Here is a 72,089-nt window from a genome sequence, read left to right as displayed (position 1 = left end):
TGATGCAGGCTGATGGTAAATCCATTACCATGGTGTGTGATTAAAAGATTATAGCATAATACTTTCAGTCATCTCCATGCTTTGGTTCCTGAAACCACAATGATGAGAAGAAGCCAATGAACTGCTGCTCAATCAGGTCTATTAAAATATAATAGTCACCATGAGTTAGGTTCTTCATGGCAATTGAAGAGATCTTGAGAAACCGAGCTCATCAAACAGAAACAAAAAGAGATTACTATGATGGGCCTCATTGCCAATGACGTCCACGTGAACATGTTGCTAAGAGGTATTACCACTCCGAACATCTCACCATGGATCTACAGAGCTGAGAACAATGAACCTTAGAGTCCTCCCAAAACGAGGGCACCACATAACTCTTTGAAAGTGAGAGTCAAAGATTGTTTCCATTTCCAGCTGAGAGTATGCTGTAGTTCTGCGTCTGTCTTTGTTTTAATGGCTGAATTTGGGAAAACGCTGGATTCCAGGTGTGATGGAGCTCCAGATACAGGCTCAATCTATGGATTTCCCTTGTGTTGATTTGAAGGTTTTACTTTATATTACATTACATTAATGGCATTTAGCAGATGCTCTTATCCAGAGTGCTGTACAACACACCCAGAGCAGCCTGGGGAGCAGTTCGAGGTTAGGTGCCTTGCTCAAGGGCAAATCACCCATTCCTGCTGGTCCAGGGACTCGAACTGGCCACTTTTTGGTCCCAAAGCTGCTTCTCTAACCATTAAGTCATGGCTTCCCATGACTTTTGGTGTCAGTTCTTTTCATCAGTGGTGGAATGGTTATCCCGTTCCCTTCCCTATCATTTCCTGTAGATCCATGGTGCAGCACCTGGAGTGATGGTGGTGTCCTGTTCTGCATGGGGGGCTCATACCATCATCAGCTATCAGTAGGAATACAAACAGTTAGGGTACTGAAAATCAATCACAGCAACGCACTGCCAAAAATTATATCTTACCAAGTAAACAATAACAAATACTGTCAAATTTACCTACCATTTCCTTTTATTAGATTATAGTAAACTAAACATAAGCTTATTAGCTCATCCGGCCAACAGGTGATGAGTTTATCCGATCATGTGTCATCCGTCGTCCACATTTCATGAAAATCACTTCTTCTCTCTCAATTCTTCACCGATTTTTATTCTTTTTGGCAGGAAGGTAGGTCTGCCTGGGGTGCATATAACTTCTACTCAGATTTACATAATTGCAATTAATAATGAAGATACAGAGTAATAAATCAATCAATCCCTAACGAGCAGTTTCCACACAAATCGCTTCTTCTCCCTCAATTCTTCACCGATTTTGATTGATTCTGGTATGAAGGTATGGGGACCTAGGGTGCATATAACTTCTACCCAGATTTGCTTAATTACAATTATCAATGAAGTTATAGACTAATTAAGCCTTAGTGTCTTGCAGTTCAACAAAAAACGTTTCTTCTCTGTCAGTTCCTTGTCGTTTTGGATTCTTTCTGGCAAATAGGTCGGTATTCCTAGGGTGGATATCGATTCTATATATAGCTTGCAACATTTATTGCATAAGGTGGCCCACTTTAGATCATTCCTTCTGGACTAGACAGGGCTGGAGTGAGCTACGCCATCATTGACGGTCTTGTTAAACTTATTTTTCTGTACTTCAAGTTTTTGTTTTCTATTAGCAGCTCATTTTGTTTCTTTAACCATCAATAGAACAAAATTTAGTAAAAATGGCTAGAAAAAGGTTTAATGATCTTAAATATAAACTTGGTTTTTTGTATGTAATAATTAAATGGGGCGGCACGGTGGTGTAGTAGTTAGCGCTGTCGCCTCACAGCAAGAAGGTCCGGGTTCGAGCCCCGTGGCCGGCGAGGGCCTTTCTGTGCGGAGTTTGCATGTTCTCCCCGTGTCCGCGTGGGTTTCCTCCGGGTGCTCCGGTTTCCCCCACAGTCCAAAGACATGCAGGTTAGGTTAACTGGTGACTCTAAATTGAGCGTAGGTGTGAATGTGAGTGTGAATGGTTGTGAATGTATCAGCCCTGTGATGACCTGGCGACTTGTCCAGGGTGTACCCCGCCTTTCGCCCGTAGTCAGCTGGGATAGGCTCCAGCTCGCCTGTGACCCTGTAGAACAGGATAAAGCGGCTAGAGATAATGAGATGAGAATAATTAAATGGGAAAAAAGTGACTATATTCAAGATATTTTCACTTACTAACACCATACTTACTTGCGGTGTAAGACTGTATTTCACGGTATTTTACTTCATCTCCAGATAATTTTGTTTATTTCAGGTGTTAACCTGCCAATTTTCAGCTCGAACTGTATAAACATAATGGAAAAATATTCACTAACATTTCCTCAGATATAAGAAATAAATCTCACTTTACTTGAGATTTGAACCTGACCAACACCCAAAGAACAACAGCAAACAACTCAGAATGAAAATTTGTGCTTGTTTATGGATGTTTAACACTGAAACTGTCCTGAACTTTGCTTTTGCGATCTCCATCTCTGAAAAATCGCTCGTTTCTCACCCATCGAGCTGCATGTCAGACACACAGACAGGTAGCTTCACCTCCAGTGCACCTGTGATGAGTAAATTCAGCAGCATGGACAGACTCTTTGACCTCACAGAGGCCTTTTTTCTCACCCATGCAGCTTTGAGCCAGATGTTGCAGGTGTTTTATGAGGAAAAAAAACTGATTGAAACACTCTCACACAGTCCTGACTCTTTAAACCTTCATGTCTATCACGTTTTACACGTTTTACCGTGTCCTTTTCTAGACACGTCCTCTGATACAGTGTGTTGTACACAGGAAATGTTAGGAAAGTAGGGAAGGGATGGTTGTGAATACACTGTACTCTGTCTCCCCCTAGTGGTCAGGTATAAACTCTAGCTAATGACAAATGTTTGCAGTAGCATAGAAACTAAATCTGATTTGTAATGACCAATCACTACATATTAATCTCATCTCATCTCATCTCATTATCTCTAGCCGCTTTATCCTTCTACAGGGTGGCAGGCAAGCTGGAGCCTATCCCAGCTGACTACGGGCGAAAGGCGGGGTACACCCTGGACAAGTCGCCAGGTCATCACAGGGCTACTACATACTAATATCTGTAAATGAATGAATGAATGAATGAATGAATGAAATTTGGGTTATTTTCTCCAAAAAATCCTGATTGATTTTTACTTTGAAATGTCTTTTCTCAGATTAAAAAAGACTTACATCCTATAAATTTCTTACAATTTAACAGTTTATTTTTACAAGTTTGCAAATTATGTGAATAAGGTTTCAATAATTCCATTAATTAAATAAAGTGGATTTTTTTTTACATCGTGCATATTTAATCATCTGATGCCTAATTTGCATTTTTTGCATATTTTAAAAGAGTTTAAAAGGAAAATTACAATACAATATATTATTTTATTCTGGTATGAGCAAAGGAAATATTTTAGCATGTATATGGCATTAAACATCAAAACATTTTTAATTTTAAAAATCTTATTACCTCCGCCAACTTTCTTGGACGAGGTTTTCACTTTGTTTGTTTGTTTGTTTGTTCCCAATATAACTCAAAAAGTTGTGAATGGATTTTGAAGAAATTTTGAGGAAAGGTGAACCATTGGCCAAGGAACAATTGATTAGATTTTGACGCAAATCTGGATATGTGGCTTGGTGGACGATTACACTCTACAGAGTCTCCTTCTAGTATAGTTTTGGCTTGATGTAAAATTCTGTAATTTATGTGAATAGAGAAAATAACTCCAAAAAAATCCTGATACTGTCTTAAAATTGTTGAAAGTGTTAGGTGAAAGTTTGACCTTCATGACAAAATGGTTGAAAAGTGGATTTTTTTGACAAATTATTGCATCATTAATCATTTAATGCATGATGTGTACATTCTAACATTTTAATTTTTTGGAAATTGTAATGAAAACTCCTTGTATTGAGCTTACTTTCTGATAGGAATGAAAGGAAATATTTTACATCTGAGCTTAACTATCAAAATGGTGTACATTTTCATTTCTAAAAGCTTTTTTTTTCTAAATACGTTACATATTTTTGGCTTTATGTGATATTTTACCTATTTATGTCTCGTTTTACGTGTCACTATGTGAATATTGTTAAATCGTTGGCATCCTTCCATCTTCGAGAGACGATGGTGTAGCATCCTCATTTTCTCTTGGCAAAACTTATCTGCACCTGCGCGAGTGGCTGTAAAGACCAACTCGCGAGTGATAGTCTCTGTTGCAATTACTGCATACAAACGTAGATACCTGTTGAGGCAGCTGTTGTTTCCTCTTTCTCTTGACCCTCTTTTCAGCAAGGTCTTTCAACCTTGCCTTCTCTGCTTTCTGCACACCCTGTCTGAAAGCAAGGCTCCAGACAGAGCAGTCTTCTGCACGGCTTTCCCATGTGTTGTTGTTGATGCTGCATAGCTTCATGTCCTTCTTGCAGACATCTTTGTAGTGTAGTTGTGGATGTCCAATTTGTCATGAGCCCTCCTCTGCCAACTCAATGTAAAGAAGGTCCTTAGGAATTTGGCCTGGGTCTATTCTCTTGACATGGCCAAGCTAGCGATGGCACCTCTCACTGAGAAGGGCGAACATGCTTGCCATGTTGGCGCATTCCAGAACCTCTGTGTTTGATACTTTATCCTGCCATTGAATGTCCAGAATGCACTGCAGACACCTCAGGTAGAAGCTGTTGAGTTTTTTCTCATGGCTCAAGTAGGTGGCCCATGTATTGCTGCTGTATAGTAGTGTGCTGAGCACGCATCCCTGAAAGATGTGCAGTTTGGTCTTTTGAATGAGGCTAGGGTTGTTCCAGACCCTCTTGTTCAGTCTGGCCATAACTGCGGCAGCCTTGGCAATCCTCCTATTTATTTCTGCATCAATGGAGAGTGAGCTGTAGATCGTGGACCCAAGGTAAGTGAAACTCTCCACAACCTCCAGGTTGCACCCATTTATGGTGATGTTTGCAGGATGGTCTGTGCCCTGTGCCATGATGTTAGTCTTCTTCAGACTGATGGACAGCCCAAACTCCTTGCAAGCATAGGAGAGATGACTGACAAGCTGCTGCAATCCATCTTCAGTGTGTAATGTCAAGGCTGCATCATTGGTAAAGAGTAACTCGCAGATGAGTACCACAGTGACTTTGGTCTTGGCGCAAAGGTGGATGATATTGAACAGCTTGCCATCAGCCCTGGTGTGAATGTAGACTCCTTCACTACAGTCCTTAAAGGCGTACTGGAGGAGCATAGAAAAGAAGATGCCAAAGAGTGTCTCTGCAAGGATGTAGCCTTGCTTCACTCTGCTGCTGACTGGGAAGGCCTCAGATGTTGCACCATTGTAGCGGACTGTGCTGTGCATGTTGTCGTGAAATGAAGTGACCGGGGTCAAGGGGGACAGTCAATCTTCTGCAGTAGCTTGAAGAGTCTGCTCCGGTTGACCAGGTCAAACACTTTTGTCAGATGTATGAAGACTATGTAGAGGGGCTTCTGCTGTTCATGACACTTCTCCTGGTGCTGATGTAGTGAGAAAATCATGTCTACTGTTGACCGGCAGGCTGGAAAGCTATACTGAGACTCTGGGTAGACATGAGAGGCGAGAGTCTGAAGGCAAGCCAGGGCAACATGGGCAAAAACTTTTCCCAATTATACTCAAGAGGGAGATGCCCCAGTAGTTGTTGCAATCGCAGTGGTCTCCTTTGTTCTTATACAAAGTAATGATAGTAGTGCCCACATGTCCTGCGGGATATATCCCTGTTCTCAGCAGAGGCAGAGGAGTTCAAGCAGGGGCTGGAGTAGTGCAGGTTTTCCATTCTTCAGGACTTCTGATGGGATGCCATCGCCTCCGGGGGTCTTTCCACAAGCAAAGCAGTCAATTGCTTTTCTGAGTTCATCCATGGTTGATGGAGTATCCAGCATCTCCATGACAGGTAGGTCTGGGGTGGCATCCAGGGCAATGTCTGTGATGACATTATGGGCTGTATATAGCTCAAGTTAATGCTCAACCCAAGGCTGCAGCTGCTTCCCCTGATTTGTGATCATTTCACCCAACTTGGACTTCAGGGGTGCAGTCTTGGTGGTAGAGGGACCTGTTGCCTACTTTATGCCCTCGTACATCTGCCTTGGGTCTCCAGTATTGGCAGCTGTCTGTATACTACTGCAGAGGTTCAGCCAGTAGGTGTTGGTGCAGTGATGAGCAGTCTGCTGGGTGATTCTCCTGGCAGTCCTGAGGGCTTCTAGTGTGCTGGGGCTACATGCAGCCTTGTAGGCCAGGAGGGTTTTCCTCTTAGGCTCAATCACAGGCTGTATTTCTTGCCAATGGACTTCCTACCGGTTGGTATTTTTCTGCTCCTTTTTCCCATAGGCAGCCATGGCTGAGTTGTATACAGAATCATGAAGGTGGGACCACTTGGAGTTGATAGTATCATCCAGTGTCTTCACAGCAAGAGCCTTCTCCAGTTTGCTGATGTAATGCTGTGTCTTTTCTGAGTTGCTTACACAGCAGATGTTAATGCGTGGGTGGCCCTTTCTCTTGGAGTGGTGCAGCTTCTTTGGTGTTAGCCATACCTTGTTGGCCACAAGGAAGTGGTCCGTATCACAGTCAGCACTGTGATAACTTATCGTGAGGAGAACACTTGCAAGATCCATTCGCCTGGTGATGACTAAGTCTAGCTGGTGCCAATGGTGGGAATGTGGGTGCCTCCAAGACACCTGGTGGATCTCCTTGCACTTGAAGAAGGTGTTGGTCATGCAAAGGCCATGAAAGCAGCACAACTCCAGCAGTCGTTGACTGTTGTGCTTGATCTTACCCCTACCATGAAGACCAAGATAGGTGGGCCAGGCTGCATGGTCAGCTCCCACCTGAGCATTGAAGTCACTGAGCAGATACAGGCCTTCAGTGCTGGGGAGCCAGGATATCACTTCATCCAGAGCCTGGTAGAACTGGTCTTTATCTTCTGTGGTGGCATAGAGGGTTGGGGCATATACGCTGATGATGTTGGCTGGGCTTGAGGATGTGGATAGCCGGAGGATGAGGATCCTCTCAGTGCCTGTTGATGGAGGCTCAATGAAGACGGCGAGTGAATTCTTCACAGACAAGCTGACACTATGTTGTCGAGGTTAGTCAGAGGACTTCCCTTGCCAATAGAAGGTGTAACTTGCTTCCATAATAGTGCCTCTGTCAGCCAGTCAAGTCTCCTGGAGGCAGACCACATCAAAATTTAGTTGGGAAAGTTCCCTATCAATGACTGCAGTCTTGCGTGCATTATCAATCTGCTGCAGGTCATCAGTGAGGCCGGGACACAAGGGCCTAATATTCCAATTTGCAAAACAAAGAGTTGGACTCTTCTTTCTTCTTGTTGTCTTGCCAGGTGTGGAAATTTTGGCCTGCTTATCGAGATTGCGCTTTAGCTGCACGCACCCAAGTGAAGCAGGCAGGCCATGGCGGGTCAGCACCTTACTGGCTGGGGGCTGCCCAGCTTGAGGCGGGTGGTAGCTGTCCAATGAGATGCGAAGAGCTCTCCCACCATCAGAAATGGTCCCTGGGTCTCATTTCCTACGCCAATCGGATGAGCTTAGAACTGGTAACTACCACTTTCTGTGTTGTGTTGGCACCTTGCGATGATGCTGGAGTGTCCTCTCCAGTGGAGCTATCAGGCCTGGGCAGAATGATATAGAGGATCAGCTGTTTGTTGCCCAATAGAACATACTGATATATGGCATTATGTGGTAAACAAAAAAATGTTTGATATTTTAGATTCTTCAGCGTATCCACCGTTTCCCTTGATGACACTTTGCACACTATTGCCATTATCTTCACCAGCTTCATGAGGTAGTCACCTGCAATGCTTTTCAATTCACAGGTGTGCCTCATTAAAAGGTAATTAGTGGACGAGTTTCTTGCCTTCTTAATGCATTTGAAATCATCAAACAGTAAATAATAAACATACAAATCATTAAATAGCCCTATTCCATCCACAACTCTAGTAATCTATATAGTATTATGTCAAGAACCGAACAACTAAGTAAAGAGAAACGACATCCATCATGACTTGAAGACATGAAGAAGTGTCTTTAAATTCATAAAAATAAAGAAAAAAACATTGAATTAGATAGAAAGTGTGTCCAAATTTTTAGAGTTAATCAGGAATTCATGGATTACAGCTTGAACATTCCTACACACTCCAATCAACTCAAAAATGTACAATTTAAACAGGAAACATGCTTCAGGTACATTGTGTAACATTCACTATCATTTCCAGGGGTGCCAACAATAGTGGCATGTGTTTTTGTTGAAAATAATTATTTATTGATGAGGGATTTGTTTTTCTCTGAATAAACATATTTCAACTAAAAGTTGGATTTTTCTCATTTTTTCAGTGTGAGATGAAGCAACTTCACCAAAAGGTGGATTTTTTAAACTCTTTTTGACGAATCTTTACAGGCGGAGACTCCAGCGCACGGAACACACTGAGCTCTGAGCTGTGACAGACAGATTTTTATGAGCCATCAATCACCGAAAGTGGAGCCCCTGCACTGAGGGTTTGGAGTGGGGGGTAAAGGAGGAGTAAAGTGGGGAGGGTGTTAAAGGGTGGGGTCATGACCCGTGGCCTGACGGAGGTGACGCTCGCCCACTCACTCACTCATTCACTCACCATGCCATTACACCAAATAATGATGGATATTCCCTTGAAAAACATTCACATGTGGTCTGACATGTAATTTGTTATAACTTATATCTAAAATCATATGGTCACTTTCACTTTTTTTCTTTGTAACGTTTTGCTGTACTCATAAAAACCCAGGAACGTTGCACGCAGCATGTGGAGAGTCGAACTTCGGATATCATTTATGCACAAAAAAGGAAAAGGAAAATGGCCTGCACTCTCTGTTTTCCTTTCTTTAACCCAGATAAATTTATAGACGTGGGAATTTATGATCTTTATAAAACGACGGACATTAGTAACAGACTGTATTTGGACATAACGCTTACATCATCAGTATTATCTGTACCAGAACCACATATAATGTTTATCATCTACTAAATTTATGATGCAGCCTCTTTTATAAAACATAAAACAATGATTTTAATAATAATATGATAACATATAACTTTATTTATGTTTATTAAAGGAGAACTGAAGTCATTTTTAAACTTGCTTTATTTCTTAATTAACGTGTTATTCAATTACGTTTTGGGTTTTAGTAACCTTATATCGTGACTCGTATTGCAACTAATTCCAATTAAATATTATACTTATCGGCCTATTCGATTTTTAGCCATGTTGAATTTAGTTCGTTTGGTCCACGGCAGGCGTCGCTTATCCGCGCGATCTTCACGAGACTTGTGTGAGCCAGGTGTCAGTGCCGCCATTTTGAAAACTGTTTTCCAAACGAAATATTGCACAAAAACGAGTTTAAATGACGATTACTGCCTACTTTTTTTCAAACTTTCCTGATTGCTATTAAAACAAACAAAACTTCCGGCTTGATTACATCAGCATTCGAAACAGGGCGCGCGCGTCTTTTGACAACATTGGCAGATGTTGGTCACTTTGATTTCCGCTGTACGTTTTACTTACGTCCTACGATGTTTCACACAGGTCTCAATTGCCGTTTTTCCACTACAAACGCGGCTGAGCCGTGCCGTGCTGAGTTGGGCTGAGCCGAGCTGAGCGGGGCTGTTGGAGTTGCATTTCGACTACAACCGCGCTGAACCGTGCTGGCTGGAAGTGGGTGGACACATTGGGTGGAGTTAGCGAAAGTGGGTGGACGTCACGTGATGTCGTTAAGCGGCGCAAACAGTGACATCAGTGATCTTTTAAGCGGTAGTCTCACGACCCGGATAGTAAACAATAAACATGGAGGACATGGAGTCAGTGTTGCTGGTCTTGGTGCTGTGGCTTGTTGTCACCGACAACGCCAACAGATACTGGCAAGAGCGTATAGATGAGGTGAGGTGCATAAGGCTTCAGAAATTCTCATAATTCGTAATTCTCCTTCTTCCGGGTTTACAGATCTCAGCGTGCTCGCGGGGCGTGTGAGGACACTCCTCCTCACCAATCAGTGCACAGGGGAGTGTCTGCTCACGCCCCCAGCCTCACTCAGCTCGGTTTGGCTCGCTTCAGCCCCACTCCAAAACGGTGCGAGTTTTGGGCGCTAAGCAGGGCTGAAGCGAGCTGAGTCGTGCTGTTTTAAGGTAGTCGAAACGCGAGCCGTGTCGGGCTGAAGTGAGCTGAAGCGAGCTGAAAAAGGGTAGTGGAAAAGGGCCAAATGAATCTCGTTTACGGCCATTGCTTTGACATACGGACTGATATATTACAGAGCATATTTCAAACACTCATAACTTGCTATAGCAGCGACAAAATAGCGATCAAAAACGCATTCCTATATTTAATAAAATGAGATAAATAGAATTTTGATAATAAAAAATTTGCCTTCAGTTCCCCTTTAAGTAAACCTTCAAACTTTCATGAGAGCTTTCATGTGGAGTCATTTGTGCTGTGTAATCAAGAAAAAGAACCTCATGCATCGGCGCCTTATCATTTCTTTTAACCTCTAATCAATATTGCTGATAGCAAACATAGGGCAAAGGTGAACGGAAAGCCCCTGCTGCTTCCTAGAAAAAGACAAAAAAAAAAAGGTTGCCAGGTCTGTATTATAAAATCAGCTTAATATCTCAAAAATAATCCCTCAAAATCTGCTCACTGTAAAGACTTCAGTCAAACATGATGTGTTATTGGATGATAATAATAATAATAAGAAGAAGAATCTACAAAATATGCTCAACGTCCACTTTAATAGGAACTCGTTGTTGATTCTAAGATCCCTGTTCTTGGCTGCAGGAGTAGAACCCAAAATGTTCTTCTGCTGTTGCATGTTGAGATGCTTTTCTGTTTACCATGGTTGTAAAGAGTGATTTATATGAGTTACTTTATCCTTCCTGGCAAAAAAGCTCGAACTACCTCCAATCTGTCCATTTTCCTCTGACCTCTCTTATAAACAAGGCAGGGCTTTTTTCCACCCACAAAACTGTTTCTCACTCACTCAATGTTTTTTTTTTTATTTTGCGCACCATTCTGTCTGTGTAAACTCTAGAGACTGTTTTGTTGTGTGTGTGAAACCCCAAGAGATCATCAGTTTCTGAAATACTCAAACCAAAAATATTCATCTGGCTGAAACCAACACCCATGCTACAGTGAAAGAGAGTCACGCTTAGTTTGAGCACAATTTTTTTTCCATTCTGATATTTGAACATTGTGAACATGAACTGATGCTCTTGATCTGTATGTGCGTGAGTCGATGCATCGTGCTGCTCTCGAGGGATCGGCTGATTAGAGAACTGCATCAAACAGCAGGTGGATTATAGGGGCATTCCTAATAAACTGGCCGGTGAGTGTATAAGGCTAGTGAAAATATTTTTCACTGTGATTTATTGTTTTTTAAATCAGTGATGTATATGAATTAAATTCCTTCTAGTTCCTTTTACAAGCTCCTTAAACGATATCATCATGCATAAAGAATATCTCCGACAAGAAGAAGGGACACAATGTTATTGACACAATGAATATAGCTATGTGAAAGGGATTGCGTTTTTTAGCTGCTGGTGCATGCTGGGCAGGTTAGTGCACAATGCACAATGACTGTGTAGAATCCACGCCGTAGGTGTGCCGTATTTATAGACCCCTTCGTAGTAAACGTCATTCATACGTAAGCGGAAATTGCGCGCGCAGCCTGGACCCAAAAAAGACTCAGAAATGCCTAGTTGTTGTGTTGTCGGGTGTCAGAATCGTAGCAGTGATGGGGTTAAAATGTACAGAATTCCAGCAGGATCTCACCCATTCCAAAAAAATCGTCGACGTCTATGACTACAAGCCATCAAACGTGTAGACTGGGATGAAAGCACTATCAAAAATGCGCGGGTTTGCAGCGCCCACTTCATCACAGGTAAGATCAGGCTATTTATTAAATCTTTCTTTTTTATTCTTTCTAGTCTTCGTTTATTTATGTAGCAAAATACTTTGGTAACGTTTGTCTGATTAGCTGGGTCATAGTTACACAATGTAATGAATATTGTTAGCATGTTAACTTAGCTTTGCATGCAATTGTGTTTGTAGGAGAGGTCTCGCTTGACTCAAGCAGTCCAGATTTTGTGCCATCGTTATTTGTGTATGCCGAAAATCACAATTTTAAAGCAAGGATGGAAAGGTAAAATTGTGTGCCCTCACTCTAAATGCCAACTTACGCTGACTGCTCTAACCTAGCTCCCGCCCCGTTCAGTTTCATTTCTGCTCTCTGCCTCTCGCTTTTTACACAGCTCTGATTTCTCTTAGCTGCACTCTTTACACTATCATTCCTTTCATGCCATTACCTCCTGCAAATTGCTGTTTAGTGTTGGGATTTGCTGTTGTAGCTAAAGCCACATTGCCATCACATCACTGGCATAATTTGATTAAAACAAAATGAATATGAATGTCCCATTGTTAATCAAGTTGTACATGCCCGCACATAACATAATCCTATGCGTCTAAAGACTTGTAGGCACGAAGTTTTTCGTGGGTGTACAGTGAAGTCTTGTCAATAAGGTACGAGTATATATCTGGCCATTGTATACCAGGGAACTTACTAACATCGTCCGTCCACTCTTTAATTAAATGCGGATCCGGTAGGCGATGTCCACTTGTTAGAGTTAACTTATTTATGTAGCATTCTCGATCTTGTAACGACAATTGTTTGGCATAATCTGACAGCTCCTAATGCCGGTCTATGGGCAGCGCCATTGTTTCTGGGTCCAGGCTGCGCGCGCATCCTGGCAATGCTCGGTTTGTTTACAAACATGCGAAGGGGTCTATACTTGCACGTAATCTGTGAATCTCCTCTAGGAGGCGCTGTTATATGAAACACACCAAGATTTTCTGCTTTTACACATAAAAGAAGATCCGAATGCGAGCTCCAAATTTTGCATTTATAAATCAAGGGAATTGTCACTGAAAGCATTTCTGAAGCGTTTAAAGTCATCTATGTTCAGCAGCATGAGCGACTCGAGGCGAAAGTCCCATTGCGCTCTCAGGAACGAGACAGAAAAATAATGGCATCGTGTTTAAAGGAAAAGAATCTTAAAATGCGAATTTACTTGTAATTAAGCACGTTGACATGTAATTCAATGTAGTACTAAGTTGAGGTAGTGATTCTGAAAAGATATTCATGTTTAAAAGTGGCTAAGTTAGGGCATCAGTCAAAATACCTGTATGTCGCTATATTCATCTGCACAGCTATGAAGCCTAGGTCACATCCGGACGTATGATTTTTTGGCCGTGCGATTTTTGGCGTTTCCCAAATCGCTGCGGTTTTTTTTTTGTTCATGGAGAAAGACGCACGTTGGCCGTAAGTTTGTCTTGCAACCTGAAAAAAAAAACGTAAGCGCCCGTAGAGTTTGTTTGACATGACAAAGAACCTCTGCGGCCAGTCTACGGCTCGAAAATCAGCACGTCATACGCGCGCCCTCCGTGCGTTTCTTGCGTTTTTTGCACGTAGACTGGCCATAGGAGCACGTACGGCCGGTTGTGACCGAGGCTTTAGGATATCGTGAAAAGTCAAAATGAGACTGCAGCTGAGGCTGATGACGTAGAAGTTGCTGAAGCCGGATCCAGGCGAGACCCTTTTAGCCTTTTAAACCTGCGGCTTCGCTACTTTGAACTGGGATAAGTGTTTCCTCATCACTGCTGGATTCCATGTTATTACCTCACCCGCGACAAAGTAAGCAGAGCGCGGTATTGTAATCAGTGCGGTTTGTTTGTTTGTGCGTCTGTTAACAATCTAGCATCTAGCCGGTTGCACCGATTGACTTCAAATTTTCAGGGTAGGTGGGCAATGGTCTGGAGATTACCTGATTAAATTTTGGGGGTAATCAGGTCAAGATGAAGGTCATCTGAAAGGTCAACCTTTTCTGTCAAAATAGCATAATTTCCATTATAACTCAAAAAACAGTTGCCGATAGACAGATGTTTACTATTATGAGCATACAGGAACTCCCATATGGCCTTTCATTTGGCACCATGATTTTAAACCTTTCAAGGTCACAGATTTTCAGAGGGCTGTAACTTGAAAACAGTTGATGGTAGACAGATATTTACCATTATCAACTTATAGGAAGTTCCATATGGGCTTTCATTTGGCACCATGATCTTTGACCTTGAGTGACCTTGAAAGGTCAAACTCAAGAACATGGGTTTTCAAAGGGCTATAACTTTAAAGGATAAGGCAACTTTTGTACAGTGTGTGTAATAGGAGAAAAACATATACGTAATCAATTCCGTTAATTATTTCCATTATATATCGAACATAAAAAAATATTTTTAACTTTGAAATCATGAATTGACACAGAGGAGCCGAAGTTGGAGGAGTCAGCCATTTTGAGATTGTGGGCAACTATAAACCAATCAGAATCTTTCGTTAATGCGCCTCCCTCTGATCTGTGACGTCACTGGGCCCATGAAAACAGTGTTTACAGACAGATCACTGTGATGACAGTAAGGAGTCCCGGCGGGTGGCTTGTATTTGATTCGTTTATATCCCGACCTTGTCAGCTGTCAGATTTATGTTCATGGACTCGGTAAGCTGGTAAATAATTTTTTTTTTCTTTACCAAATTCTAACAGAAAACGAGAGCGCCCGAAAGGGAAAACCGAGCCGAGCCGCTTCGCGCATGCGCAGTAGGCTTGGTAGGACAAATCCAAATAGGAGTCATTCAGGATTCAGCCATGTTTTTGCTCCGTGTTTTTACTCGACCAAAGTTATACAGTATTATGAGCTTTAAGTTGCATAAATAAAACCATTTGGTGAAACTTTGAAGAAGCGATTGTACTGGTTTTTTACCTTATTATCATGAAGCACTGAAGAGTTCTTTTCAGTGGTGGGCTGCATGATGTCACGCAGTAGATCAATATGGCAGAACGCATCTTCGCTGAACTCAGCACAAGCCCATATTATTAAAAGTTAAAAGATACTGTTATGCAGTCTGTTCTTTCTCTATAAATTCCATGATCGATTACTTTATATATTTATCTAGCTATTTGTGGTGATTTTGTACAAAAGTTGCCTTATCCTTTAAAATGGTTCATGATAGCTAGATGTTTACCATTATCAACATATAAGAAGTCCCATATGGGCTTTCAGTTGCTGCCATGACCTTTGACCTTGAAGGACTTTGAAATGTCAAACTCAAGGTCATGGATTTTCATCTGACTATAACCTGACAACTGATGATTGAGAAGATTACCATTATCAACATGTAGCTATAAAATAAGTGCTGCCGGGCGAGGTTTGTTTTGCCTGGCAACACTTGTTGAGAGTATTTTACTTTAGGCTTCTTGCATGCGGTAAAAGTTAGCGTTAAAGTCTGTATAGACTACGGCGTATCACTCACTTTCACGATAAACATATACGTGCGCTCCCACGGGAAGCAAATCTGATGTCATGATGGCTACGCCAGTTGAACGAAAGAGTTTCTTATAAATTAAGCATTTTCTTAAGTTTATTCCACTTTAGACACATAAAAATATGACATAAACACTGTCCTAGAATTGATATGGTGAGGAGAATTTGGTTAGTTTTCAGTGATCATTTTCTCTCAATCTACAGGATTAAATTGGTCTTTATAATGATCGACAGCAGCTATAGAGTTTCACACTTTATATACTTATATTAGCACAATGTCATGAGAGTAGATTTCTGATTTTTGCAGAGAAGAAGGAGCAGCCAGAAATGCATAGGAGGAAATGCGATGCTACCGAGAGGACCAGTCACAGTTGGTGAGGTCTGGGTCACTATGGCGTGTGGTTGCATTTCTCAGGAGGTGTACATCAGGTTACGGTATAGATTCGATGCTGACATATTAATTGACCTTAATATTTAACAGTTCTTCCACAAAATCGAGTCGTACATGAGCTGATAGCCAACGAGGCGCATAGCACCGAGTTGGCTATAATCTATGTACGACGAGATTGAGTGGAATAACTGTTTTATTCTATCCACATTCACTGGATTTTGAGAAACAGAGCATTTTTATTTTTACTTTTTGCAAATTCGATGAATAAAAATTTTATACAAAATGTCCGACAAAATCATTTCCGCTTAGAACGTAAACAAATTGGTGAAATGACAGGAGCAATTTGTGAAAAATGTGATGATAATAATAATAATTATTCAAAAATAAAGATACATTCTTACCATCAAATACTTTCATTCCATATTTTGTTGCTTTTTTATTTTGGGGGGTTTTGTTTTTGAATAGTTTTATTTCATCCTCGGTTGGTTCAGCAACACGCTCTGCCATTTTCTTCTTTTTTGGTGGTTGGTAAACCAACTTAAAGGTGCATTACTGCCACCGACTGGGCTGGAGTGTGGAACGAGGGGGGGTTGGAACAAAATTCTGTTAAATACTTGATAACAAAGTGATATATCTGATTTGATGTGCACCACCATTTTGTTTTTCTCTACTCACGGTATATAAGCTGATATCCTAGTAGCAGGGTAGCCAATCAGAGTGCACAATTGCTCATATCCAGTGAATGTGGATAGAATAAGAAGGGTTATTTTGCAGGGGAAAAAATAGCAAAGGCAACCCTGCTCTGTGTGTGCTCTGGTCCAGTGCTGAATGATGAACTGTGATAGGTGATAGTCAGATTATCAAGAAAAGCATGATTGAAAATGAATCACTTGCTTATTTTAGGATATTTTACATAAGATACTCATCTCTCATTATCTCTAGCCGCTTTTATCCTGTTCTACTGGGTCGCAGGCAAGCTGGATCCTATCCCAGCTGACTACGGGCGAAAGGCGGGGTACACCCTGGACAAGTCGCCAGGTCATCACAGGGCTGACACATAGACACAGACAACCATTCACACTCACATTCACACCTACGCTCAATTTAGAGTCACCAGTTAACCTAACCTGCATGTCTTTGGACTGTGGGGGAAACCGGAGCACCCGGAGGAAACCCACGCGGACACGGGGAGAACATGCAAACTCCGCACAGAAAGGCCCTCGCCGGCCACGGGGCTCAAACCTGGACCTTCTTGCTGTGAGGCGACAGCGCTAACCACTACACCATTGTGCCACCTACATAAGATACTCTTATACAAAAAAAAAATTGTAGACTGCAACCCTGCTATAACGAACTTTTGCATATCACAAACTAAGTTTGTGTCCCCGCCTTTAGTAAAAATGAGCCTGAGTTTCAAAAAAAAACATCACTGAGCCATGCACTCCTCTTCCCTCAGAGACAAACAATAAGTAATCAAGTCCACAGTCAAGTTAAGAATACGTGTTAATGCCATCAAACAAAGGCTTAACGAGCCTCGCTTAGATGTCGATCACTAACAATTATCAAGAACACTGATCATTGACTTCAAAAAATCCCTTAAAAGGTTTTATTGTATGAGCTAAGGCTGCTGGGCCATAGAAGGTTCACGCTGCACGCTGCATGCTGCACGCTACACGCTACACGTTCACGTGAAGAACCGGACCCTGGGCCATTAAACTTCATGCTTGGATGTTCACGTGTTGCGTCTGTTCTACTTTGACCGAGTAACCAACAATACGGACTCTTCGGATGACGACGATTGCCTCATTCTGCTTTTACTGAGACAGAGGAAGAGAAAAAGGAACAGAATTTGGAGCCGAGAACACTTCCTTCTGAGAGAAACCCGTGGTGAATTTCACCGAACATTCTATAATCTGCTTGACAATCCCGATGAAGAACTATTTTTCAATTATACCATTCAATTATATTTTTTCTGAAGTTTTCCCCTGAAAGCATAGAGTTATCTCCCTAGACCCATTCTGATTGGCTGGCGCGGCGGTGACCGCATGCATTGACTGGAATTTCCATCTTCACGCCTAGAAAAAAGTGTGCATGTTCATTTCACGCTTCACGCGTGAAGTGTGCAGCGTGCAGCGTGCAACGTGAACGCCGTTCTATGGCCCAGAGCAAGTCATGCTACGTTTGTCCACTTTTCTTTACACGCGTGTAGCGTGTAGTGTGCAGCATGCAGCGTGCAGCGTGAACCTTCTATGGCCCAGCAGCCTAAAAGCAGTTTTACTCGAGTCTTTACTCCATAAGCATTGTTGTCACGTCCACACTTGTTGGCGATCTGAGCGTGTAGCACCATTAGGACTAATCACCATGCACCTGTTCCGGATAAGAGCGCAATCACAGCGTGTGCTTATTAGGACTCTCACTACACACAGACTTTGCGAAGTATACAACTGTACCGAGTGTCTCACATTACCAATCCTTTGTATCTGTGTATTGCTTTACTAGTTTTGAGTCACGTTTGTATTTTGGACTTTGCCTTTGGACTTTTGACCTGTTTGCCTGCCTGTTTTTAAATAAACACTCTTCCTGCAATTATATCCGCCATGTGCCTGCTAACACGACACTTTTAAATGTAAGATACTCTCTGTCAAAGACAAACTTCATATCCTGGAGCATCTAAAGCATGGTGAGAAAAAAAAAAGCAACAAATTTGTCTAAAGAATATGGTATCCCGAAAAATTCACTTTCAACTTTTAAAGCAAAACAAAAAAGAGCTCTGAGACTTTGTCCATAACTGCAATCAACATGACGGGCTGAAAAGAGAGAAGATGCAGTGAGCAAATGATGGTGAGTGTGACTCATTTCCTTTACTTTGTAAATAGGTAAGTGAATTAAGCGTAAATATAAATTAAACACAGTTGGTCTTGTTTTACATAAGAGTGAGCGTCTGGTGTGACAAGCTGCTCCATTTCAGTATTACGAACGTTTTGGTATAACGATCTATTTGGACGCCCAGCAAAAAGTTGGTTGATCTGTTGATCACACTGCTCTCGTTGCAATCTTTGCACCAGTGTTGTAGTCAAGCCACTAAACCTCGAGTCCGAGTCCAGTCTCGAGTCCCCAGTGTTCAAGTCCGAGTCAAGTCCAAGTCGTTAAAACATTTTTCAAGTAGAGTCAGCTACTGATCCAAGTCAAGTATGAGTCGAGTCCACTATTGATCTGAGTCGAGTCTGAGTCCAAGACTCCAACTGCACCATGAGACTGTGGCTGCTTCAGCGCCGTTCCTGAACATGGCGTATGAACAGGTGAATGCGCTTCTCTTTATCAGGGAGTGTGAAGTATTCTGTCAGAGACGGTTGGGAGACGGATGTAAGTGCAGAAGGTGTGTTTATTAATACAAGTGAAGACGGGAAACAATCCAGAATGGCAGGCAAAATCATAAAACAGTGAAACAGGTGATAGGTCAAGGGAGGTACAAACAGGCTATCGTAGACTCGACAGAATCAAAGACAAGAAACAGGAAATCAAGGATCAGGAAACCAAACAAGGAAATAAGGCTGGTAATGTGTCTGCAATGAAACTCAATACTTCTCAAAATAAGTGTATTTTCAGTTTTTATATCGGCGCTCTGATTGTGCCTGAATCCTGTGCAGGTGCAAGTTGTTTATGGCGCACGAGAGAGAGAGGAAGTCCGCTTGATGCGTGCGCTGTCCGGGGCGCACCCCAGAGTCTATCTGATGCACGCGCCAAAGTGTGCAGGTGTGACACTCTTACACGAAATTAGTACAAAAATTAATGTAGATATAAATATCTTATGCCAAATTATTATGGCACGTTACAAAAAATAAAGAAAAAATCCGAGTCCTCGTCTCCAATTTACGAGTCCGAATGCAGGTAATGCATGAGTCAGAGTCATCAGTGCTCAAGTCCAAGTGGAGTCACGAGTCCTTCAAATTAGGGCACAAGTCGGACTCGAGTACTACAAGCCTGCTTTGAACAGTGAACAATAATGCACTATCACTTTTTACAATGTTTCCGCCCTTACAGAAAAAAACACATGAATTTCCCATGTATTTCACATGTGATCACATGTTACCACATGTGGTAACATGTGGAATACATGGTATCAGATTTTGTAACGTGTTACCATGTAGAGCATATGTGGAAAATGTTACCACGTGTAAAACATTCCCACATGTATTTCACATAAAATTGGGCCAAAACCACATGTTTCCCATGTGCAAAACACATTTTCCACATATTTCACATGTGAGAAATCACATGTTAAAGTCACATGTGCAAAAGTCACATGTGATCACATGTGAAAAATCAGATTACACACCGATTACACAAAAAATTGGGCCAAAACCACATGTTTCCCATGTGCAAAACACATTTTCCACATATTTCACATGTGAGAAATCACATGTTAAAGTCACATGTGCAAAAGTCACATGTGATCACATGTGAAAAATCAGATTACACACCGATTACACAAAAAATTGGGCCAAAACCACGTTTCCCATGTGCAAATAACATGTTTCCCATGTGCAAAACACATTTTACACATATATCACATGTGAGAAATCACATGTTAAAGTCACATGTGCAAAAGTCACATGTGATCACATGTGATCACATGTGAAAAATCACATGTGAAGTTAATGTGTTTTTTCTGTAAGGGCAGTGTGTATCATATACACAATGTTTACATCTATTTATTTATTTTTACATACACTACCTCAAAACGCACACTCAACTTTCCGCACATTAACTGTAACAGGTGGTTGTCAATGTACTGTCTATTTGTGTTAGTTGTCATTTTTGCACTGTCCTTGTTTGCACTTTATGTTGTGTGTAGTTTATTGTCTTCAATGTTTGCATTCACTGCACTCTTGTACTTGACGTTATTTGTAGATTTGTAGTCCTGTGATGTTTAATGTAGGACCATGGTCCTGGAGAAAGGTTGTTTCGTTTTCACTGTGCACTGTACTAACTGTATATGGTTGAAATGACAATTTAAAAAAAAAGCCTTGACCTTGACCTTGAGTTCATTATAGTGAGGTTGCAGAATATACATATCTCATTCTATTATGTATTAAAGGACATTTTATACATTTAAAAATTAAGCAAAAACATCAGATTGTCTGAAATAATTCCTCCTCCAAGCTCCTAAAATAATACGTGAGAGCAGAGCAAGTTACTTGTATCTCATCATTGCAGGAAAATAACAGACCTGGCAACTTTGTGTAATCGGTGTGTAATCTGTCTAACACTACTGGCCTCTAGTGGCCATAACAGGAACTGCACGTTTTTACAAACGTCAAAAGTAAAACTTGTGGCTTGTAGGTCTGACTCCAGAAGCTTCATTTCTTCCAAAGTGACACCAAAAACAGTGATTGTGTCCTAAAAATGTTTGTGTAGTTACATAATGAAAAAATGTCTGTTTATGTGATGTTCTGTTCATAGTTTTCCTGAGTGAGTCATGTTTACCTGTGATGGCCCTCCCCTTTATGATTCTCTGTCCACTGATAAGAGCAAACACGGTGACAAGCGCAATCTCGGCTTCTTCTTTCCTCATATGTTTCTGGACAGAACAGTTCCATAAGAAGTCAGAGAACACTGAAGGAGAGACCTTCACAGAGAAGAAAAGTAGGCCATGGTGGGGAAAGTGAACTGAGGGAAAACTCCTGAAAGATTGGTGGGTTTGTTTGTTTGTTTGTTTGCTTGCCTTGAGGTTTAATCTCCTGTGTGGAAAAAGTAAAGGACTGAAGGTCATCCATTCACTCTGACTCGGAATTACAGTACCATGAAGATCTCTGAAGGAGTGCTGGACTTGGGCACGACGGATTACGCGGTGGCCCTGGACCCAAGCTACACCATGCTGGAGTTTGACAGCCTCCGAGTTCTCCCAATGGACACAGGTTTGTGTGATAACACCACAAGCTCGCTCACTTCAATGGGGGTTAAAGTGCACAAGGATTGTTTTGAAGCAAATCGGGTTTTTGCCAATATCAGAAAATAATCCCAAAGAAGCACAGTTAATTTTAGCACCATGAAATTGATCATTATATATCTAACAGAATTATTATACTCCTCTTTTACCACTAACAATATTTTTTCTGTCTTAAATAATCACTTATTGTACTTTTATCTATTTATAGTTGCATTTGGTGTTGTGGAACGTCCACGAAACAAGTTAGTTCTTGTTCATTTACATTATAGCAGCTATAAACGATCATTCCCTCACCAGACTCTTTTGAAGTTAATACAAAAAAAAGTACCTTTTTCATGTTACCAAAGTATAAATATTTCTGTCCATCATGTCACTGGAGCATATTTAATAATGGACACATTTTAGCTACTTTTCCTTTTAATTGAACAAGATCATGACATTCATATTTTCATGCACAGTACAGTATCATTTTCTGTGCTTGTTCTTCTGGTTCCTGCTACATCCATCAGTTTATGGCTTTACAACAGCTCCGGTCTGTCCGTGTTTTCTTATATAATCTTATCTTCTGCGATCATTAGGAGCCGCTGGAATTTAGGGAGGTGTGTTTATTGGTATCCTTTTGAAATCGGAGCATATTTGGTAGCATTTTAATCTGCTTTTTGGTGAAACAGTGATAGTGCGATAATACACACAGCAAACCAGGGTTCCTGCTTCAGTCCTGAGCTTGAGTTACTGACTGTGTAACGTTTTGCATGTTCTCCCTGTGCTCGGGTTCTGCGGTTTGCTCCCACCATACAAAAACACGCCAGAAGTTGGATTGATGACTCTGAGTTACCCCTAGGTGTGAATATGGTGCCCTGTGAAGGACTGGTGTCCCATCCAGGTTATATTCCCATTTCACACCCAGTGTTCCCAGGATAGACTCTGGATCTACAGCAACTCTGATCACTTACTGAATATCAGTGAATGCAGCTCCAGAATCCTGGTTCAATCCTGAGCTTCAGGTTACCATCTAGTTGGAGTTCCATATGTTCTCCTCTTTCTCCATGGGATTCCTCTGGGTTCTCCAGTTTCCTCCATCCTCCAAAAAACACACCAGTAGGTGAACTAGTGACTGTGGTGTCAATTCTAGGGTATCGTTTTGCCTCATTCCCATTGTTCCCAAGATAGACTCCAGATCCACCACAGGGTTCTATAACTAGGCCTTTTCAGCATATTGGGCTGATGTTTAGTGTTTCCTTACCGCTATGCCCACAATATTGCTGACATGCCTCTAAAAGTTGCCATTACACTAATAGAAAGACTTGTCAGTCTTGAAAATGTGGTCTTTTGTTTAATTTTCTCTAGCTATCTCAACACGCTGCCATGCAAATGCTCTACATTCAGACATACTCCACTCCCCGTCCACGTAAGTGCCCAGTGCATAGCTGCCCAAGTAGTTCCATGTAGACACTATCATTGATCATGCTAGTCCGGTTTACCTCCTTCCTTATGCTGTGTTCACGGTAAAGTGTCATTCGTGTTAAGAGGCACTGACGCACCGTGCACCATGGCCGTAACTACCATTGAGGACACCGAGGTCGTGTCCTCGGTATTTTTTTCAGAAATTTCAAATTGGTCTATGCTGAATTCGAGCAGTGATCAATGTAAAATGCAGCGTCCACATCCACATGTCATCTGTATTTCCCCCCAATAAAATTCACATTCGTCTAATGTCATCTGAAATCTCTCAGCCTCTATCTCTATCATTGCCGTGTCTAACGCAGCGTCACGCGACGTAGCCTATACTAGTGTCGGCCAGGGAAGTTGGGTTTTGGATAAAACAGGCAGGGTGTAGTCTACGCTCTATCACATATGCCTACCTAACCTAACGTAGGCTAATAGTCACATCGCATTATAGAGCACACATAACTCTCTCTTTCTCTCTCTCTCACTCACTCACTCACTCACTCACTCACAGACACACAAATACAGACACACACACATACACACAAATAATACACTCTCACACACTCTCTAATACATAGTCTTCACACAGAACTAATAGCCCTACATTCTAATATAATTTAAGATGATGAAATGTAAATAATGCCAATACTTCAGGTAGCTGAGCAATACACTCAGTTCAGTTCAGTTTTGACTTTTATGTCAGATAAAACTCTACAGTTCTGATGGCACAGTTTTAGAATTGTTAAAGTAAATGTGTTGTGAATCAAACTTACATTACAGGCAATGGTGAGAACACTGTGTTTCAGAGAATGCATGCAAATGGATCTCAATTCAAGACAGCCAGATAGACTGATGCCTTTACATTACTGCTCAGAATGTCTCTACACATACAGACACCCACAAATAACACACAAACTCACTCACTCACTCACTCTCTCTCTCTCTCACACACACACACACACACACACACACACACACACACACTCTATTATTATAAGGTGTAATACTAAAGCTTACAACTCAGCAGTTCACACCCTTTCTGTCATGTGTATGCTGCAATGTAAATAATGCCAATACTTTAGGTAACTGGTACTTTAGGTATGTATACTCAGTCCAAGAGTTCACTACCTTTCTACTTTTATGTCAGATAAAACACCACAGTTATGGTGCCACAGTTTTAGAATTGTTAAAATAAATGTGTCCACCACCAAATCTATCCTTGGTTTGTTATTTATTTATTTAAGTTGTGCCGGTGGTGGTGGTGGGGGGGGGCTTCGGTGCTGTCAGCCATGCTTGACCTCAGTATTTGAAAAATCCTGGGTACGGCCCTGCCGTGCACGTAATCCATGCCGGTTCCCGAGTTAGATCTGGATAGTCATATAAATTTGTAATTTAATTTATTTCTATAGCGCAAAATAACACAAATGATCTATTGCGCTTTACAAGCTAAAATTTCCAAAATTATATGATAAAACAAAAATTACAAAAATTGCAACTTATATAATAAAAATCTTATTTATATATTTATAATTAAGATAGCTTGACTATAAAATAAAACAAAAATAATAATAAAGTTCTACAGAGTTATAAATTATAGGCTTCCCTGAAAAGATGAGTCTTCAAAAGGCGCTTAAAATCGTCTATATTCTGGGACTGGCGGATTACTTGTGGAAGTGCATTCCACAGTGTGGGGGCTGCCGCTGTGTACGACCTGTCACCTAGCGTCTTCCTAGCTGTCCACGGTCTGTTTAAAACTGGCGCTTCGAAAGACCTTAAATGATATCTAGTTTTCTTCACCGAGATTAAGTCGGAGAGATAACTAGGTGACAGGCCATATAAAACCTTGAATGTGATTAAACAGATCTTAAAATTGATTCGGTACTTGATGGGCAACCAATGCAGCCGAACAAGCACAGGGGTAATGTGACAGAACTTAGGCAGGCGAAATATTATACGCGCGGCAGTGTTCTGTACCCGCTGTAACTTGTCCAGCTGCTTGGCCGGCAAACCGTAGAGCAGACTATTGCAATAGTCGATGCGACTAGAAAAGAAAGCGTGCACAAGTAATTGTAATTGAATGGCTGAAGCTGAAAACAAAGCTGACACTTGGTGAGCATCAACTGGTTATTTTATTATTATTCCATAAATATGTCACTAATATAGTTGAGTATTAATTATAATAAGTTTTCAATCAAAATAATCACAGATACTTTTGGCAAAAAAAACCTCATTAATATTACCAAACAAGTGTTGCCAGGCAAAACAAACCTCGCCAGGCAGCATTTATTTTATACCTATATGTTGATAATGGTAATATTTCTCAATCATCAGCTGTCAGGTTATAATTCTTATGAAAATCCATGACCTTAAATTTGACATTTCATAGTCATTCAAGGTCAAAGGTCATGGTGGCAACTGAAAGCCCATATGGGACTTCTTATATGTTGATAATGGTAAACATCTGGCTATCATCAACCATTTTAAAGTTATAGCCCTTTGAAAACTCATAACCTTGAGTTTGACCTTTTCAAGGTCAAAGATCATGGTGCCAAATGAAAGCCCATATGGCACTTCCTATAAGTTGATAATGGTAAATATCTGTCTACCATTAACCGTTTTCAAGTTACAGCCCTCTGAAAACCTGTGACCTTGAGTTTGACTTTTCAGGGTCACAGATCATGGTGCCAAATGAAAGGCCATATGGGAGTTCCTATATGCTTATAATAGTAAACATCTTTCTATCGGCAACCGTTTTTGAGTTATAATGGAAAATGTTATTTTGACCGAAAGGTTGACCTTTCTGGTGACCTTGACCTTCACCTTGACCAGATTACCCCCAAAATGTAATCAGGTAATCTACGGACCATTGCACACCTACCCTGAAAATTTGAAGTCAATCGGTGCAACTGTCTAGACACTAGATTGTTAACAGACAGACAGACACACACAAACAAGCAAACAAACCGCGCTGATTACAATACCTCGCCCTGCTTACTCTGTCACGGGCGAGGTAAAAAGAGTGACTTTCAAGGAGGACTGCAAGTGCCAGGAAATGCACTAGAATGCATCTCCGAGCATGTAGAACCTGTGAGCTTTGGGGGACCTAAAGCGGCCCCCGAAACCCTGCCCGTTATGACTGATGCCACTACGCTAATATTTTGGTCTAGTTAAAACCCTGTACCATGAAGGAGTTACTGAAGATGAATGAATGAATGAATGAATGAATGAATGAAACAATGCTCTCAGCTGAACCGAACGTACCAGAAATACATCATACAAAACTTCTAGCTGTTAAATTTCCTCTAAAAACTCTAAATTTACATACAAGTTGGAGATTCAGTGTCCTGGCAGAATCGAACCTAGGACACTTGGAGTCTTGATAATATCCTGGTCACTGGTTTAGCACAGATGTGACACACTGTAATCTAATACACCACTTCAATAAGACACACCAGTGTAGGGATGGATTGCCATGCCGTAGCCATAGTAACCATTTATGAACCATCTTCTCCCTTTCACTGGACAGCATTGAACACACCAATCCCTGTACTCGATGCCATGTTCTACCTCCGCCCATTCTTCTGACTCTCTGTAATGGTATTGGATTCAGAGATGATGCCGGATACCAAATACAGTGACGTCACGACTGTGTTTTAAACCCGTGGCGGAATCAAAATTCTTTCTCTCTGGTGGTGGGTTTCCATGTGTGAAAGAGATGCCGTTGCACCTGTGCTACAGGAGAACAAAGAATGAGCTATTGATACTGGACCTTTAGCCAAAGTTCAATGTATTTGATCCTCGCATAGTTGCAATAATAACTGAATCAGTTAGTTACTGCAGCCCACGCAGTATTTTAAAGAGAAAAGGCGACCGGATTCCTTTTCCCTTTCGCAATGTCAACGAACTACAAACAAGATTCCTTCCAGATCATCGGATGACCGACGGAACACCTGTCATGCTCCACCCCGGACTTCCAATCCGGAGATTTATTATCTCCCAGTTCAGTGCTAATCCGGATCCGGGACGGGACTTCCATCTTGCCAGCATTCACTTCCTGGTTTTCTCTGCTGTGTATAAATAGGCCATTCTCAGAAAGGGACTTTGCCAGAACGTCTCGTTGGTTTTTCACGTCGTCTCTGCGCCGTCATTGCTTCTTGGATTTTTGCTCTCTGTTTTGCCTGTTCATTGCCACAGTTTTTTGCTTTCTCCTATCTTGTCTTTTTTCCATGTTTTTTGTGCTACGTTTTTGTCTCCAGTTTTTTGTCAGGACTATTTTGCTATTTTTGTTCATTTACTCTTTTTCTCCTATTAAATCATTTTTTATTCATTGGATTTTCTGGTCTGTGTTCTGCTTTTGGATCCAAACTCACCACATCTCGCCACCCATAACAGTACGTTCTGGCCAACATGGATCCAGCAGAACTGAACCATCTGAGAACGGCTATGCAGCAGCAAGAAGCCCTCCTCGAGACCCACCAACAGGAACTCAAGCAGATCACCCAGAACCTGGCCACCCTGTCCCATTCACTCAACCTCCTAGCCACACAACTTCAGCACTCCCAAGCCATGCCTACCCCTGCCCAGCTGCCTCTTTCCTCACCTCCCACCACCACTGCTCTCCATGAGCCCTACAGTGGAGAACCAGTTACCTGCAGAGCTTTTTTTGTCACAGTGTTCACTGATCTTGGAGCTTCAACCTCTGGCTTTCCCCACAAAATGCTCCTGGGTAGCCTATACCATCACGCTCCTCACTGGCAAGGTTAGGGAATGGGGAACAGCAGTCTGGGACGCCGACACACCCTGTTGTTCCAGCTTCAAGGAATTCTCTGAGGAAATGAGGCGAACATTCAACTGCTCTCTGTCCGGCCGGGAGATGGCAAAAGAGCTCATGGAGCTGCGGCAGGGGTCCTGATCTACCTCGGATTATGCCATCAAGTTCTGGACGTTGGCAGCATCATGCGGTTGGAATGAGAGTGCCTTGGTCGACGTGTTCTAACATGGCCTGTCCGATGCCGTTAAGGACGAACTTGTCTCTCGGGAACTGCTGTCGGACCTCTCCAGCCTGATGGACCTGGCCAATCGTATTGACGCTCAGGTTCAACAACGGAGGAGAGAGAGGAACCACCTCAACTTCAACCCCTTTCCACCTCCCTCCTCATCCATTGAACCCGTGCAGGTAGATCAGGTACAGGTGTCAGCGGAGGAATGACTGCGCCAATAGAGCATGGGGGCTTCCTTCTACTGCGGTCAGCAGGGACACATCTGCCGAGCCTGCCTGCCAAAAGGGACGAGCTCACCAGTGAATCAAGAGGCCCTGGTGGGCAATGCTCGGAACCAGTCCCCTGCTAACCGACCGCTGCTCCCCGCTGTCATCACTCTCAACAACCGGCATCACCATCTTCAGGCGCTCGTTGACTCAGGGGCGGACAGGAACCTGATCTGCTCCACCACCGCGAAGGATCTCGGAATCCCGCTACTCGCCCTCGATGTTCCTCTCGCCATCCTGACACTCAATGGTACTGGCTTGACCACCATTACTCACCACACCTCACCACCCCGCTCACACTAAGGATTTCAGGCAATCACTCTGAAATGATACAACTTCACTTCATGAACAACCCTCACGTTCCCGTTATTCTTGGACTACCCTGGTTGATGCAGCACAACCCCCACTTAAACTGGACTGACCACACCATCTTAGGCTGGAGTCCTTCCTGCCCGGCCTCCTGCCTGAACTCCACTCTGCCTCCTGCCAAACCACCACAGCCTTCACCCAGTGAGTTTCCCGACCTCTCTCATGTGCCTCCGGAATAACTGGACCTCAAGCCTGTCTTCAGAAAGACCTGAGCAGTGTCCCTTCCCCCTCATAGGCCTTATGACTGTGGTATCGACCTCCTGCCAGGGATGGTGCCACCCAAGGGATGTCTCGACTCTCTTTCCCCCGCCGAGAGACAGGCCATGGAGAAATACATCACTGAGTCTCTGGCAGCTGGGATTATCCACCCTTCCTCCTCCCCGGCAGGGGCAGGATTCTTCTTCATGGAGAAGAGACAAGTCGCTCCGCCCCTGCATTGACTATCGAGGTCTCAACGCCATCACAGTCAAGAACCGCTACCCACTACCGCTCATGACCACAGCCTTCAAACTATTCCAGGGAGCTAAGGTGTTTTACTAAACTGGACTTATGCAATGCCTATTAACTAGTTAGGATCAGGGAAGGAGACAAGTGGAAGACAGCCTTCAACACCACCAAAGGCCACTATGAATACCTCGTAGTCCCGTTCGGCCTGACTAACGCGCCCCCGGTATTCCAGGCGTTAGTTAACGATGTCTTGAGAGACTTTCTTAGCACCTTTTGTCTTCGTTTACCTGGATGACATCTTGATTTTCTCTTGCTCCCTGGAGGAACATTGGGGTCACATCCGGCAGGTTCTTCAACACCTGCTAGAGAATAAGCTGTTCGTTAAGGTGGAGAAGAGTGAATTCCACCAAGGCTCTGTCTCATTCCTGGGGTTCATCATCTCTCCAGCAAAGATCCAGATGGACCCCCTCAAGCTGGAGGCAGTCGCTGAGTGGCCCACCCCCTCTTCAAGATGAGAGCTCCAGCGCTTCCTGGGGTTCGCCAACTTCTACAGGTGCTTTATCCGTGACTTCAGCACCGTGGCCGGACCTCTCTCAGCCCTGACCTCAACTAAGACCAAGTTCAAGTGGGGGGAGGAAGCAGATAAAGCCTTTTCCAGTCTCAAGCACAGGTTTACCACAGCACCCATTCTCACCATACCCGATTCAACCAAGCAGTTTATCGTCGAGGTCGATGCCTCCGAGTCAGGGGTTGGAGCCATCCTATCCCAGAGGGCTGATAACAACAAGGTCCACCCATGCTCCTTCTTCTCCTGCTGGCTATCCCCAGCCGAACGGAACTACGACATTGGTGACTGAGAACTACTGGCCGCAAAACTAGCCTTGGAGGAGTGGAGGCACTGGCTCGAGGGGTCTAACCTCCCTTTTCTAGTCTGGACCGACCATAAAAACCTGGAGTACCTCAAGTCCACCAAACATCTTAATTCAAGCCCATTTGTCTCTCTTTTTCTCCTGGTTCAACTTCACGCTCTCCTACCGCCCAGGCTCCAAGAACAGCAAACCCAACGCCCTGTCCAGGATGTTCTCTTTCCACCAAGAGGAGTCCAAGCCACCTGAGACCATCCTTCCTCCCTGCTGCCTGGTGGGAGCCACTATTCTAGAGGTTGAGACACTCATGCAGAAGGCCCTGGAGCAGGACCCCGGTGAAGGTAACTCCAACGACATTCCTCTTAACCATCTGTTTGTTCCCTGTCCTGTGCAAATTCAGGTGCTGCAGTGGGGTCATGGTTCCAAGCTGGCCTGTCATCTGGGAGCCGCCCGAACCCTGGCTCTCATCCAGCAGTGCTTTTGGTGACCATCCATCAAGGAGGATGTCTAGGAGTTCTTGGCAGCCTGTGACACATGCTCCCAGAACAAGACAGCCAATCGACCCCCTGCCAGCTTACTAAGACCCTTTCCAACTCCGCATCGACCTTGGTCTCACATCGCCCTGGACTTCATCACAGGACTCCCCAACTCAGGTGGCAGCACATGCATCCTCACTGTTATTGACCGTTTTTCTAAGACTGTCCATTTCATTCCTCTGCCCAAGCTCCCCTCAGCCAAAGAGACCGCAGAACTACTCGTCCACCACGTTTTCCGCCTACATGGTGTGCCTACCGACATCATTTCTGACTGGGGTCCTCAGTTCACTGCACAGTTCTGGAGAGCCTTCTGCAAACTCATTGGAGCCACCTGTATTCTCTCCTCAGGCTTCCACCCGCAGACCAATGGCCAAGCAGAACGGGCGAACCAGGCTTTGGAGGCTGCACTCAGGTGCATGGCATCCAGGGATGCCAGTTCTTGGAGCAAGTACCTACCCTGGATAGAATATGCACATAACACTCTCCCTTCCTCTGCCACAGGTCTCTCTCCTTTCCAGTGCTCACTAGATTACCAACCACCACTGTTCCCCAGCCAAGAGGAGGAGGTCACCGTACCCTCTGCCCAGCTCTTTATATGCTGCTGCAGGAGGACATGGGCACTGGCCCAGAGAAGACTCATTCGCTCCACACTTGCATCCAAGAGGCAGGCCAACAAACGTCGCTCCAAGGTACCCACCTACTGAGTAGGTCAATGAGTTATGCTCTCCACGTGCCACCTACCACTTAGGACCGTCTCTCGCAAGCTAGCACCCAGGTTCCTTGGACCCTTCCTCATCAAGAAGGTAATCAACCCATGTTCCGTTAGACTGGCATTACCACTCACCATGTGACATGTTCACCCTACCTTTCATGTATTTCAGCTTAAACCTCTGGTCTCCAGTCCAGTATTTGTTATGGCAAAATAGGACAATAGGACACAATGGAAAAATCAAGAACACACTGGAAAGATAAGAATAACAGTGGTGGTAAAAGAACAGCGACTGTACCGGCTGAAGGTCACGCAGGTCTCTGCTGCGGTGCGTGAGCAACAGGACATCACTACCACACTAGATGGAGCATGAGGCAGGGGTGAGGCAAAATGACTGGCCGTAGATTCTATCAAAAGTTCGATCTAAATTGACTGTGGTTGCAAAACATTGGCCAAAAATACGCAAACACTATGAAATGTGAAAGTAAGATGAAAAAGAAACATTATTGCCTTATACTGCAAGACTAAAACAAAATAAAACTGTCAGAACTCACCTTTTCAGTGATAACGTCCAAACAGATCACCCGTGTAACAAAGACCGCAAATGGAAGCACGATCAACTTCTAACTGTTGGAGTGGAAAATTCCATTCTACACATGCAAATTGTTAATGTGTGTCCTTCCCCACACACAAATAACATGCTATGGTAAAAAATAGACCACAACTCATTTTATAGCTCAGAAATTCATACAAAACCAGCTACCATTGTAACATATTCTGTAAGAAACATATTCTATACTTAACTTTCAGCTTTCGTTTTAAAAAAACAAAATTGCAGATTTATGACAATTTTTATATGGTGTAGTGATTTTAAGTTACTACTTTTGGTGAGGTAGTGACCTCGACCCTGAGGCTTTCCGTTTAGATCAAAACACATGATCGTATTGGTTTTGAGTATGCGGAAAATGGAGTTACAACAGTGATCAAATATTTTGCATGATGTTTTATTCCAGTTATGATTATTCTGTGAGTGCAAAAACTGTAGACTTTTCAGTGGACTACAACCTTTTTAAGGGAATGCGATGTAGTCAACCATTTATCATGTCCCAGATCAAGCCGCCATTTTTCCACAAATTTGCAGAATTTTTGCCAAATTCTGAATAGAGTATTCACATCAAAGATTTAGTTTTATCTGTATTATTTCTTTCATCATTTTATTTCATATTAAAACCAACATCACCATTCAAAACTGTATAGTTTATTGACTGTGAGTATATTTAGTGGGGTACCCCTACAGTACCCAGTTTCTGAGACAGACCCATATAGCTTATTACTTCTGATCACCATTAGTGCCTTAGTTATCATCATATACACTACTGATTATTATCTGTATACATTGTATCACCATTTATATTGAATTATTTCTTGGCTGCTATTGTTGCTATATCTGATCAGTATTATTCGTGTCAGCCACGATACCATTTCAATAAATGGTATCTTTGGAATAAACTGTGTCCTGTCTATTACTACAACATTCACTGAGTGCCAAGCTCTGCCAAACAAGTATTCTAATTGCCTTCACCCATTTGGTTGTTATATGAATGTTATAGATCTAGAGTAATTGTATTACATTAGAGCTACAATACTCACTAAAACTATAGCAACCTCACCACTGTTATTCCATTAATTTTAATAGCTTAGCTATAAACTATTAGACCCTTTAATTAATGATTACTGAATTTATGAGACTGATCCCTTTTTACATGAGACTGATTTGATAAGCCTATTGCACCTACACCAGTGATCCTGACCTCTTCTGCTCCTCGGACCTGCCTGATCCATCCTGATGCCCTACTTCTTGCTGAGGTTCTCATCACATCACTCCTGTGAACGATGGCCCCATATGGACAGTCAAAAGTCGCACTTAGAAGATGGCTCTGTAAAAACACTTCCAGTTTTGCTATGATGTCTGAAGACTACAATCACCATGATAACTTTCAGACTGCAGTCATCATGAACAGTTTTACACTCAAGTCTCCATCAGTTGGTGAACAGTTGATAACTTCAACAAAACATACTTCATGTTAAAACTATAATGAATTTCCTGGTTGTACTTTGTGACTCTAGAGAACACAGTTATAGAAGTGAGTTATTTATAATCCTGCTATCTGTTATCATCCAGATGAGGATGGGTTCCCTTTTGAGTCTCTCAAGGTTTCTTCCTCATGTCGTCTGAAGGAGTTTTTCCTCAACACCTTTGCCTCAGGCTTGATCATCAGAGATAAATAAATTTATTAGGGATAAAATTATTAGCTCATATGTTTAAAGTCTTTAATTTTCTGTAAAGTTCCTTTGGGACAGCATCTGATGTTAAAAGCGTAATACAAATAAACTGACTTGACTTGAAAAAAGAAAAAATATAGAGCTGGAATGCAAAATTAAGCATTGAATGCCCATAATCCATGATCCTCTATTAAGGAAGATCCTGCATGCTTTATCTCCAACACCACATCTGGAACATCTGTAATACTATAACTTAACACTGCTCTGAAGTTTTTTCATTATCCAGAACAACAAATGCTTCCATCTGAAATGTCGTTCCAGTTTTATACAGATTTACATTTTTATTTACACACACACTAAATAAATAAATAAATAAATAAATAAATAATACAGTTTTCTGTATCTGCCCTTAGAGTTTAGAGTGAACAGGTTTTCTGTTCTTTTCTTATTCCATGCTAAAGGAGATTAGGCTGAAATAACACTTATTTCCCATCACAGAGATGCTGAGGCCCGAGCCATCCCCTGTCCCCACGGCTGGGCTGCCCCAAGCCGCTGCGACGCTGTGCTCCATCTGCGCGGATAAAGCCACCGGGAAACACTACGGCGCGTCCAGCTGTGATGGCTGCAAGGGCTTCTTCAGGCGGAGTGTGCGTAAGAACCACGCCTACACATGCAGGTGAGAGCAAGGATGCCATCTTGAATTCTGTTTGCGACTAAAAAAGTATCAGCCGTTTACATGACAGGTTCCAGTAATAAATATTACACAGTCAGTGATGCGCTGTTACCACCTGAACGTTGATAATTTTCAGACAGCAGCACATCCTGAAGTATTTTATTTGCTTTTATAGCTAATCACAGCAACTTGCTAACGATTAAATTTTTTAAACTCGAGAAAGAGAGAAAACATTTCTATCCATTTATGTTAATAAGGCAGAAAAAAATCAGCTTGTCATGTTAGCCATAAAGAAACCATAAACTCCAGAAAACTTAAAGGTGCAACTTTACCTCTGCATACTTGCCTACTCTATCGATTCACACAGAAGTCTACCAATTTTAATTAAAAAAAATACTGCATTACAAAATAAATCACTGTGATGACCTGGCGACTTGTCCAGGGTGTACCCCGCCTTTTGCCCGTAGTCAGCTGGGATAGGCTCCAGCTTGCCTGCAACCCTGTAGAACAGGATAAAGCGGCTAGAGATAATGAGGAGATGAGATGAGATGAAAATAAATCAGCAAACACTCTTGGATTTGTTCTTCTGATCTCGCTTCAGCTGTTTTGGGATACAAGTATATATTCTATCTACATTCAATGGATATGAGCAATCACACGCTCTGATTGGCTACTCTACTACGAGGATATCAGCTTATATACCTTGAGTAGAGAAAAACAAAATGGCAGCACGCATCAAGTCAGATATGTCACTGTTATCAAGTATTTAAAAGAAACAGAAATAGCTAAAAGAATATAGGTTTTTCCTCCAATATCTCCTGCTCCACACTCCAGCCCAGTCGGTGTTGGTAATGCACCTTTAAGTCAGTTTGCCAACCACCAAAAAATCCTAAAGAAGAAGAAGAATGGCAGCGCATGTTACTGAACCAACCGAGGACGAAATAAAAACTCGACTTGAAACAACCCCCCCAAAAAAAGCAACAAAATATGGAATGAAAGTATTTGATTGTAAGAACGTATCTTTTTTATTTTTCAAGAATTATCGCATTTTTCACAAATTGCTACTGTCATTTCGTTGGTTTCTTTACATTCTAAGTGGAAACGATTTTGTCAGACGTTTTGTATAAAATTTTTATTTATCGAATTTGCTAAAAATAAAAATGCTCTGTTTCTGAAAATCCAGTAAATGTGGATAGAATAAAACAGTTATTCTACTCAATCTTGTCATACATGGATTATAGACAACTCGGTGCTACGCGCCTCGTCGGCTATCAGCTCATGTATGACTCAGTTTCATGGAATTACTGTTAAATAGCGTCACATAGTCATATTAAGTGAAGCCGATAGCCAATGGAACGGCACGATAATGATAACGATGTCTGTGAAGGTTCTCAGTCATCCAGGTCATCATAAACCATAGGTGCTAAAAGAAGGCAATTGGACTTGCTTGAAATTCTTGAAAACGTTTCACACCTCATCCGAAAGGCTTCTTCAGTTCTGTCTGACTAGTGGGGAGTTCCAGGTATTTATCCTGTAGTAGACCAAAAGCAACCCTAAGGAGAGTCGTTGAGGTCATATGGGTTGTTGACCCTCTCAGGCTACATCCACACGACAACGGCAACGAGATGTTATTTAAAAAAATATCGCGTCCACATGGGCAACGATCAGTAAGATATCAGGTCCATATGGCAACGCAACGCTTGCTGAAAACGATGCAATACACATGCCACACCTCTAGGGGCGCTGTAAGACGGTCCCTTCGGAGACACCAGAACAATAGAAGAAGTAAGGACGCATGCGCATAAACCTATTATGCGCGAGACTTCATATTAGCCACAAAGTCAGGAAAATCTGTTCGTAAAATTATGTTATAATGACCAAATACAATGAAAAGTATTTTTCCAGTCTCACCTGTGAAAGGTAATCCCATGTGATCTCGTTTGGATGGTAAACCTGTTGGTACAGTTAAACGCAGCACATGAATGAGGCATCTTTATTCTCCGCTTTGACCCATCCAATATGGCGGCGAGGATGACGTATGATTCTACGCAGAAGGCGGCGTCTTTAATGGTCCGGAATAAATTGAATGCTACACGTTGATGGATTAATTTGTTCTTCTACACCCTTTTTGAGGAATGTATTGTAGGACTTAAACCAACATCTGAAGAGGTGAGATCGCTCCTTTTTTTCCCTATTTTTGCTGGCGGGATTGACTCTGCCCTAAGGGCTATTTTCTCTCTCTCTCACTTTGCACCATTACACAATAAATATTCACAGTGAAAATATTTTGTAAGCGCATTTCATGAACCAAGTTATAGGATTTGTTGACAACTCGCATCGAGTTCGTTACACTTCTACCCAGCGTGAAGCACTGACAGTCATGTGGTTGTGACGTCATCGTAAACAAATCCGTTCTACTCATCCAGATGACTTCGCAATGGCAACGTTGCCAGATCTTTCCACTCTGGAACCCGTTCTCAAAAGATTGCGTTTTGGGGCACCCAAAATGCCGGTGCCGTGTGGACGCCAGGCCGAAACGATAAACAATTGTATCGGATTCACCTGAATCCGTTGCCGTGTGGACAGGGCCTCAGTCATCCTGTAGGTGTTAGGGTCACCAGAAGCCAGGTGTGAATGGTGTTAGTAGCCTAGAGGGTCATTAGGGTGATCTGTGGGTCGTTGGCTCTCTCCGCCATTATGTGAGTCATTGAAGTCAGCTGAGACCTGGTGTGGATGTGTATTCAGTTTTCTGGGAAGTGTGCCAAGGACTGCATTGTAGGTGGCTGAGCCCATGTTTACATTAGACCATATCAGCGGATCATCAGATTAACGTTTTTAAAACGATTAGTGTGCACACAGCAACACCAATACACGATTTGCGTGCACACAGCAATACCAATACACGGATACACTCGGCTCCGCAGGCATCCTGCGCTCCAAATCACTCCGCCCTGAACAGCGAGTGCCCTCTGGAGGGTGCGCACTCCGGCCCTGCGCAGCTCACAGAGCACGCGAGTGAAGTGAACAAGCTGTGTTTTCGGGACTGAGCCGCTGTGTGTGTGATCCCAGTGCATATCACTTACCACTTGCAAGTGGAAGGATGGCAAGCCTAAAGACAATCATAACTACACAATGGGCAGTATTTGCATCAGTATTTGCAGTATTTTCATACTTTTATACTCTTTAATGAAAGGTGATACAAGGCGGAAGTCCGCGCCGTTTTTCAGCAGTCGCATCACATGACCAACGCCAGCGAATCAGGAAGGTGGATGTCACAGTGACGTTGTCCAATGAGACGCCAGCTAGAGCTCAGCACAGCGTATCCGCGTATTCTGAATGTTTACACAGCACCGGAGCTGACACGATCTGGATTGAATACGTGGACCCTGGCGGATTCCCGTTTCCCGGCGTTTCCAGGCGGTTTAATGTAAACGGACAGTGCATCCACGAAGAAAACGAGACAGATACGGTCTAATGTAAACGTAACCTGATACTGTAATTGGTGTCTCACACTACGTTCAGACTGCACCCTGAAACGACCCATATCCGATTTTTTTGCCCATATGCGACCTGTATCCGATTTGTTATTGACAATCTGAACAACACAGATTCGATTTTTTTCACATGTGACCCAGGCCGCTTGGATATGTGGTCCTAATTCCGATGCATATCCGTTATTTTCACATGCGACTGCAGTCTGACCGGACAGGTCGCATTCATGCGACCTACACGTCATCAACAAGAGACAAATGTTACTATTCTGCGTTGGCTAATCCCGCCTCTTTGGTGGAAAACAACAACATTTGTACAGTTTTCAGAATTTAAATAGACTTTTATAGAATTGATCAAGCTAATGGTGGATTTGGTAGGGACCTGGATGTTGATCTGTTAGCCTGATTAAATAAAACAGTTTCTATAACTGATTTATAACTTAAACCATCCTGTATTACAAGATTATAAGATTGTCTCGTCTCGTCTCGTCTTCTTCCGCTTATCCAGGACCGGGTCGCGGAGGCAGCAGTCTAAGCATGGAAGCCCAAACTTCCCTTTCCCCAGACACCTCGGCCAGCTCCTCGGGAAGAACACCGAGGCGTTCCCAGGCCAGCCGAGAGACATAGTCCCTCCAGCGTGTCCTGGGTCTTCCCCGGGGCCTCCTCCCGGGGGGACATGCCTGGAACACCTCCCCAGGGAGGCGTCCAGGAGGCATCCGAAAAAGATGCCCGAGCCACCTCAGCTGGTTCCTCTCGATGTGGAGGAGCAGCGGCTCTACTCCGAGCTCCTCCCGAGTGACTGTGCTTCTCACCCTATCTCTAAGGGAGCGCCCAGCCACCCTGCGAAGGAAACTCATTTCAGCCGCTTGTATCCGCGATCTTGTTCTTTCTGTCATTACCCAAAGCTCATGACCATAGGTGAGAGTCGGAACGTAGATCGACCGGTAAATTGAGAGCTTCGCCTTTTGGCTCAGCTCCTTCTTCACCACGACGGACCGGTAAAGCGACCGCATCACTGCGGAGGCTGCACCGATCCGCCTGTCGATCTCACGCTCCATCCTTCCCTCACTCGTGAACAAGATCCCGAGATACTTAAACTCCTCCACTTGAGGCAGGACTTCTCCACCAACCTGGAGAGGGCAAGCCACCCTTTTCCGGTCGAGAACCATGGCCTCGGACTTGGAGGTGCTGATTCTCATCCCAGCCGCTTCACACTCGACTGCAAACCGCCCCAGTGCATGCTGAAGGTCCTGGTTTGAAGAAGCCAACAGGACAACATCATCCGCAAAAAGCAGAGATGAAATCCTGTGGTTCCCAAACAGGATTCCTTCCGGCCCCTGGCTGCGCCTAGAAATTCTGTCCATAAAAATTATGAACAGAACCGGTGACAAAGGGCAGCCCTGACGGAGTCCAACATGCACTGGGAACAGGTCTGACTTACTGCCGGCAATGCGAACCAGACTCCTGCTCCGTTCGTACAGGGACCGGACAGCCCTTAGCAAAGAGCCCCGAACCCCATACTCCCGAAGCACCCCCCACAGAATACCACGGGGGACACGGTCGAATGCCTTCTCCAGATCCACAAAGCACATGTGGACTGGTTGGGCAAACTCCCATGAACCCTCGAGCACCCTATGAAGGGTATAGAGCTGGTCCAGTGTTCCGCGACCAGGACGAAAACCGCATTGTTCCTCCTGGATCCGAGGTTCGACTATCGGTCGAATTCTCCTCTCCAGTACCCTGGAGTAAACTTTCCCTGGGAGGCTGAGAAGTGTGATTCCCCTATAATTGGAGCACACTCTCCGGTCCCCTTTCTTAAAAAGAGGGACCACCACCCCAGTCTGCCACTCCAGAGGCACTGTCCCCGACCGCCACGCGATGTTGCAGAGGCGTGTCAACCAAGACAGCCCCACAACATCCAGAGACTTGAGATACTCAGGGCGGATCTCATCCACCCCCGGTGCCTTGCCACCGAGGAGCTTGCAAACCACCTCAGTGACTTCGGCTTGGGTAATGGACGAGTCCACCTCTGAGTCATCAGCCTCAGTCTCCTCAGTGGAAGACATGACGGTGGGATTGAGGAGATCCTCAAAGTATTCCTTCCACCGCCCGACAATGTCCCCAGTCGAGGTCAACAGCTCCCCACCCGCACTGTAAACAGTGTTGGCAGAGTACTGCTTCCCCCTCCTGAGGCGCCGGACGGTTTGCCAGAATTTCTTCGAGGCCGACCGATAGTCCTTCTCCATGGCCTCCCCGAACTCCTCCCAGTTCCGAGTTTTTGCCTCCGCAACTGCCCGAGCTGCAGCACGCCTGGCCTGCCGATACCCGTCGGCTGCCTCAGGAGTCCCGGAGGTCAACATGGCCCGATAGGACTCCTTCTTCAGCTTGACGGCATCCCTTACTTCCGGTGTCCACCACCGGGTTCGGGGATTGCCGCCACGACAGGCACCGGAGACCTTGCGGCCACAGCTCCGAACAGCTGCGTCCACAATGGAGGTAGAGAACATGGTCCACTCAGACTCAATGTCCCCCGCCTCCCTCGGAAGCTGGGAAAAGCTCTCCCGGAGGTGGGAGTTAAAGACCTCCCCAACAGAGTGCTCGGCCAGACGTTCCCAGCAGACCCTCACCATACGTTTGGGCCTGCCAGGTCTGTCCAGCTTCCTCCTCCGCCAGCGGATCCAACTCACCACCAGGTGGTGATCAGTTGACAACTCAGCCCCTCTCTTCACCCGAGTGTCCAAGACATAGGGTCGGAGATCAGATGACACGACTACAAAGTCGATCATCGACCTCCGACCTAAGGTGTCCTGGTGCCACGTGCACTTATGGACACCCCTATGCTCGAACATGGTGTTCGTTATGGACAAACTGTGACTAGCACAGAAGTCCAATAACAAAACACCACTCGGGTTCAGATCGGGGAGGCCGTTCCTCCCAACCACACCCCTCCAGGTGTCACTGTCATCGCCCACGTGAGCATTGAAGTCCCCCAGTAGCACAATGGAGTCCCCAGTCTGAGCACCCCTCAGTACCTCTCCCAGGGACTCCAAGAAGGCCGGATACTCTATACTGCTATTTGGCCCGTAGGCACAAACAACAGCAAGAGCCCTCTCCCCAATCCGAAGGCGCAGAGAGGCGACCCTCTCGTTCACTGGGGTAAACTCCAACACATGGCGGCTGAGCTGGGGAGCTATAAGGAAGCCCACACCAGCCCGCCGCCGCTCACCATGGGCGACTCCAGAGAAGTGGAAAGTCCAGCCCCTCTCGAGGAGCTGGGTTCCAGAGCCCAAGCTGTGCGTGGAGGTGAGCCCGACTATCTCTAGCCGGTACCTCTCAACCTCCCGCACAAGCTCAGGCTCCTTCCCCCCCAGCGAAGTGACATTCCATGTCCCAACAGCCAGCCGCTGTGTCCGGGGGTCAGGTCGTCGAGGCCCCTGCCTTCGACTGCCACCCAATCCACACTGCACCAAACCCCTACTGCTACCTCTGTGGGTGGTGAACCCACAGGAGGTCGGGCCCACGTCGCCTCTTCGGGCTGAGCCCGGCCGGGCCCCATGGGCAAAGGCCCGACCACCAAGCGCTCGCATACGAGCCCCAACCCCGGGCCTGGCTCCAGGGTGGGGCCCCGGCTGCGTCCTACCGGGCGACGTCACGGTCCTGGATTTTTTCTCCATAGGGGTTTTTTGGTGAACTGCTCTTGGTCTGGCCTGTCACCTAGGACCTGTCTGCCTTGGGAAACCCTAACAGGGGCATAATGCCCCCGACAACATAGCTCCTAGGATCATTCAAGCACACAAACCCCTCCACCACAATAAGGTGGCAGTTCTAGGAGGGGATTATAAGATTGTTCTGGAAATTTTCAGTAATTTGACACCTTCGGTCTCATTAGTCTGCTGCCCACATTAATCAGATTATTGTGTGAGTTCCGCCGCCGCCACAAAAACCACATCGCCAGGTCTCGCCTCATCTCCATGCTTTACTTGCAAACTTGAAGAGTGCGCTTTTTTTTGTTTACGTATTACGTAGATGTGCTTATTACGTGTCAATTTGCGCATGCGGGACACTTTTGGGTCGTTTTCCGTTCATATTGGAGATCGCATACAAGTCTCATATAATTGGTAATGTGAACAGCCTAACAAAAAAATCGGATTTCACAACAAATCGGATATGGGTCGTTTCAGGTTGCAGTCTGAACGTAGTGTCAGACCACCTTCTCTGTTCAGTGATGGTCGTTCCAGGTTGACGAAGATCGCGCCATTCCATTGGTTCTCATTATGGTTCAAACCAATCAGCAATGAGCTCACATGTTACAACAAATCATGCCACTATTTATAAAAACCAAATACACTCTGGTGATCACGAACAATGAAAACTCAGAAGAAAAAAAGATTCGCAATGACAACAAGTTCAAGGTGACTTGGTTGACTGATCATCCATCATCAAAGCATCAAGGCGAGGTGAGAAGCAGCATTCTGTGAAGTACAGTCTGTCGGTCCGATCAATTTCTCGATCAGTTTTATTCAAATATAGGAGTCAGAATGCAGGAGAACACACCATTTTACACCACTTCAAAATTTTCCATGGGAACATGCCCCCGGACCTCGCTACAAAGGTGCGTCTCTGTTGCACAGTCTGATCAACCACTTTTCTTTCTCTGGGGGTTGGTGAGTATGCCTTTGATGGTTACAAAGTGCTGATGCTGGAGACGCCTTCCAAAAATTTTGCATTAAACATCAAGTTTTTATTTTTATTTTGACATTGTATATCCGAGGGCAGCACGGTGGTGTAGTGGTTAGCGCTGTCGCCTCACAGCAAGAAGGTTCTGGGTTCGAGCCCAGTGGCTGACGGGAGCCTTTCTGTGTGGAGTTTGCATGTTCTCCCCGTGTCTGCATGGGTTTCCTCTGGGTGCTCCGGTTTCCCCCACAGTCCAAAGACATGTAGGTTAGGCTAATTGGTGACTCTAAATTGGCTTTAGGTGTGAATGTGAGTGTGAATGGTTGTTTATCTCTATGTGTCAGCCCTGCGATGACCTGGCGACTTGTCCAGGGTGTACCCCGCCTCTCACCCATAATCAGCTGGGATAGGATCCCGCTTGCCCACAACCCTGCACAGGATAAGCGGTTATGGATAATGGATGGATGGATTGTATATCCGTGGAAGAGGATGAGCTTGTTACTACAGAATGACAAATTTAATATGTATTAGAATGACTCTTGAATCTGTGATTTGCAGCTGCACTACTTCATACATGTCAAGTTATACGGTTTCCCCGTATTTTGTACGGGAAAATGCAATTTTTTGGCTAATACGGTGTATACTGATTTTCATACGGGAAAATTACGTTTTGTGTCAGAGATTTTTTCTGTTACTCCGAGAAAATTTTCTTAGCATCCACTATTTATTTTTTCAAACACGCATGCCCAATGAAACGGAACTATTTTCGATTTATGTGGTTTCATAGTTGCACACGGTTTTCTCAGTCATTTAAGTACATCGGCTCGGACTGCCCAGACTTCTGTGATGGCTGCAGAAGTTATGTTCTGCCAATTTCTCGTGGAACACAACATCCCCCCGACTGTGGCAGACCATTTTTCACAGCTAGCGGAAAAAAATGTTTCCCAATTCAAAGACTGCACAGGTAAGTATTTGTGGGGGGGGGGTTAAGTTTTTACTGTTTGCATGCAGGAAAGTTTCCTCCATTATGATGATAATTTAGGGAGGCGATACTGGGAGTCGCCGTTTATACAACGGCAACTGTAGTTACCCGGCGATTTCTGGTTTCACTTCCCTAAACATTTTAATTGCTGATATACATTATATGTAGACACAGATGACCAACACTCGTTACTACCATCAGTCGTCAGTAAACTGGAAAAGTATTGAATGAAGAGTAATGGTGGTAACGACCATTGGTAACCTGTCTCTAAAATGTGTAGTCGGAGATGGAAGCAATTTAACACCATCTGCATGTTTGCCGTGCTCTGATTTTCTTTTATTGACCAGGAAAATAATAGATGTATATTGGGGAAATGTCTTGGATGTAAAAACTGCTCTGGGTGTTGCCAGGTTTCCAACGCTGAAACAACTTTTTACTGCTTTGCTGTGCCTCCCACATAGCAATGCAGATAGTGAGAGGGCTTTTTCATTGGTTAGGAAAATTCATACGGAGGACAGAAAAATACGGCTGCAGACACATGAACTGCATATCTGCAAATTAAAATGAAGTGTGATGAGGAGCTACAACTGCGACCCAAGCAGTGATATTATAGCTCGTGCCAAATCTGCAACATCTTTTGTACAACAAAGAACACTCCAAAAAAGGAATAAGATTTAAATTCTTGTTATAAATTACTGGGAAGATTTTCAATTTAACTTCATAATTTATTAATATTTTCACTTATCTTTGTTTACATAATATACTTGATGTGGTTCAGTCATCTTTAGCTGGATCGAACACTGCTTGCGGTGTCGACACTTTTTTTCTCAAATGGAACTTTTACTAACCTTCATTTACTGTTTGACATGATTATACATCATTTATTACATGCAACCTACTATTTAATTAACATACCGACTTAGCACTGCTGTTATATTTCAAGTAATTTTCTTTGGTGGAATGTAATATTGTCGGTGATGTCAACACTTGTCAAATAGAACTTTGTGTAATTTTTATTAACTATTTTATATTAATACATTTTATTTGCAAAATTTACATCAATAATTCTGGTATTACTGATACAATGTATATTAAATAATTAAGTTTATAGTTCAGTCATTCTCTTTAGTAGATAATTGTTGACTTGACTGGACATATAGTCCTTTTTAATTCAGTTGTTTTCTCTGGGATCTAAAATTTCTTTTTATTCAGTACATGCTTATTTGATCCCTTTGACTTGATGCAGTGTGATAAATATGCCTATTACAATAGGAGTGTATAATGTGGAATAAAACAATCGGTGCTTTGGATTATATATTGGAATGTTTTCTCTTGTATAAGGGCTCATGGGTGTATGTAAGGGAAAAGTACAGATTTTGTAAGGGCGTGGGTAACTAAAGGTTGACATGTATGCTACTTTTAGAGCTCCTGTTGTAGAAAATTAATCAACACCTTCTGACCAATCAGAACGGAGAATTTAGAGAACACACGTGACGTCATTGACGTAGTGTCCAGAAGGAGGTGGGGAGTTGGGATTTAAAAGTGCAGCTACAATTGGATTGGGTTAACTAAGAGTGTGTGTGTGTGTGTGTGTGTGTGTGTGTGTGTGTGTGTGTGTGTGTGTGTGTGTGTGTGTAGGTTCAGCAGGCAGTGTGTGGTGGACAAGGACAAGAGGAATCAGTGTCGATACTGCAGACTTCGGAAGTGCTTCAGGGCCGGCATGAGGAAAGAAGGTGAGATGCCAAGCAATTCTCTGTCTGGTTCAGTGCAAAAATTTGTGCATCCTTAACAATAAAAGCAAAGAAATGTAATTAATAGAATTACTTTGCCATGTTTTACATATTTTCCATTATTATTACAAACATTATTATTATTATTATTATTATTATTATTATTATTATTATTATCATCAAATAGTGTACATAAGATAGAAATAGCAAAATTTAAATTATTTTTAGCTGAATTCTAATAACTTTAGCATTTATGTACCTCATCTTATCTTGAGATTCAAAAGTTGTTTGGTTTTTTTTTTCTCTGCAATTTTCATGTTTTGGATTTTAGATGTGCCAAAGTCCAAAATGACACAGACCTTATCTATCATTTTATATATGATTTCATTATATTATATGAACATTTTACAGTGCATGTTAACTGATTTATTTTTACATTATTCTTTATTTAAAACAAAGTACAAATTTTACATTTCATTATTTGCATACTGCAGCATCTGCTGCTCCATAATATAATATAATATTAATTGACTTTGGTTTTTTATGTATTCTGGCATTTTATATTTTTTTTTTCTGGCACAGCTTTATTTAAATTTATTAAATTGTATTAAAAAATTTACAGTGCAATTTTTTTTTAGTAAATTAGAGAGATGCTTCCATTTCTCTCTTCCACAATGACATGATGGAAGGTGTGCAAATTTTTGTACTGTAATTGTGGTCGAGATATCCAAATATCTTTTCAAACAGCAAAGAATTTCATCAAAGTTTTTGCCCTTGGCACAATGCTGTGAATGATTTTTAACTACGATGTTCTGTAGACTGAAACACTGTAAATCCAGGTGTGTGTGTGTGTGTGTGTGTGTGTGTGTGTATGAGCTGCATGCGGCTCAGTTCAGTCACATGAATCAATTATTAATAATGATGATCATAAAGCATCTGTGATGTATAAGATGTAATTGCACAATTATTCAAAAATATATTTATAGATGAAACATTTTTGAGATTAAAGCTAGAAATTGGTGTATATCATTTACCTGGAAATAATTTCTGACAGAGGGACTGATACAGAACTGGGTAGGTTTGTTAGAAAAGCATTGCAAAATAACGACCTGAGCACAGAGACGGTTCAATATCTATTTTTATCTGTCTGTATTGTCCTTCTTTGAAAATGCGATGCGTTCAGTGCAGTACCTGCCAGGGTTTAAAGCGTGTTTACTCACATGATGCAAGTGATCCAAGCTGAGCCAAGTCAGGGTTTGTTGGGTTATGGGGTGAGAACTAAACCCACATTAATACTTATAAATAAATGAATAAATAAATAAAATTTTACATTTTATTCATTAATGTAAATGCTTAATTAATACACAATTAATAAATAGCATTTAATTGCAATCATAATGAGGTCACAGGTAAAATAGAAAAATAAGTTTCATTTTATTTATACTTTATAATAACATTTTATGATAAAATTTTCCTTATTTAATGATGCTTTAATTTTTTATTCATTAATAAATGACTTCTTGGACCAGCAGACATCAAACCCAGACCTAAACTTTTAGAAAATGTAGACTGTTGAACGTTGACAAATGTGGTTGCGAACATTTAAAGGTTCTATGAAGAACCTTACAAGGAAGAAGAAGAACCTTCAGGAACCCTGAAGGAACACTTTTTCTGGAAGTCCAAGCCAAAGTCCTTCCCACGCCATGTGGCGCATAGGGTGGCGCCAATATCCATTTCCGTAGCCCTCGGCCTCTCGCCTATTACATAGCTAGGGTTACAGTGGGGAGCTAGTCCACTGGTAACCGCGAGAGTTTAACTCCCCACTTGCATCTGTATTGCAGCGTGCCTTGCCAGAAGGCAGTAGGTACCATGTTTATGATGGTCTTTGGTATGACCCGACCGTGAGTGCCGTAACTCAAACCTTAGCTTGAACAGTTTCCATAGATAGATAGATAGATAGATAGATAGATAGATAGATAGATAGATAGATAGATTTTGAAAAAATATGAATTAATATAACTGCTTAATTAATACAGAATTAATAATTAATGTCTAACATTTAATTGCAAATCACAATTAGGTCACAGGTAAAATAGAAAATGTTTCATTTTATTTATACATTATAATAAAGTTTTATGATAAAATTTTACGTATTTAATAATGCTTTATTTTATTTTTTTTAATTAATAAATTACTTTTTGGATCAGTGGACATCAAACCCAGGCCTACACTTTTAGAAAATGTAGAACGTTGATAAATGTGTTTGCAAACATTTAAAGGTTCAATGTAGAGCCTTAGAGAGAAGAAGAACCACCTTCAGGAACCCTGAAGGAACACTTTTTTTTTTTTTCTGGAAGTGCAGTGACTCTAATCTTAGATTAAACTGTTGCCAATTAATAAATGAACAAATAAATAAATAAATATGTCTATTTATTTGTTTATAAATTTTTATTTAATTTCATTTATTTATTTATTTATTTATGTATCTCCTCTCTTGGTTTTTTTTTTTGGCTAGAATTTTTTTTCTATTTCACTCTGAATAAGCCCGTCCTCCTTATCTCCTTCTGGAGTTACTGAGAAGCGAGAGCGATAAACTAATCAGGACAAGGAGTGCCGCGAATGGATTTTTTTTTTTCCATTGTCAATAATTAACACACCTGAGTATAGTCAAATATTTGCTCAGGATCATTTAGTATAAACACGTAAAATAGATCAGATGTGGCCTGGGACATGATAATGGTAAAGAAGACGACTCTCTATACGGTATATCACTGTATATAATATACAGCATTACGAGTGATTCGTCTGTCCATGGTTTTCTCTGTGCATTAAACCAACTGATCATAATTCAGGGTGTAAATTTGGATTGGAACCCGTGCTGAGAGGAGCTTTAAAAAGGTGTCGTGGTGTGGTGCGTAATAAAGCAGTAAGTCACGAGAGGGCGTGGATTACAACAATTTTATCACAGTTAAGAGTTTTCTCAACACAAAGCAGCCATGTCAATAACTTTGAGTAAGGGGCATTTGGAAAAGAGTAGCAGGCAGAGTTCCAAAGTGTACGTCATCACCATGATGTGAAAAAAGATGGAGGATGCGGGGGTCGTCCCTTGGAAAAAAAATTTAAAATACAGATGTAAAACAGTGCATTCTGAGTGATCCAGAATGCAACATTTTGCATCTCAGTGTACATTTATTTTTATTTTATTAGATTTGCCATCAATCCTAAAATTAATAAAAGAAAGAATAAAAAATCTTTACAATTTAAAGAAAGGAGCAAAAAAATTTAATTTAAACATTTTTAAAAATAGATATATGTATGGCAGGGTAACCACAACAGCATTAGCCATTTACTGTGGGTCCAAGGTATTTAAAGGTAGACTGCCTTTCAGATTTTTCAAGCGTAGGTCATAAAAATTATTTTCCCTGACACCCAATTATTTTTGTTTAATGGACCAAAAGCTACCGAATTCAAATCACAGACTTCCAATTTTATTTGTTTTTTAAAATAGAACAATTAATGAATTTATCTCCATATGGCTCTAAATTCTCCACTATTTTTTCCTGCTTCACCATGACCCAATTCAAGATACTACGTCATGCATCACGTAGTGGGCTTTCCCCATTCGCACAAGGCATTGTGGGATACAAATTTGAAACAGGAGAGAAAAATGGAGGACGTGAGTGTGCGAATGAAACGTGAAAGACCAACTACAGTAACAGAAAGCGAGGAGCAAAGACGTTATGTTATATATGAACGAAAGGAAACGCAGGCCCAAACTAATAAATATGGGCGCTCAGCGAGCACCTCGGTGTGATCAGCTGTTCGTTTAGCGACAGAATGATGGAACTATCAGTGCACGCTCAAAGGTAAACCTGTAGATGGCAGTAATGCGACACTGTGGATGCCAGCTGCCGTAAAACCCAAAAGAAGAAGGTAAACCTGCGCATGCACACACAGACACACGCTGTCTGCTTGACTGCGCGAAGCGAGCGATTTCAGGCACATTATTTGCTTTAATCCCTTCAAATTAAATTTAACCTGTCACTAGATCACATTACAGTATATGACCCTAGCCATCCATCCATCATCTGTAGCTGCTTATCCTGTTCTACAGGGTCATAGGCAAGCTTGAGCCTCTCACCTATGGGCGAGAGGCGGGGTACACCCTGGACAAGTCGCCAGGTTATCGCAGGGCTGACACAGAGACAAACAACCATTCACACTCACATTCACACCTACGGTCAATTTAGAGTCACCAGTTAACCTAACCTGCATGTCTTTGGACTGTGGGGGAAACCGGAGCACCCAGAGGAAACCCACGCAGACACGGGGAGAACATGCAAACTCCGCACAGAAAGGCCCTCGCCGGCCACGGGGCTCGAACCCGGACCTTCTTGCTGTGAGGCAACAGCGCTAACCACTACACCACCGTGTTGCCCTCTATGACGCTATATGACAAATAAAATATTCTTCTTGATCTCATGATGTAGATGGGTGATATGTGAAAAATAAAAAAATGAATGAAAATGAAATTAAAGCCTAACTGATGATTTCAGACCTATTTTCAAGTTTATAGCTCAATCATGAGTCAACTTACTGATCATCTCATCTCATTATCTCTAGCCGCTTTATCCTGTTCTACAGGGTCGCAGGCAAGCTGGAGCCTATCCCAGCTGACTACGGGCGAAAGGCGGGGTACACCCTGGACAAGTCTCCAGGTCATCACAGAGCTGACACATAGACACAGACAACCATTCACACTCACATTCACACCTACGGTCAATTTAGAGTCACCAGTTAACCTAACCTGCATGTCTTTGGACTGTGGGGGAAACCGGAGCACCCGGAGGAAACCCACGCGGACACGGGGAGAACATGCAAACTCTGCACAGAAAGGCCCTCGCCGGCCACGGGGCTCGAACCCGGACCTTCTTGCTGTGAGGCGACAGCGCTAACCACTACACCACCGTGCCGCCCCTTACTGATCATATTTGTGGTAAATTTTTGAATATTAATTTATTATTGTGAAGGTCGAGATGATCTTCAGAATTCTGCCGAGGCTTCAGGAGGAAAATGGGAACCTGAAGAAGAAAACTTTAAGTATCAGAACTAAAAAGGCAAAATATTTTAAATGAGGAACTTGAGTTAAAACTTGAGTCAGTGTAAATTATTCTTCATATACTATGGCTTAATGGTTAGCGAAGCGGGTTTGGGAGTAAAAGGTTGCTGCTTTGATTCCCTGGACCAGCAGGAGTGGCCGAAGTGCCCTTGAGCAAGGTACCTAACCTCCAACTGCTCCCCAGGCTGCTCTGGGTATGTTGTACGTCACTCTGAATAAGAGCGTCTGCTAAATGCCTGTAATATAATATAATTTTTGTATTTACACTATGATTAAGCACTTAATGCAGGAATGTTCCTGAAATTTCTCTTCAATTGTAATTCAAAACAAAAATCGAAACAAGTGTCAATCAAATCAAGTGATTTTTACTGGCAACGGGAATCAACAGACTTCACTTTTACGACGTGTAAATCTCACTCGGCAAGACAATGCATACGCAGCACTGATACAGACACGAGTAAACGATGGTCATTGTCGTAGCACAAAAAAAGTGATTCTTCACTTCAAAAAAGATCACTTTCTGAGTGAATAAAAACAAATAAAGCATGTCAAATAAAAATGCAAAGAAAATTATTTTGTACATTTTTTGGATAAAAAAAACATTGCGATCCGCTGTCGACGGAGCATTGACAGGCGGAAAAATCGCCGGTTGTTATTGACAGGGCTGGAAAGCTGAGTAAAATCCAGCAGAGATACGTGACTGTAGATTGTGGTGCTGCAGGATGACATAATAACGATCTCAGAATGGCATTGAGAAGCTAAAACAGTCGACTTATGCTGTAAGCTACTATCTAGTGAGTTTTTAGAATTACCCTGTGATACGTAGTTGAGAGTCGAGAACATGGAGTCATCCAGTGTAGAGTTGAACAGAGTCTAATATCATTAACTAGTGCTTACAGATTTCAGCAAAATTTCTACTACACCAATTACATCTGAAAAAAACACAAGATCTGAAACTACTCTAAACTTTTGAGCATCAGGAAATGGACGTTTCTTGTTTTTCTCAAGTTATCCACTCCATTATCCACCTTTCCCTTTCATCTTTGTAGAGGTTTTGTACATCACTGTCTACACAACAGTGCACATCCATTATCCATAACTGCTCATCCTGTGTAGGGTCGCAGGCAAGCTGGATCCTATCCCAGCTGACTACGGGCGAAAGGCAGGGTACTCCCTGGACAAGTCGCCAGGTTATCGCAGAGCTGACACATAGAAACAAACAACCATTCATGCTCACATTCACACCTACGGCCAATTTAGAGCCACCGATTATCCTAACCTGTATGTCTTTGGACTGTAGGGGAAACCGGAGCACCCGGAGGAAACCCCTGCAGACACAGGGAGAACATGCAAACTCTGCACAGAAAGGCCCTCGACTGGCCGCTGGGCTCGAGCCCAGGAGTGAGGCAACAGTGCTAACCACTACACCACCGTGCTGCCCACAACAGTGCACAATTACATTTTGTTTAATTCAGATTAAAATTAGATTTAGATTGGGGAGCAGTCAGGAGTTAGGTGCCTTGCTCAAGGGCACTTTTTTTTTTTACAACAAAACAAAGACAATAGACAAAGACAACAGTGCACAAACACTGGATGCTGTCAGTCCCCCACTCACTCGCTCACTCAAGTTTGTTGACGGTGTAGTGGCTGCTGCTTTATGTCCCAGGGCTCCCTCATGCCTGTGTTACCTTCTGGCTCTCCCCTTTTAGTTATGATGTCATAGTTAGTTGCTGGAGTCCCTGCTTGTCTCATCTCATCTCATCTCATCTCATCTCATCTCATCTCATTATCTCTAGCCGCTTTATCCTTCTACAGGGTCGCAGGCAAGCTGGAGCCTATCCCAGCTGACTACGGGCGAAAGGCGGGGTACACCCTGGACAAGTCGCCAGGTCATCACAGGGCTGACACATAGACACAGACAACCATTCACACTCACATTCACACCTACGGTCAATTTAGAGTCACCAGTTAACCTAACCTGCATGTCTTTGGACTGTCGGGGAAACCGGAGCACCCGGAGGAAACCCACGCGGACACGGGGAGAACATGCAAACTCCACACAGAAAGGCCCTCGCCAGCCACGGGGCTCGAACCCGGACCTTCTTGCTGTGAGGTGACAGCGCTAACCACTACACCACCATGCCGCGTCCCTGCTTGCACTCAGCCCAAAATGTATCCTGTTCTTATTCATCAGGTGACATTGGGCATACCTAACAACCTGTGTTTTCTCTCTCTTTTTCTTTCTCCCCCCCCATCTGTCCCTTTGAGTTACATGTCACTCCTGAGATCGAGACGCTGAACCTCTTCTGCTCCTCAGACCTGCCTGATCCATCCTGATGCCCTACGTCTGGCTGGAGTCTCATCACATCACTCCTGTGGAGGACGACTCCATATGGACAGTTGAAAGTCGCACTTGGAGGACGCTCTGGACTCTTACAGTAATGCTTTTATGGCTGAGGACTACAGCTGACTTGCTAACTTTAAGACTGCAGTCGGTTGTCATGACCAGTTTTGGACTCAAGTTTCCATCAATGAAGAGTTAAACATCAACAAAACAGACTTCATGTTAAAAATGTTAAAAATGTTATAATCACGTTGTCCGTTATCACCCAAATGAGGATGGATTCCTTTTTGAGTCTGGTTCCTCTCGGGGTTTCTTCCTCATGTCATCCAAGGGAGTTTTTCCTTGCCACCATCGCCACAGGCTTCATCATTGGGGATAGATTAGGAATAAAATTAGCTGATGTTTAAAGTCTTTAAAATTCTGTAAAGCTGCTTTGCGACAATGTCTATTGTTAAAAGCACTATAAAAATAAACTTGGCTTGACAAACAAACAATCCACACAAGATCTGCAATGAACCAAAGGAAGAGGTAGATTTTCAAAAGTGCAAATTAAATCCTTTATACAGTATCAGTGATTTTTTTTCTCTATCTCTCACATTCAGCCTTCTCTGTTCTCTCTCTTACACTCACTCTCTCAAGGGCACTTCAGCCATTTCTGCTGGTCCAGGGAATTGAACCAGCAACCTTTTGGTCCTAAAGCTGCTTCTCTAACCATTAGTCCATGGCTTCCTTAGCAGAGTATTTTTGTGGCTACTGCCTCGTAGAGGCGGAGCCACTATGTCATCATGTTGTAAGAATGAGTGTAACAATAGCAAAACTTCGTAACCAATCAGCACTTATCCTGATCAAGTTCAATTACCCGTTCTACTTCTTGATAAACTTTGGACCCAATCAGAACCAGAAACGAAATAAGAGAAACCTCGTTATAACTTCATAGTATCTGAAGATCAGTGGTCGAGTTGTAAAATCAAACCGGGGGGATGGTGAAATTTTTAGTCGCGTGTCGACCCATCGGTCGGTCCGTCGGTGGGAAACTGGTTTGCTTTTAGGAGGGTTTGCACACAACGTAGGTCTGTGGACCTTGTTCATTTACCAGACATGCAGTATTTTGTGCTGATAAAGTGTGTAGTACACACTGTGTACCCTTTTTATTGTTGTAAAAAACATAATACACTGGTATTTAACTGTAAAACATGCACAGTGTGGATGTCATGTGTCATATTTAGTCAGTCTCCTGGCTGACAGACGGTACCTACCACATTCTCCATATTAGGGTGAAATGCAGATGACAAATTTGAAGTGTAACTTCATAGTCATGGTAGGCTCCTTTTAAATCATTTGGTAAATAATTTATTAAAACCTCAGCAGGCAATGTAAATGAACAACTGAATCTTTTCATATCAAGTCAATAGAATTTGTATTCAAAGCTGAACATTGGGAACATTGAGTTAAATACAGAGGTAGGTAGGTAACCAATAAGCAGGGATCTTTGGAAAGTTTCTTTGGAAAGGGGAAAAGGCCCATTGAGGAGACAGAAGAAGAGCCTATGACAAAGAAAAAGAAAGCTGCATTTTAGCAGACACTTTGTCGAGTCCTACACCAATCCTGCTCTGCCTTACATGTTGTGACCGGCTCTCTAATGAGGCAATGAAGCCTTCAAAACTGCTAGTGTCGTTTATTTTAGCCTTCCTGTCTTGAATAACACTTTTTGTTGCCTGAAGAATAACAAACGAATGTCCAGGTTGATTAAATTAATGGCCTTATACAAGAAATCAAAGCTAACATGAACCTGAGTAAGCTATCGATAGCTGGCTAGACTCCAAACTAACATTCATTATGATAGCTGTGTTGTTATCCGCCGCCCACAAATTAGGCTACATATTGGTAACTTTACAGCGTGATAGTGGGCTCACAGAAAGTGTGGCTGATATTCGTAACTCTTGACTTACCTCCTGAAATGTTTTTTCTTGCCATCTTAAATCCGAACTTGCTTAGGTCTTGCTGTCCACTCCGCTTGGCCATGATGCTGCAATCCGCTGCTGTCACTGACGCCGAATGAAATCAAAAATAACGGAACCCCAACTGAATGTCACCTCCTCAAATGCTTCGCTTGCGCGCGCCCTCTCTCGCGGTAGCTTATTGTATGCTCAGTTTCAGCAAAGCTACGTGGAATAGCATTTCTAATTCCAATGTTAAATAGAAGTAATGGCCACATTTATTGATAAAATTGCTCAAGGGAAGGGAGGGGGGATGCCCGTTTTAGAGGGGGGATGATTTTGACCATTTTTTATTCCAGGGGGGATGGCATCCCCCCATCCCCCCTCAACTCGAGTACTGCTGAAGATAATCAGCAGATAAAAAGATAAATGAAATTCACCTTGTGGTTCGCCAAGGCTACTGATTTGATACAGTATCAAGTAAGTGGTGTTTATTTTAAGAAAAATTACCTTTTGATTATCACAGCTTTTGTTTGGTCCTTCTGAAAGGTCAAATGAAAGGTTTTGTAAGATTTTTTGAGCTTTTTGGCAGATTGAGAAGCCAATATCAAACTACTGCTATTTGCTTTAATTTTTCAATTTTATTTTAGAGACTTTACACTACACCTGTGAAATAAAATGTGCTCATTAGTACTAAATAATGCTTTGAAGACAATTCATGAACAAGTGCTTTCTTACCATTTTGAAAATAGATCTTGTTCACAGCAATATATTTTGAAAAAAACATAGTAAACAAAATTGGTAACCAAAATACTCCAAGCCCTGATGCTGCTCACAGTTCGGTGATGCTCGCAAGAGATGAGGTGAGTAGAATTGATAACATGTATATATGCGATATTTACTGTATGGACATGGGATCAGAAAACAATTTCATTTATAAGCAGTAGCCACATGGACCCATTGGGTACTTATTTTAAAATACTTCCGGTAACAGTAAGAGTTTTTTAAACTAGCCCAATCTGGCAACCTGGTCATTAAAATGTCTGCCAAGTGGCTCCTCCACCTCCAGTAAAAATGTTCATAAAGTGAGTGTGAGGCAGAAAAACTCCTGTTATATGGATGGAGGAAGCCATGGTATAATGGTTCGAGAAGCAGCTTTGGGACAAAAAGGTTGCTGGTTTGATTCCCTGTACCAGCAGGAATGGTTGAAGTACCCTTGAGTAAGATACCTAACCCCCAACTGCTCCCCAGGCTGCTCTGGGTATGTTGTACATTGCTCTGGATAAGAGCATCTGCTAAATGCCATTCATGTAATGCAACATTTGTGTTATTGTGTGTTGCAGTTACCACATTTGACCACTAGGTCAATGTAGTAATAGCTCAATGGAAGTTACATGGGAAATGTGAGCAAGCTCAGTAGAGTTGCTCACACGACAAACGTCAGGTTTGTTACCTTCCCGAAGGAAAAAAGGTCGGAAACAGATTTTACTCTAAAGCAGGGACGCAGTGCTGCTGCAAGTCAAAATGGAGTCCATTTATCAGTGATATAAAATTCTTGGAAGATTCCATTTGGAGAATGGTCATGAAAACGGCAAACAGCATGTGCAATGAACGTGCAAATTAATATTAATTGTTTTTACAGAAATATGGCAGAATTGTGGCTTACTTTGGAGCAATGTTTAAATCAGGTTACTGGAGTAAATTAACAAAGAAAAAAATCTTGTGAACACTTTCTTTGCCTCAGCCGTACAGAACGAACGAGACAAGATCAGCTGCCGTCGAGAAGCTCAGGGAGTTGGGACTCTGACCATCAGCATCCTACTGAAAGCAGAAGAGAGCACACATCAGGTAGGCATCATAACCACAAAAAAGTGAATCAATGACAAGGCTGTTGAAGAGATCCGGGGAATGATTAGAATATTCTGTACGATCTCAGAGCGAAGCCACCATTAAAGCAATCCTCAGAGATGAGAAGATCAGTGGAACCTTTGGTTCTTTCAGTGATCAATGGAACTGCCTGAAGACTCAAGTTGATCACAGCCTGGTTAATTGAAGTACATGAGCTCGGAACCAGAGGGGTTTTATTTTAAGTGTGTAATAAAAACAACCAAGCTTCCACACGACGACGCAAATGAGCTAATTGGGTTGACTGAGTAACGAGGTGCAAAACGAGCGTGGGATGTTTTCCATCGGGGGCTGTTTTGTTTCATACGCAGCTTTCATCCCAGAGCAATGGAGAATTTTTTTAGACTGTGAAGAACTTTGAGAAGTTCCTCCTCTCAAACCACTCGCTCTTATGAAACATCATGTGTGTAAATGTGATGCTTTATTGTCTCGTATTGTTTGTTTGAAGCGTCTCACTGTTTTGGTTCTTCATGCAGTTCTCTGCTCTGACCCTGCCCATGAGGGAAATTATCACGAAGAAGATCGCTCGCCCAGCCGACGTTTGCGAATCCATTAAGCAGCAGCTCCTCCTGCTGGTGGAATGGGCGAAACGCATCCCTGAGTTCTGCGAGCTGCCGGTGGATGACAGGGTAGGCCATCCTTGTATCCGTTTCATCTGCTGCTTCATCTCATATCGATTAATAAGTGATTGAGTAATCAGCCTTTCTTTAAGGACTGCTGTTTAGTGACACAATATGACACCATAAATGACTAGTCGCCAGACAGTTTATTAGGAACACCCCTACATCCTCCTGCTGTTTGATGCAGGTCTCTAATCAGCCAATCCTTTGACAGCAGCATGATGCATCAAATCATGCAGATACAAATCAACATTCAAGCATCAAAATGGGAAAAATTGTGATCTCAGTCAAAGTGTGACTCTTTCACTGTGGCATGGGTGTTGGTTTGAGCCAGATGGACTGGTGGTTTGAGTATTTCAAAAACTGCTGATCTCCTGGGGTTTTCACACACAACAGTCTCTAGAGTTTACACAGAATGGTGTGAAAAGCAAAAAACATAGAGCGAGGCAGCGACAGTTCTGTGGGTGGAAACAAACACCTTGTTGATAAGAGAGGTCAGAGGAAAATGGCCAGATTGGTTTGAGATTTTTTTTTTGGCCAGGAAGGATATAGTAACTCATATAATCACTCTTTACAACGGTGGTGAGCAGAAAAGCATCTCAGCATGCAACAGCAGAACAGCACGTTGGGTTCCACTCCTGCGGCCAAGAACAGGAATCTTAGAATCAACAACAAGCTCTTATTAAAGTGGCTGGTGAGTGTGTATAGATAGATAGATAGATAGATAGATAGATAGATAGATAGATAGATAGATAGATAGATAGATAGATAGATTATTTACCAATAAATATATGCATGTATTAATAAATAACAAAATAAAGAAAATAGATAATAGTAAATTCATCTATGATGTAAATTATTAATCTCATCTCATTATCTGTAGCTGCTTTATCCTTCTACAGGGTCACAGGCAAGCTGGAGCCTATCCCAGCTGACTACGGGTGAAAGGCGGGGTACACCCTGGACAAGTCGCCAGGTCATCACAGGGCTGACACATAGACACAGACAACCATTCACACTCACATTCACACCTACGCTCAATTTAGAGTCACCGGTTAACCTAACCTGCATGTCTTTGGACTGTGGGGGAAACCGGAGCACCCGGAGGAAACCCACGCGGACACGGGGAGAACATGCAAACTCCGCACAGAAAGGCCCTCGCCGGCCACGGGGCTCGAACCCGGACCTTCTTGCTGTGAGGCGACAGCGCTACCCACTACACCACCGTGCCACCCTAAATTATTAATAGTTTTTTTTAATTATTAATGACTCACCTTCCTTGGTCCCACCCTCTACTCACAAACTGATGCTTGACCACGCCCCTATTGCCACAGCTTTTAAAAAGCAAAACAGTGAAATATTTCATTTACAAAAAGTATGATAATGATGATGACTTTTCGCATAACAGACATCAAGTGAAAAAAAAATCTGCATGTTGTGTTTATTTTGGATTTTATGAATTGTAGCTCTCATAAAGCAAAAAAATTTGTCAGAATATTAACTTCAGTTGAAAATGTAAACGAATGAACTTCCAATTAACCTCCAATTAATTTTTGGGACATTACACAACGTTGCACAACATTAATTTGTTAACAGGTAACAATAAACAGATAAAAAGTATGATTATTGTTTCTTTAGTAAATTAACAAGCTTTAATTGGCGGAAAATTGGTGTGGTATAAGAGGAAAAAAACACTTTGGAATGTGTTATTGTTGGAAAATAATCAACTTTGGGGGGTTAACAGTAACTCCACTTCATCACACCACATGATCGTCAATTATTTTCCTATAACAGCATGACTTTGCATGTTTTACTTCCTAAAATATATATATATATACAATATTCAGACACAAAAGTGACTCATCTCATCTCGTGTGTGTGTGTGTGTGTGTGTGTGTGTGTGTAAATGAATCACGCCATCTATATTGTGTTTACATGCAGGTCAGTTTGTTACGATCTCACTCTGCTGAGCACCTCATCCTGGGTGTGGCTCGTCGTTCGCTACCCTACAACGATGTAATCCTGCTCGGTAATGTACAGCTGTGGATTTTACCTTCAAAGCATTAAGATGATCTGTGATCATGTGATCACTGATTACACTCATGATTCCTCCTCTCAGGAAACGACTTCATCATCCCTGTGAACGGTCCAGAGCTGGAGATGTCCAAAGTGGCAGCACGTGTCTTGGAAGAGCTGGTCAGGCCCTTGAGAGAGCTGGACATAACCAACACGGAGTTTGCCTGTCTCAGGGCCATCGTCTTCTTTGCTCCGGGTCAGTCTCGGGTCACCAGCGTTTGTCCATTACATTACCTCACCTCACCTCAGTCGTTTTCCAAAACTGTTCCTCTCTGAACATTCTGGTTTCATGGTGTCTTATGGAAAACTATTAATAACTTGGAAAGTTCTGGAATTTATGACCTGTTGGCCTTAAAGACTGATTATAAAACCGGAGCCAAAATGGCAGCAGATTGTCAGGTTCTGTCTGAGAGACCAGCTTATGCACTTCACACTTCACTCCACTTCCAATACACACATTATAACCAGGTTTTCCAGGGTTCCCATCTTTTAAAAAAATCCCAAAAAATATATAAATTCATTCAACAAATTGATTTACTTTAAGGTCATAAGATGAATGTCTGAATAGCATATGAGGTTAAAATAGATATTTTATCACTGCCTAAAAGTGGAGCTCCTCATGAGTTTATGAGCAAAATATTTCCAAGGGCACAAAATCCCCCCGAATAGAATAATAATATTACAGCATCATGAATGAACCATGAATTGTGTCATGTTGCATTTTTCACCTCAGTAAATCACTGCAGTGTCTTTGACAGTGAGACCAATAATGAGAGATGCATCGCAGTTACGATACATATTTATTCCTTTCTTTGACGACACACACTATGCACCAGAAACAACAACACCACATTCATTATGGTGTGACTCTGCTGGGTGCCTGGTGGATAGCAGTGAACTAACACCTTCACTTTACATCACTACTGTAGAGTTACCAACCAATATCACACTCCATACATCAAACAGTTGTCTGGTTACATCTGTTATGTCAACACACTCTCAGCACCTTTAGGAGTAATCCCCATGCACCTGTTCCTGATTATAGCTCAATCACAGCGCAGATTTATATAAGGACTCTGAGTAACACAGAGATTTGTGAAAGCCTTGTATTTTGTGTCACTTTTTGGGTTTTGACCCTGTTTGTGTTTTTGGACTGTGAGTATTGTATCCCTCTGATATTCTGTCTGTGCCCCACTCCACCACTGCCTGTTACTCAACTCTGCCTTTGTCTCAGTTTTGGATCTGTTTGCATTTTGTGTTCTCAGTAAAACTCTTCCTGCGATTACATCCATCTATCTATCGCCCTTACATGATAGAAACTGTCCAACAAGCTAGTAGACCAATAAAACTGTTTTAGCTTGTTTTATATGAAACTGTCATGAATATTTTCCATAAAATGTGTTGGTAAGGGCAGCATGGTGGTGTAGTGGTTAGCACTGTCGCCTCACAGCAAGAAGGTCCGGGTTCGAGCCCTGTGGCCGGCGAGGGCCTTTCTGTGTGGAGTTTGCATGTTCTCCCCGTGTCCGCGTGGGTTTCCTCCGGGTGCTCCGGTTTCCCCCACAGTCCAAAGACATGCAGGTTAGGTTAACTGGTGACTCTAAATTGACAGTAGGGTGTGAACATGAGTGTGAATGGTCGTCTGTGTCTATGTGTCAGCCCTGTGATGACCTGGCGACTTGTCCAGGGTGTACCCCGCCTTTCGCCCGTAGTCAGCTGGGATAGGCTCCAGCTTGCCTGCAATCCTGTAGAACAGGATAAAGTGGCTAGAGATAATGAGATGAGATGTGTTGGTAAATAATCCCATGTTATCTTTTAAAAAGCAAATTAAAAACTGGATATATCCCATGACTAAAGTCACAGTGATTTGTGCTAGCTGTCTGATCACCGTACCCTATAGATCCGGAACGGTAAGAGATAGAGAATGATGATTAGTGAGAAAAAAAGCCCATTTTTCATGGATCATTCTGATTCAGTGATCCAGATCAGCACCAAAAGTCATACCAACTTAATTCAGCCCAGAGGTATTCTTCATGTGAAATTTGGTGATGATTGGTTGAAAATTGAGGGAGAAATAGCATCCTAAAAATGTTAGAAGAAAAAGAAAAATAAAGTAGAAAGATCCTGAGTCAGAGTAACAATTTGCGCCAGTGCTGCTAGCACAAATTAATAAGCATTGGATTTAAAAAAAATCTATCTTATGGAAATAAAGATACAAATTTCATTGTCCGGTGGTCAAGTGTTTATGAGATGTTGCCTTGCACTTACGATCGGGTTCCCTGTAGTGGTACACCCTGTAGAGGCTGGACCCTCACAACTGCATTGGAGAAATCCCTAAATGGCACCTACACATGCATGCTCCATAGGGTACTTAGGATCAGCTGGAGAGACTATATCACCAACCTGGAGCTGTACGGTGACATCCCCCATATCTCGGACAAGATTGGCTACAGGAGGCTTGGCCTTGTTGGTCATTGCTATCACCATCCTGACTTTTGCACGTCAGCCGGTGTTGTGGCACTCAGCCCATGGTCATCTGAGGAAGGGACGCCCTCCAGCCACCTTTCTAGACACACTAATGAGGGACACTGGGGCTCAGAGTCTCTCTGAACTAACATCGTGCATCAACAATCATGATGAGTGGGCCACCAGGCATATAGCTCAGCTGAGGCCGCATTGATGATGATGTGTAATTTTCACTGATTGAAACTCTTCTGGAAGCATTACTGTGGGGTTTTTATATAACGAGCGAGGTTGATTTCTTGAATCTGATCAAAATGTGTATTATTTCTGTACAACCGCATGGCTCGGACAGTAGCCATGCCGTTGTACAGAAATAAGACACATTTTGTGTATTACTGTGTATTAATACACATTTTGTGTATTATTACTATTTTGTGTATATACTGTTTCTATAGTAACAGCTCATGCACAGTGACTTGTACAGTGAATACACTGATACTCGTTGATATGGTGGCATTTTTGTTAGAAGACTTTATGTAATTTTTATAGAAGGAGTCTCAGATATCAGTACTTTGTAACAGTCACCATGCTTTGTAAAGTTTTCCAGGACAGATGAGTTTACGCTTTGCAGTTTCTCGGAACAGCAGACAAAGTATGGGATTGCCAAACAGGGTGATGTATGGTGGGTAAATTTCTACCCGGGCCACTATGGTTTTTCTCTATTTCTTTTCTCTGTTTATCTGTAATGATGTTGCTGGAATCTTAATTTCCCTGAGGGAACCCGCCCAAAGGGGTCAATAAAGTTTTATCTAATCTATCTAATCTAATCTATGGTTACCATGAAGCCCTGTTAGGATCTACCCAGAAATGCCTGCTAGCCAGTGGAGCTCTGGTGAAGCTGGGCATGCCAATCCCCCACTCAGTGGATTACTGAATCAAAAGTCTTTCCCGCAACATATGGTGCATTAGGTGGCACTGATCTCCGTTACCGTAGCCCTCGGCCTCTCACCTATTTACATAGCTAGAGTTACAGTGGGGGGATGGTCCTCTGGTAACCACGAGAGTTTGACTCCCCACTCACATCTGTATTGCAGCATGCCTTGCCAGACAGTGGAAGGTACCATATTTATGATGGTCTTTGGTATGACCCAACCACGAGTTGAACTCGCAATCTCCCGATTGAGAGGTGGACACGCTAACCACGAGGCCAACTCATGGTCATCATTATTGAATGATGATTGAAATATTGAGAGTGTGAATTTGGATGAGAAGAACCTTCAGATAGAAGAGCAAGTATGGTACAGAGTAGACAAACCTGCAAGGAGTCTACACTGCCGAAGCTTCTGACGCCAAAGATGATTACAAAGATAGGGACGTGGAATGCAAGGTCCATGTATGAAGCAGGCAAATCAACTGTGGAAGACCAAGGCATACATGGAGAAGAGAGATGGCAGCAGAGGGCTACAACCTGAAAAGACTGGAGAAGATGGCCCATGTTCTGCCATGGGGTAGAAGGGCGATGATGATGATGATGATGATGATGATGATGATAGTTTCTCAGAACAATGATGAGCTGTATTTTTTTGAGAGAGATATGTTGGTCAGGGAATGACTGTTTATCGCTACTATAATGTAAGTGAGAACAGGAATTCGTTTCTGGCCCCATTGATGCTCCACAACATTGAATCTTCACTATAAACTGTTAAAATGTGCAATTTGTCATTGCTTAATCAACTAAACATCGTAATCATTGGTAAAGCACTGTGGTATCAGCAGAATAACAATCCAGACTGTGAAGTTATACAAAAATAACATCATATACACTTTGTGTCATGCCACATCACACCATCCTGGTGTTGATTATTTTTGCATGACTGCATGTGTCCCATGTTATTCCTTACACAAATCATATAAATTCCTAGTTATATAAATTTATTGATGATCTACATAGATTTTAAAGCAGTATTCTATGATTTGAATATGGAATACCATATACCTCCAACAAAACTGAAGATATCATGTTTATTTACAGACTCAGGACTGTTTAAGCCGAAAGTCTGTAAATGAATTTGTGCATCTTCCATATGAATGCAAATTAGCATAATTCATGTGATTATGAGCCCCACCCTCAATCAAGCACATATTCACCATGATGAACCTAAATGTTCCCCGAGTCTTTCTGCATCATCGCTTTCTTTCCTCCAACTGTTTTATTTCGTCTCGCTCTTTCAGACTGCCCAGGGCTGGAGAGTGCTCAGATGGTGCGCAGGTTGCGTTTCCAGGCCCACATGTTGCTGGACGAGGTGACGTGCGAGCAGCGCGGCCGGTTTGGGGAACTGCTGCTGCTGCTGCCTCCACTGAAGAGCACCGCCTGGCACATGGTGGAGCAGCTCCAGCTTGCACGGCTCTTAGGAGAAGCCAGTATGGACAGCCTGCTACAGGAGATGCTGTTTGGAGAGTTGGCCACAGGTACCAGATCCGGGTGCACATCTGGAGAAGCTTCAATCAATCAGAAGACAATTTATATATATTTTGAATCAATTTATAGATATTTGTGACTTCAATGTAGACTTAATGATAATGAGGGGGATATAGCAAGCCAGACAGACAGACAGACAGAGAGCCCTGCCAAAAAATAATATTTGGTTGCTCCATCTTTAGCTTTGATTACAGCATGCATTCGCCATGGAATTATTTTGATAAACTTATGCAACGTCACAACATTTATTTCAGTCCAGAGTTGTATTAATGTTTCACCAAGATCTTATGTTGAGGATGGAAGAGTTGAACCACTGCATAAAGTCTTCAGCATCCCAAAGATTCCCAATGGGGTTAAGGTCGGGACTCTGTGGTGTGTGAAAATGATTCCTCCTGCTCCCTGAACCACTCTTTCACAATCCGAGCCCTAATTTTATTCCCATGTCATCAGGGGGGAAAGATCCACTGATGTGATGAGACATGAACCTGGTCATTCAGTACATCCAGGTCGTCAGCTGACTTCATTTTATTGCCCCATAACGTTATTGAGTCTCGACCTGACCAACTGAATCAACCCCAGATCATCACACTGCCTCCAGAGTCTTGTACAGTGGACACAATGCATGATGGGGCATCGCTTCATGAGCTTCCCTTCTTACCCTGACACGCCCATCACTCAGGAACAGGGTCAGTCTGGAGTTATCAAACCACATGACCTTTTTCCATCATTCCCGAGTCCAATCTTTATCCTCCCTAACAAACTGAAGCCTTTTCTCCTGATTAGTCTCACTAACAAGTGGTTTTCTTATGGACACACAGCTGTTTAGTCCCAATCCTATGAGTTCTCATCACATTGTTAGGGTGGAAATTATCTCAATTTTACTATTAAACACAGCCGTGAGATCTACTTCCATTTTTTTTAATATGATTTGACTTCATCAAGCATTTAAGTGATCTCTGATCAAAGTCAGTCAGAATCTTTTTCCAGCCACATTTTTTCTGTGAAGTTGATGGTTCATTACTATCCTTACAGGTTTTAAGAATGCGTTGGTCAGTTCTTAACCCAATTCCACTCATTTCAGCTCAAATCTCCTTAGTTGTTGTCTTTGCTTGATGCAGGACAATAATTTGACCTTCTGAAACACAGTAGCATCTTTTCCATGAGCACGGGATCTGTCTTCTGATGTGTTTGTTTGAAATGAGAAGCTACTCACTGCATCAGTTAGAGTTAAAGAATAGTTGCAGCTGAAACACATTAATCATTGCAGTAATTATCCAATCAAAGGCTCTTATGTATTTGATTATTTAAATCAAAATGGCAACTTTTTTTTTGGGGGGGGCAGGCATTGTGTGTGTGTGTGTGTGTGTGTGTGTGTGTGTGTGTGTGTGTGTGTGTGTGTGTGTGTGTGTGTGGATAGATAGATAGATAGATAGATAGATAGATAGATAGATAGATAGATAGATAGATAGATAGATAGATAGATAGATAGATAGATAGATAGATATGACGGATAATAAAATAAAATACATAAAAGATTAGATGATATTAAATTTGATTCAAATAAATTGCACAAAATGGTGCAAAATAAAAAAACTATTAACACATAAAACTGTATATAAATTAATTAAACACAGTTGTGTTATAATAACACATGGAATTTTGGATAGAATCAATACACAAAAAATAAAATGTGGTAATTAAGAGAGAATTACAAAAATAGAATGAAACTATTTTTAATGTGAAAACTTTAAATAAAATAGCTTTGTCACAAGATTGTGATAAATGGAATAAATATTTGGAAATGGTGATTAAAATATAATTTATTTCTCATGTAGAAATAATACTATTATAATTAATAGTAATAAAAATTACATTCGTCATATATATATATTAGATTCCATGGATGAAGGTGTGGGGAAGGGGGAGGGGGTTCATGCTAAACTCTGGGAGTGTTCAGAAAGTTGGGTCCTGATGATCAGAAAACTTCCTTTTTAGAACAAACTCAGTGACACGTGTGAAAGTGTTCTGGCTGTAAAATACTAAACCTGATCCGGGTTTATATTTGGCAAAAAAAAAATCATATAAATCTCTAGATATCTAATCACGGTTCCTCTGCAGAGAACCTGGTGGAAATGAAGCTGTAGAAAATGGATGAACCTGGATTTGTGTTTCTCCTCATTGATCTTTTACAGGCTCAAACCCAGAAGTGCTCAGTTTCAACCCTTCTGTTGACCCGGTTCTGCAGCGGAACCTACACATGGAACATGTGGCACTTCCAAACTTCACCTCCGTCATCCTCCCTGTCCCATCCTGTGAGTCGCTGCTGATAATCAAACTGAAATTCAAGCTCAAATCAACAGAATTGGACTTAAGTGCTGCGTGCTGTATACTCTCGAAAAAGAAAAGGGTTCCTCAAGGGTTACTCTGATAATTTGGGGATTCTAAACTAACTAAAGGAATATTCTCTAAAAGTGATCCATGGTGGATCCATTTATGGTTGTTCTGTATGTAGAATCCTGAAAGTGTTTTTTGTTTGTTTGTTTGATCAGAAAGTGTTAGAATCGAGTTTTTGGAAGCTAAAAACCCCATAATTATCCAATGAAACATGAAAGACCCTTACAGAACCCTTTAGTTCTGTGTGTGTGTATTATTGGTTATTATTTTCTTCTTAACACCAAGAACCTGTTGGTAGTTTAACATTTAGAAACACTTTTTTTTTCTTTTTTTTTTTTTTAGAAAAATGGCTCTTCAAGGGTTCTATATGTGTTTGCTGGAGAATTATGGGTTCTATGTGGAACTCTTTCTGATAAAGAAACACTGTTGTAAAGTTCTGTCTGGAATCTTTAATGAGTCCCTCACAAGGATAACCGAAAAACCCTGATGATTTCTAAATTTGTGTAGGGATCTAGCACAAAGGGTTACAAGCAGAACCCTTTGAGAAGACTAAAAACCCATAACTACCCAGAAGTGGTATTTGGTACAGTCTTTTTTAAAGGGGTTCTCCAAGGGTTCTTTCAAGCTTTGTTGAGTAATTAGGGGTTCTTAGACTCCTAAACAGACTCAACGTGGGACCCTTTCTGATTGTAGAGTTCTACATAGAAGCTTTTATTCCCAAGAAAGATACCTGAACTGAAAGACCCTTAGGAGATTCCCCCTTTTTTAGAACCCTTTTAGGATGCTAAGAACCCATAATATTTGGTTATAGCTTTCTTCTTCATGCCTAAAGCTTGTAGGCAAACCTGATGCACTCTTAGGAAAAATAGTTTGTGTTCTTTAAGGGCTCTGTCAAAAAAGGGTTTCCCTTTTGTTCAAATAATTTTAGAAGCCTAAGAACACAAAACCAAGAACCCATTCTCTAAGGAACCCATTCTGACTGGGGAAACACTGTTGTAGGGTTCTACCTAGAATCTCAAAAGGTTCCTCCAGAGGGCTAACCAAAGAACCTTTATTATTGATAAGGCTAACTGAACTAAAAGACCCTTAATGGGTCTCAATTGGCATAGGGTTCTATCAAAAAAGGTTCTCCCTTTTTTAGGATGCTAAGAACCCACAATTTTTGGTTACAATTTTCTTCTTAACACCTAGAACCCTTCAAACATTTAAAATTTAGCTCTGCTTATTTAGGTACACTCTTAGGAAAAAAGATTCATTGAGTGTTCTGTCAGGGTTTGTTGGATAATTATGGGTTCTTAGCTTGTGTATAATTTGTGTAGGGCTCTACCAAAAAGGCTTCCCTTTTGTAGAAACCTTTTAGGATCCTAAGAACTGAGAACCCACTCTCTTTGGAAGCCATTCTGATTTGGGAACCACTGTTGTGAGGTTCTACCTCTTTAGAATCTCAAACGGTTCCTTCAGAGGGATAACTGAAGAAACTTTATGATTTCTAAATTTGTATATGGTTCTATCAAAATGGTTCTAACCCTTTTAGCAGAACCTGTCAGGAGGCTAAAACACATAATAATTTTAATTATATTTTTAATAAGCATCTGTCAGACGTTTTAAATTTTACTATCTTGGTACTTGATACACCCTTAGAAAAAAGGGCTCTCCAAGGGTTCTCTAATGGTTCTTTGGATAATTATGGGTTCTTACCATGCTAAAATGGCTCTGCTTGGAACCTTTGTTGATAGGGAGACACTGTTGTGGGTCTGTATCTAGAACCTTTTACATTTTTTTCCAGAAGATGGTTCTAAATTTCTTGTAAATGTGGTTCTACAAAGTTGCTTGTTGAGTTCTATATAAAACTGTTCCCCAAAAGGGGTAACCAAAGATCCCTTAAGTATTGTAAACATTTTAATAGTGTCAGGTTCTACATAAAGAACCCTACCACACTTCTTCAACCTCTTAAATATGATGTTCAGTAGTGTTACTGTGCTATTAGAAGATACTGTAGTGGTTCCTCAAGCATTCTTGGGATTGGTTCTCTGGGACTTGAGTTCTAGTTGTTACAACAACTCTAACAACCATCATTAATACTTGTCCCATTGCAGATGATATTGCTGTCTGTCATTCAGGGGGTTTTCTGAACTTCACCGTTTCTAGTGTGAACATGGACAATACTCTAAGCTCACTCCTGTCTCTCTCTTCTGTTGGCAGCTTTAACTGGAGTTCCCCTGCTCACTGTAGAGCCTGGTACTCAGCTCTACACACCGGCTGCAGAAATGACACTGGAGATAGACAGCTGTCTCACCAAGCCTGCAGTCCACACATGTCTCTGAGCAGAGAGACAGACACACACACACACACACACACACACACACACACACACACATAACACTGTCTTATACATTCCTTCACATACACACTCACTCTGGTAATGTTTGCTAATGTCCATGTATATATAATACCATGAATCTCTTTTACCAAAACCATGAAAAACACTCATTTCTAAATAGCTGATGCTCAAGGTGCACACAACGTCACAGGAAACATCCTCAAATCTTATTTACTAACAACAGCAACATCATTCTTAACTCGATAGGGACTGTGACTAAAGTCACAGTAATTTGCGCTAGCTGTTACAAACCGGGACGTCTGGTCACCATACCCTATAGATCTGGAACAATAAGAGATAGAGAATGATGCCTAGTGAAGAAAAGTTGTGCCCTACTGCCCTGAACAAAATTAAAAAAAAAAAACCCTGATTGAAAAAAATCATGAAAATTGATAGTTATAAGTGATTGAAAAAAATCCTGTTTTTGATGGATCATTGCAGATCAGTGATCCAGATCAGCACCAAAAGTCACAGCAACATAATTCAGCCCAGAGATATTCTTCATTTGAAATCTGGTGATGATTGGTTGAAAAGTGAGGAAGAAATGGCATCCTAAAAATGTTAGGAGAATAATAAGAAGATCTAGATAGATATTATATGACTAAAGTCACAGTGATTTGCGCTAGCTCTTACAAACTGGGATGTCTGGTCACTGTACCCTAAAGATCTGGAACAGTAAGAGATAGAGAATGGCACTGAGTGAGGGGAAAAAAGCCCATTTTTCAAGGATCATTCCGGATCAGTGATCCAGATCAGCACCAAAAGTCATAGTAACGTAATTCAGCCCAGAGGTATTCATGTGAAATTTGGTGATGATTTGTTGAAAACTGAGGGAGAAATAGCATCCTATAAAACGTTAGGATAATAATAATAATAATAATAATAATAATAATAATAGAAAAAGAAGAAGAAAGTAGAAAGATCCTGAGTGAGGGTAACAACTTGCATCAGCACTGCTAAGGCAAATTAATAAATATGTAATAACACACATTACTAAATTCCAACTTTATTTCTGACACCATATACACTACAACCCTAAAAAGTACGTTATGTTGATTGATCATTTGAGGAAATTAAATAAATTATCACCAGCAGGGGGCAGTGAAAGCACCCAGAGTTCAGAGCTCACACAATATAGCAACAACGTACAGTACTCACGTCTCATTCAGCTCACTGGAGGACACCGAGACGACGTTTTTCATCACACTTATTAAAAATTCCATTTTTGTTAGCTTTAGAGAGATAATTATAAATCCAGCTATGTGTTACTAGATAAATGACGTCCCTAAAAATGTAGATTATATCAATTAATCATGTGAGAAAATTTGCGTGAAGGAAATTTGATTGTATCATGTCAAAAAGTGTGGAGATTAAATAAATCATCGCCAGCAGGGGGAGCTGATGAGCCTGAATGGCACAGCAAAAAGTCATGGCTGAACAATAAACTGTTGTACTTCTGAATTCACAAATGAGCTGCATGTGACACTTTTGAGATGCAATTTATACAATTTGCGTAACTGTTATGAGATCACTGCGGTATAAGAGGAATAAAGCATGTCAGGATGCTTTCTGTGAGAGGAAATTAATCAACGACAGAGTTGTGTGATGAAGCAATGTTCGTTTTACCGCACCAAAGTTGATTCATCACATCCTGAAGTGTTTTATTCCTCTTATACTGCAGCAATTTACCAACAGTTACACAAAAAGTGCACAATTTATGTCACAATTTTATGCAAGTTTATTCCTTACGGAGCACAGTCCTTGTTTTGTCATCGTTTCTATCGTCACATGTTCACTTTATAATCGGTTTGGCTGCTTTATTGTCCTTAAGTTTAATCCAAATCCAGTAATTGTGTGTACAGTGAGTTCTCTCTGTTCCTGACTTTCTAATTTAGGGAACATTGATATTGATATGGGAAAACTTCACACCTTTATGTTATCTGGTGTTTTGTGTTTTGTTTTGTTTTTTTAGAATCTCAGGATACTTCATTAGGCATTATTATGTGTATACACACACACACACACACACATACTGTAATTATGACATTTTAGTTGTTGAATAAAGTTGAAAAGTCTGTTTACAGTGTGTTTAAAATGTTACTGATCTTAAACATGCCATTTATTCTGCTGATATGAACAAAATGTCTCCCATCCGTCTCTCTACCTGTATCTGGCTGTCTCTCTGCCTGCCTCTCTGTCTGTATCTCTGTCTGAATATTTGCCTGTATCTGTGTCTGTCTCTCTGCCTGTATCTCTGTCTGAATATCTGCCTGTCTCTCTGTCTGTATATCTGCCTGTCTCTCTGTCTGAATATCTGCCTGTCTCTCTGTCTGTATATCTGCCTGTCTCTCTATCTGAATATCTGCCTGTCTCTCTGTCTGAATATCTGTCTATCTCTCTGGCTATCTCTGGCTGTATCTGTCTGCCTCTCTGTCTGTGTCTGTCTGTCTCTCTCCCCTGTATCTCTGTCTGTATTTCTCTCCCTGTATCCCCCCTTGTCTGTCTGTATCTCTTCCTGTATCTCTCCATCTCTGTCTGTATCTCTCCCTGTATCTCTCCATCTCTCCCTGTATCTCTCCTCGTCTGTCTGTCTCTCTCCCTGTATCTCTGCCTGTCTCCCTGTCTGCACTGTAAAAAATGTCCGTAGAATTAACAGTGAATTTATGTAAAATCATGACATAAAAAAACTGTAAATACAAAAACAATGAAGCAGTGTGTAATTTACATAAATATACTGTAAAACTCCTAACCAAATACCACTGTTAATTTAACAGTAAGAATATGTTGAATTGATCATATTTTTTTGTAGAATTTACAAATTGTTGTAGTTTAAACACAGACAAACTGTAATACTAAAACAGAATGTGATAGTAAAAATTACATCATTGCCCTGTTAAAAAAAAATTAAAAAAAATGTCAGTAGAGGCTCTCCGGGACATTTCGTAAAACTCTAAATCAAATAAAATATCTGTCTAATAGATCATTGCTTGTAACCATCATTTTGGAGCCACAAAAACCAATAATCGAGAACACTCGCAATTCATTCCTAGATGCTTTCAGCGAAACTTTAGGTCTTAACACAAATTAACAGTTACAGTGGTGCTTGAAAGTTTGTGAACCCT

The 72,089-nt window shown here is 42.1% G+C and overlaps 1 protein-coding gene across 1 annotated transcript; it reads left to right on the top strand.

Moving 5' to 3' along the window:
• Window positions 1-21,631: 21,631 nt before the first annotated feature.
• hnf4b (hepatic nuclear factor 4, beta) lies at window positions 21,632-68,911 on the top strand. Its single transcript, XM_060940406.1, has 10 exons — window positions 21,632-21,746; window positions 34,202-34,379; window positions 45,162-45,256; window positions 56,398-56,501; window positions 57,035-57,187; window positions 59,120-59,207; window positions 59,298-59,450; window positions 63,947-64,183; window positions 66,386-66,505; window positions 68,790-68,911. Exons 1-10 carry the CDS (start codon window positions 21,632-21,634, stop codon window positions 68,909-68,911), a joined length of 1,365 nt encoding a protein of 454 aa, XP_060796389.1.
• Window positions 68,912-72,089: the final 3,178 nt, after the last annotated feature.

Source organism: Neoarius graeffei, chromosome 15, assembly GCF_027579695.1.
Source record: "Neoarius graeffei isolate fNeoGra1 chromosome 15, fNeoGra1.pri, whole genome shotgun sequence".
Lineage (NCBI taxonomy): Eukaryota > Metazoa > Chordata > Actinopteri > Siluriformes > Ariidae > Neoarius > Neoarius graeffei.
The sequence above is the reverse complement of the archived record's forward strand: the minus strand, read 5'-3'. Positions and strand labels throughout refer to the sequence as shown.

What these genes read in the sequence shown, in the direction of transcription:
- hnf4b (XM_060940406.1), top strand. Translation starts at nt 21,632, where the DNA reads ATGAAGATCTCTGAAGGAGTGCTGGACTTGGGCACGACGGATTACGCG. An exon ending in AACCACGCCTACACATGCAG is followed by an intron (nt 34,380 to 45,161) that starts GTGAGAGCAAGG and finishes GTGTGTGTGTAG; the next exon opens with GTTCAGCAGGCAGTGTGTGG. An exon ending in CAGAAGAGAGCACACATCAG is followed by an intron (nt 56,502 to 57,034) that starts GTAGGCATCATA and finishes TTCTTCATGCAG; the next exon opens with TTCTCTGCTCTGACCCTGCC.